This window comes from Hibiscus syriacus, unplaced genomic scaffold, assembly GCF_006381635.1.
Source record: "Hibiscus syriacus cultivar Baekdansim isolate YM2019G1 unplaced genomic scaffold, ASM638163v2 tig00110890_pilon, whole genome shotgun sequence".
In the NCBI taxonomy this organism is placed as follows: Eukaryota; Viridiplantae; Streptophyta; class Magnoliopsida; order Malvales; family Malvaceae; genus Hibiscus; species Hibiscus syriacus.
This window is the reverse complement of record NW_024062900.1, coordinates 3,798,301-3,870,389: the sequence shown is the minus strand read 5'-3', so window position 1 is coordinate 3,870,389 and position 72,089 is coordinate 3,798,301. Positions and strand designations below refer to the sequence as shown.

Genomic DNA, 72,089 nt, shown 5'->3' with positions numbered 1-72,089 from the left:
AAGTCAATATAACACAAACCACGCGACCTCGGTAGTTAAGGAATTTATTATCTCTCGAGATCTCGAATTCGAACATCTTAATTATCAAAGATATAAGCATCTATTATCAAATAATTAAAAAAAAAAGACCACATAAGTTTGATTGATGTCAAGCAAGGGAACCGAAAGTCCAATATCGGAACTTAAAAGCTAGTGAGTGAAAAGTATTACTCTTTTCCAACTTGATGTGGAAAAATGTCATTTCATGTTTCCATACTCTACCAGTCATGCATCTTCCACATTACCATGATACTGACGAATTTGATTTTTAAAAAATAGGATTAAATTCACCTTTTAAAAGTAATTATAATTAAGCTAAAAGTCATTTTAGAAAAACCAAGGACACTTCTCACCCACGCCTAAACTAGTCGAAAGCAAACACAAATACATAAAGTCTACGGAAAAAAACGTTATTTTACATATACATGCGTGCTCGAGTGAATTGTCTTGTAATATATTTTAGATTCGAATCTCATTTTTTAAAGGAGTTTTATAAAAATTGTTCATCTTTTTCTTTGAACATATGGTCTATAAATAATAACTTATATGTTGGGTTTAGAAACCATTGACCTAAGAGTTTATAAATTATACTATCAAACAACGACCAATGGGATTTCAACTACTACACTAATATTAAAAGAAATATATATGCAAATTTACAACCGTAAAAATAAGTATTTTTCTATTTGGAGGTATTCAGTCCAAATAGTTGTGTCAGCAAGATATATACGTTATCAATGATTAAAAAGTATTCTAAATAAATATTATCTTAAAATCACATGCTACTATTGAAAAATATATTCACATATCCCAAAATTAAAATACATAAAGCGAATCAACACATGGTAAAAAAGGGAAAACTACACCACATTAATTTCAAATTAACTTAATTTACTCCTTTTGGCTAAAACTTAGATTTTACCCGAAAGTGAACAGTATTTTCTTTTGTTGTGTATAAGCCATTTAATTAGTAACTAGCTAGGGGTTCACGCATTTAGAATCATGAGAAGGAAAGAACAGGGAAATAGTAAATTACATCAACATCTTTACCCAAAAGGAGTCTAGATTCATCCATATTATGAAATGGAATAGTTCCCTACAAGTTATTGGTCAAAACTTCAAAGATACCTTGTGCCCTACATCCAAATATTTAACTAAGGGGATGTCTAAGGTACGATAGTATGACTAAAGAAAGACGCTACTAGAAATGTTAATATTTTTTTAACATTTTCGGTAAAACGTTACTTAAAACATTATTTTTTTTTCTACCGAAAATGTTAATATTAGGCACTACATAAAATGTTTAACATTTCTGGTAAAACGCTACCAAAAATATTATTTTTTATACCAGAAATGTTAATATTGGGCACTACCTAAAATATTATTTTTTTTCTACCAAAAATTAGGTAACGAAATTAACATTTCTGATAAAAAAAATAATGTTTAGATAGCACTTTACCTGAAATATTAAAAAAATATTAACATTTATAGTAGGACCTTTCATTAACATTATATTAAGGCCATCATACAACATAACTACCCTTTAACTAATATTATATTTAGATGGAAACTATATAAGGAAATCAAGAGAAAGAAAAAGAAAGGTTTACATTAATTGCTTTCTTATTTATTTTCTTTAAAAAAAAAACCCTCTAATTTCTTATTTTAATTTCTTTTAAAAAAATAAAGCAATTTTGATTTCAACTTATGTAATTTATATATAATCGCCCTTAAAGAGTAAATATATTAGTTTGATATTCGATGGTATTCCATTTGTATGTCTAAAAGATTATTTGAGTCTCTAGTTAGAAATTAATTAATCTCGAGTCTTTATACTTATTGAGAATATCAATTTCATCACCAAAAATTCTTATCCTGTAAGAATATTTAACTAAGTTTGACCATTAAGTAATCTTTAATAACTAAAATTATAATAAAATTTAACTTGATTACCAACTAGAGTTTGAGCTAAAAAATGTAACAAACTCTCCCTTAACACAAAATTCATCCGGGCATTGAAGTATTGTTGGATTGATTAAGAATCAATCACTCCTCGTGCAATTAAAAGATCATTGCAACAAACTCATCAAAACTTTAGAAATGTTTATGAAAAACAAAGCGAAAGGAGAGAGTTTCAAAGCAAATGTTTTGCTTGTGAATTAGTCATTGTGTAATCACTACAACGGAAGAAACGTCTCATGAGATTAACAAGTATCTCCAAAAATTCGTAAATCCAAAAATTGGAACAAACTTTGATGATACTGTTATTTTCTGACAAAACTGCAAAAAAAAAAAACTAAAGGTGTATCTATGAAAAACAAAGTGAAAGACTAGTGTTTCAAAATAAATATTTTATTTGGGATGATCTCATATGAAAATAATTGTCTATTATTTATAAGTTGAATAGTGAAGATAAATATTCATATAATTAAAATTAGCATTAAAAGTATTTCAATTCCAAACGTTACAAACCGTCAGTAAATAGATCATAGTTCTTATATAAGTAGCAAAAAGCCTTCAAAAATCTAAACTATACCATATTATTACAAATTACCTATGACTATAGCAGTGACAGATCCAAAAATTTAAGAATGAGTCAAAAATTTTAATTTTTTTCTTAAAAATAATGGGTATGCAATTTTTTTTATTTTTTCCCATTTCTTTGATATATTAAACTAAATTTCACTTTTTCCCTAAATAATAAGAATGAACTATAGTTACCAAATTATGAGATTTATATCATTATATGAAATAATTTTCCGGCCTAATTACCCCATACCCACCCCACCAAATGATAAATGAATTAGGACATTGAATTAGTAAATGTAACATGAAAAGCTTACCAAAAATGTTCATGACAAGACCTCAATCTAGCACTCTCACGAGAAAAGTAGCTTCAAATCTTATTATCAAAATACTAGGTCCTATCCCCATCGTGCATGGTAAAATATTTTAAACGTTTCCTTCTTGAACGTAGTAGAAAATCTGTCATCGTCACACATCACCCCCAATAAAATGTTTAATTATATAAGTAAATATTAATTTGATTTGCTTAATCACTATTTCTAGCCAATTTCCCAGATTCCCACTTTTATTTTTACCAATACCTAACATAATAATTGTAAGATTTTGTTATTCTCCGAACAAGTGAAAAGTTTTTCCGAGAAGTTTTTTATTATATTAAAAAAATACTTTAATTTCTTTATTATAAAAAATATTTGGTTTTTATACATTTGAAAAATTAAACATTTTATGTTAAAATATTAATATATTGTTTTTTTAATGAGGAAGTAGATAACAAACTTCAACACGCTACAACAAAATTGTTCTACAGCGGCATTTTTAGCGATGTTTACATTTCAAACGCCACAAAATGCTAACTTTAGCGGCGTAAACGCCGCGACAGAGTAGTACTTTAGTGGCCTTTTTATACAAACGCCACAATAAGTTCACCCATAGTGACATTTTTTCAACAAACGTCGTGATAGATTAGTACTTTAGCGGCGTTTATAAAAAATGCCGTAATAGGGTTCATTTATAGTGGTTTTTTTCAACAAACGCCGCAACAAAGTAGTACTTTAACGGCGTTTTCATACAAATGCCGTAATAGTGTTCATCTATAGTGAGATTTTTTCAAAAAACGCCGCAATAGGGTTCATCTAGTGGCATTTTTATACAAACGCTGCAATAGGGTTAATCTATAATGATATTTTTTCAACAAACGTCGCAAAAGACTCGTACTTTAGTGGCATTTGTATACAAACGCCGCTATAGACTCGTACTCTATAACAGGGTCTAAGGAAATTCAAATGTATTCACGGAGTCGTTTCAGTTTCTGACTTTACAAACATGATTAGGCCAGTGAGTTTTTTCAAAATTTCGTACCTTTTATTTTTTCCCCAATGGACGCCGACTCTTCTTCTTCTTCTTCTCCTAGTTCTTGGCAACCCAGCGGAACTTCTGCTTGTTCGTCCACCATACCTTCAAAACCCTTCATCAGAAAGAAGAAAAAGAAAGTTGTTGATAAAGATGCGCCCTCATCGTCTTCTTGCTCCGTTTCTTCTTTTCATAAAGGAACGCGTTTGTCATCTGAACATCGGCCTCTTAGGGTTCGATTCAGTTTTGTTCGGCAGCCTGCTGTTCGTGACGTTGACTCCATTGCGCTTCTTCTAGGAATGTCCATCGCGGTAGTTGTTGCCCATGTTCGATCAAGTTGCAATCTTTCAAATATTTTAACCCTAATGCTAGATGGAAAATTGCAATGCATGGGTTGTAATATGTTGAATTGTTGATCTTTAAGTTGAATTTTTGAAACTTTATTGAGGGGAGATTATTAGAATCCTAATTGGTAAGGTTTGTTTTAGTCGGGAAATTTTGAAGTTAATTATGGTTTTGTATTTGACAATTTGAGGAGAGTTTTAATCTTTTTATGGTGATAATCTTTGATCGTTGATATTTAAGTTTGCTGTGAATTCGAATTGGTATATATTTGAATTTATAAAACTTTATGCCACAATTATTTTTCTTGGTTTACTGTGATTATTTTGTTTGAAATATAAGTTGTTTTTTGTTTCCTCCCTAGTTTACTGTGATTATTTTGTTCTAGATGCTTAAACGTTTTCTAGTTTTGATATGGTTAGCTGTGCCAAATAATGTGTTGTACTTGTCTTCTACGGCTGAAATGGCTTATAATGCTATTCATGTTATTTGAAGTTCTCATTCCTGTACCATATTTTTGGCTTAGAATATTGTTTGAAGATAATTCGAAAAGATTTTATGAAACCTTCCATGGAACAAATATTAGCATTCAGGTGACTATTGTGTTATACTAGAAATCTCTTTGTTTAACATTGTTGTTCGGTCAATATTGGACTATTTCTTCATTTTAATTAATCTTGTTATTGTATTTTAATCAATAATATTTTAAAAATAAATTAAAATTTATAAATTGGTAAAGACTGTAGAAAGCAACAAAGCCTTATAATTCCAGGTGCTATATGATAGGTTTTATGGTTTTGCTTCAGAAGAACAAATGGATCCCACTCTTAAGGTATGGTTCTTAAAGATATTTTGGAAATTTACAGCTGATGAATGACAAGTGCAAGATTTATTTGAATCTTTTTAAAAAAATATTTTTGAGAAGAAAATAAACCAACTCTTAAATCATAATAATATTTGAACTTGTATTAGATGTGTATTATTCAGTTAGTTTCTTTCTCGGATATATTCATATAACTCCAGCGTTCATGCAGTCTGAAATTTTCAAAGCTCTCAAGAAAACAATTGTTTTAGTTGGAGACAAGGACTCACAGCACTCAAGATGTGGCAGAACAGATAAGGGGGTATCCTCTGTTGGCCAAGTAAGTTGATCAGTAGAAGAACTTCCTTTAATCTAACTGTAATTTTGAACTATGGTTTACCGTTTACCTATTGAATGCTAAGAACATGAAAAAATGCTTGATGCAAGTGATTGCACTGTTTTTAAGGTCAAACCTCAAAGAAACTTATGCAAAGAACAAACTTTCAGGAGAATTAATTCCGGAGATGCAAATTGGTCAGCAACTTATTCTATCCTGGAGACTCTTTAAGTTTAAGTAAAAGCTGTATTTGTGACAATAATTTGATGTTGGTGATTCATGGATTTTTCTTGTTCCAAATCTTTGAATGCTATCATTTTTAGGTCCAATTGCAAATTTGAAATTGAACATGAAAATACTTATTTTTAATTAATAAAGCTAGCAACAGATAGAATTTCATTTGGGACAAATAATTTTGGTTTGAGGGTAGATCAAACTATTTAAAGAGCTTTGAATATTATATTAGCAATAACGGAAGTTTAAGGATTAACATAGTGATGATCAACAATTTACGGGTTCAATGAAGAGCAACCCAATCAAACCTGCCTATGTCAACCTTTTGCAAATAACGACTTTTGTGGTAAAAATGCCACTACAAATCATAATATATAGCGGTGTTTTGTATTAAAAACTTCACTAAAAACAATAGAATTAGCAGTGTTTATGGAAAAAAAACCACTAAAGACAAGAGAATTAACAACGTTTGTGGAAAAAACGGCACTAAAGACATCATAATTAGCGGAGTTTGTGGCAAAAAAACCACTATAGACAAGAGAATTAGCGGTATTTGTACCAAAAAGGCCACTAAAGACATGATAATTAAAGAAGTTTGTGAACAAAAACACCACTATAAATCAAAACATATAGCGACGTTTGAAAGAACAAACACTGCTATATAACTTGACCTTTTTCGGCATTTGAAAGAACAAACACCGCTATATAACTCGACCTTTTACGGCATTCAGGTTCACAAACGCCGCTACCTTTTAAGCAGCGCTCTTCCTAGCGCGGTAGTGTTTTTAGCGGTGCTTAAAAAGTCGCTATAGGACTAAAAAGCGCCACTAAAAACCTATTGTGATGTAGTGACAATAGCATTATCCTCGTAGAAAGGATGATAAGTTTCAGCAGGAGGAACGTCAAAGACATGCAGACCAAACGGAGCTCCCCACACCAAACGAGCCATGCAATCCGTGACTCGATTCATCTCCATAGGAGCAAAGGATAGTTGAAGCTCCCAGCTTCTCTTAATGAGACCCCGTATTTGCTGCAGCAAAGGAAAACCCATGCCACACGACAGAGCCAAGATGATCTCCTGACAGTCGGTTTCCATCCAGATGAATCGGAGGTCCAAGTCCCAGGCTAACTCAAGACCTTCCATGATCCTTCACAATTCGACCTCCCACGCCATGTAAATGCCCACCGACTTCAAAAATCTCATAAGCCAGGCCCCGTATGATCCCGCAACACCCCACCACAAGCTGCAAGTCTCATGTCTGCTTTATGAGCACCACCAACATTTACCTTGATCCACCCCACGTCTGGAGTGACCCACGAACCCGACCTATCAGTCGGTCAAGTGCTTTGAGAAGTGCCAACAAACTGGAAATGAACAGTCGCACGCGCCGCCTCAACTAATTTAGAACTCCAGTCCAAGAAGGTCTCGCGTTTGTACACCTCGGGTTCAAAAACGTTTTGGTTACGTTGCTTCCACGACGCCCATAGAAGGGTCCCAAACCGATCCTCCCTCGCATCCCCATTCTTCAGAAAATAACCAGGGCTGGTCAAGATCTTAATTAACCATACACTGAAGTCCAATGTGTGGAACTCATGCATGTGTCTCGGATCAATGAGCTGGTCCTAGACACTCTGAGCAACCAGACAAGAACAAAAAACATGAGACAACGATTCAATGACACTATCACAAACTGTATAACTAGCATTGTGCATGAGATGACACTGATACCTCTCATCATTTGTCAAGATCCTACCATGAAAAAACAACCAAAGAAAGACATGACTCGAGGAAGGCCTTTAAAGGTGGAAAGAACCTTCCACCCAGAGTCAACGCTGACAATAGAGTTATCCTCCAATAAATGATACACCAAGCGAACAAAAAAACGACACAAAGGATCCCAACGCTAGCCCACCATATTAGCTACACCCAAGGTAGGTGGTGGTTTAACGACCATAAAATAAAGAAGAACCGTGTGGGAAACACACTACGAAAATAATGTCACTGCCACTGACCATCTTGTTGAACCGTGTCGCGAACCAGTATAAAGTCAAATTCTAGCAAGTAATTCCTGATATAGTACTCCCACAAAGGGCTGAGAGAAATAAGCCAAGGATCACTCCAAAATTGGATGTGAGCCCTATACCCAAGATTCCAAACGATTCTATTCTAGAACTCATTCCAGACCATCAAATACCCTGTCAAACCCGCGAGCCACCGCATCGAGCTAAAGAATCTGGCACAAGATCGTGGACTCTATATTTGCCAAGCAGAACTAGCGCCCAAATATGATCACTCTGATCGACCATCCGGTAGCCAAGCTTCATAAGGAATCCCACATTTTGATTTTGCAAACTCTTAATACCAATACCACCTTGAACCGTCGGTTTATACACTTCAGACCACCGAACAAGATGGATTCGCCTCGACTCACTAGAGCTTCCCCAAATAAACTACAAATCAACATCTCCATATTTTCACAAGCCCACTTAGGTAAAAAAACAAGATTGCATAATGTAAGATGGAAGGGCATTCAGAAAGGACTTAGCCAATACAATACAACCGGCATGCCCTTGTATTTTTTTGGTTGATGTGAGCTTTCAAAATGCCCCACATGGATCTGTCTGAAGTGGCCTTTAAAATGCCCAACATTTGCTGATGCAGATGTTAAAAATGTGTTCAACATTACTTCTTGCTGAGATGAGCCTCCAAGAATGCCCAAATATTCATACTGACGTGGGCCTTCAAAATGTCCCACATGGATCATTTCTGTCTGAAATGGGCTTTCGAGATGCCCCAACATTTGCTTCTTGCTAATATGAATTTTCAAAAATGTCTAAATATTCATACTGTCGTAAGCCTTCAAAATGCCTCACATAGATCATTTCTGTCTGAAATGGGCTTTTGAAAGGCCCCAACATTCTATTTCTGGTTGAGATGGGCCTTCGACATGTCCCACATGGATCTGTCTGAATTGAGCCTTCAAATATTCTAAACTGTAAGGCTTACTCTCAATATTTGTTTGATTTGAATCTCATGGTCCCCGCAAGCTCCAATTTTGCTAATGCCCCATTGAGGGTATTGGTGGCTTTATTTGTGCCCCAAATTTGTTTATCTTGAATACTCTTATTCTGGTGTCACTAAACATCAGTGTTATTAAGTAATTTGAGGAATTCTCTTCATGTTGTCACAAACTTAAGAAGTTGTTAATCTTTTTGACAGAAATGTCTGAGATGTGTGCATCTTCTAAATGACGTGATCATCTTCTTCTTATCAGGTTGTTGCTAATGCCACAAGAGAGCGTTGCAAGTTTAGTTCTCCAGGTTTCTGGCTTCTTGGATCACTTGCTTTCAAGAATGTGAAAGGCTTCATCATTCTGGCCTCGTTTATTCTTTTTCTACAATAGAGGTAGAATAGGCAACAACTTGCTTCAAGAACCTTTCTCATTTGAGACTGTCCTGTTTGAAAATGTTTTTCCTCATTTCTTTATCGAATAATGAAAGAATTTTGTAAAGTATTTCCCATTACAGGTTCACAATTGAATCAAAACATAAAACATGAGTTTAATGAATATCAAGTAAATCAACTACACTTTTAAATAAAAAAAGCATAGTCATATGGAAAATGTCAAAATTATTGACTGATTTAAAGTGTAGGTTGATTCTGGTAAAGTGAGGTTTCTCAGGTTGGTCTAACATATATGTCTCTTTGAGCGTCCATTAACTTGAAGAAATGGTTGCTATACTCATCTCATAGAGATATTTCTTGATTCCAGAATCTCAAGAACGTCTTTAGGATGTGAGGTGCTTCATCAAGAGCTTAAGATTGCCTCTTATGTCGTTATTGCATCATTTGATATTCGAGCCGCCTTTTCAGGTTTTTAACTCGAATACTCCTTTGGTTTCAAGATGTTATTTAGAAATTTTACATCTTGAACCCCCTTTTATCATTTTTTATATCATGCATTAAAGATTTTAAAAACCAATTTTTGCAAATAAAAATCAATCCTGAGAGGCGGAATGAAATCTGAAGATGGTCTCTTTCACATAGAAATCCATGTATGATTAAAATGGACTTGAATCCATGATGCCTTCAATCTTGCCTTGTTTGATTTGAATTTGCTTTGCTACTTGCCTTTCATCATTTCTTTTTCTGGATCCCTCTAGACTGCCAATTTTTGGGTTTATTTTCATTTTCTTATATCTCCAGCATTTCTCTTACATTTTTTGTTGAATATGAATCTTTGAACTGATTGCACTTGATCAACATTGTATCTTGAGGCTCAATGAGTCACCCATCTTGATTCAATTTCTCATCTTTTTTCTTGTTTTTTTTTCTTCTTCTTTTTTTCCTGATGAATGAGTATAGGACTCCAATTGCTTTGAGCACCTCATTTTCTTCTTGCATTTCAGAAATTCTTTTGTTATTCTTGAATGGATTGATCTTCAAGCACTTTGTATTTGATCTACCTAGTCGTATCTTAATATTTCTCACTTTATTTCACCATGATATACTTCTGTAGCGACATCTGGATTGATGATCTTCACTCATGTGAGCAGATGTCCTTCATCTGTGCCCCCTAGTGTGGAGGGTAATCTTTAGTTAGGGTTAAATCAGAAGAAAAAATCATTTCATACAAAGAAGTCTTTGTAAAAAGAGGTATCCCCAGGGGGATGAATATTCAGGATTAACTTTATTTACATGAAAATAATGTAATTAATACATGATATAATTATTTAAATCAATCCCCTTATTTTTTTTTCTTCTTGTTTCGAGCATGCCCTAATTACTCAAAATTCTCTTCGATAAGTTGGTCCATGATGCCTCATCTCGTCTCTTCTTGTAGGAAGATTCACGGATAATTGAAAGTTTTTTCTTTTGAGGTTTTTTAGTTTTACCAGTATAATGGTTTTATATCTGGAAGGAGAAATGTGTGACTTTTGAAGTCGTGTATATGGTGGAATGTTATAAATCAATCAACTCTACCCGAGAAGGTAAATATCTGGATTTGGTGTCTCAAAAACGGGTAGAGACATTTCTTCAAAGTCTCAGATAATTGTAGTGTCAGTATTTGGTTTTTTGCAAGGATCAAGTAATTGGCATTAGATGGGATATGGAAGATATAATTTTACCACTTGCCAAAGATCTACGACTCTTGAAAAATTAAAAGAATATTTAATTTACTTGATACTAAAAAACTTCAAGATTAAAACTCAATTCCTTGATCATAACCATAAAAGCAACACAAATTTATTTATCACAAAAAGGTGGAGAAATGAACAAGAAAAACATGATCAAACAAGATGCTGAAAAATAGAAAGTTCTACAGTGGTAGATAACAACTTCCACTTGTTTATTAGGCTTGCCCTATCATTCTTCAAATGTCCATGCTCCTAATTCAATTAAATTCTGAACCTTGCGCTTTAATACCCCACAATTCTCAGTAGTATACCCCGAGCTTCCTTTGTGGTAGCTACATATTGCATCAAATTCATACCCTTCAGGAAATAGGGGTTCTTTTGGTTTAGACTAAACTGGAGTCACGAGATTCTGCTAAACTAGTAATGGGAGTAGTTTTTCATGTCATTGGAATGTCATCGATATGATCCTTCTCTCGGGTCATTCTATAAGATTTGGTCCCATGATTAGTTGAATAATACCTCACTGTATTGATCTCAGCTTCTCTCTCGATGTCAGTAGTGTTGGAGCCTCTTATCTTGCCATTCTTGATAGTTATCTCTATCATCATTTCTCCACACATGACGATGTTAGAGAAATTATTAGTCGCAACCCCTATCATGTGACTAATATATGGAAATTTCAATGTACTAATGAATAGAGTAGTGAACTCTCTTTCAATCAATGGTGGATGCACTTGAGAAGCAACGTTCCTCCATCGTTGTGAATATTGTCGAAAGCTTTCATTGCAATTCATTCATGTTTTGCTACATTGTTTGATCAGGGGCGATATCAGCCATATGCTTGTATTGATCCAAAAAGGCTTGAGCTAAGTCTTTCCAAGAATGTATTTGAGTACGTTTTAGTTGATTATACCATTTGGAAGTAGGTCTAGATAAATTGTCTTGAAAACAGTGGATCAACAGCTCCTCATTCTTTACATAGCCAGTCATGCAACGACAATATATGGTGATATGAGATGAAGGGCAGTGTAGCATCAAGAGGATATGTGGGATTTTCATCAAGACTCTTTCCAGCGGTCAAATGCTTCCCAAACATTTCTTTCATCTTGTTCAGTAGATCAATCTGATAGTTTGTGATATTAGCTTCAATTTGTGCCAACTTACTCCTCTATTTTCCCTGCGTCTCTTTTTTCTCTATCTCAAATTTGGATAGCCTATCCTCAATTTCTTTAGACATTTTCTTGTGTCGTTCCAAGCGTTCTTGCTACAAGTAAGAACCAAGATCACTTCGGTCGAAATCATTATTTTAATGAATTAATGTTTTAATGCATGATTTGGAAATGTATTGAGCAATACAAATGTAATGCAAACAAAAGAAATTAATATAAACAAGTTAGAGCAAAATAAAATGTATATATATAAAAAATAAGTAAAAAAAATAAAATGGTTAGTACCAATTAATTGAAAGAAAATATCCTATTTATCATGGTATATAAATCCTAACTTCATGCTTTCTAGTTCCATGCTTTGTTTGGAAAAATTAACCTAACCGCATAATTACTAGTTCGCATGCATTTATTTAGAAGAAAAAAATGAAATCAAATAAATTAAAATCTAGAGCTTATTTCTCCTTTGTGTACACCTACGGACATGGTTTCAACATTATCTTAGATCGGATGAATTTATAGGGTTTATTTTATACAGGGTTTTGGTTCTAAGAGTAAAGGTACTCGAATTGTCCTTATTGGTGCCACCTTAGGCTGCCAAACCCTCAGTCATGGTCAATTACAGACTTAAGCGTATCAAGTTTAATTAGAGGGGACACACTTCCCTATGCCTGACACGGAGAATAAATTCTCACGAAGATATAGGATATATGAACCCCGAAAGCTACTTGCTAGGTCTGACACGTAGAATAAAGTCTCACGAAGACGTCGCTTTCACTCCCAACTAAAAGGGAAATAAGCTCGAGTATAAAGCTTATGTTATGCAATGCACGTGTTGTGTGTAAGGAGAAATGTTCATACAAAAATTAACATCTAAGAAGCAATTAAATAAAAACATAAATATACAAGGGTATAAAATAAATTGAAAGAAATAAACATAATCATAAATTAAATAAAATTGGATTCTCAATTTCTAACTATGGAGACAATATATAATCGACTTAGGTTGACCAGGTTCCCCAGCGAAGTCGCCAAGTTGTCGTTACCGGTTTTCACCCGGGCACAAATATTCCTTGGAGGAAAATTAATATGAATGAATAAATGACATTTTTTAGGAAATGTTTTGGGAGTCGCCATCGACCTTCTTGGATAAGGTAGGTCGAATACCTAAAAATCATATTTTAAAAGAGTTTTTAAGAAAAAAAAACTATTTAAAAGGTAAACTGGCCTGCGTATAACCAAAAATTTGTTCTTTTTAATAATAAAAAGGGATTCGTGGTCGGTTACATTTTGGGAAGGATTAGCACCCCCACAACGCCCAAAATTAGTCCCTGTCGATTATAAATTATCTCTAATAATATAATTTAAGAATTCAAATATAAATTTAATTTATTATCTTGTTATTTCATATTCAATCGTATAATTTTAAAGAAGAAAAAATATTAAAATAATTTTTATAAAACTAAAGTATATATACTTTTAGGGTTTTATAAATAGGGTATTTATTTATTTAAAAATATCATAAAAGGACACCTCGTTACTTTAAGACAACCCATTTCTTCAATATTAAAAAAATGAATAAATATTAATAAAAATAATTTGAATAAAACTAAAACAACTATATATATATATATATATATATATATATATATATATATATATATATATATATATATATATAAGTAAGGTATTTATTTATTTAAAAATATCGAAATAAGACCTCTAGTTAATTTAAGACAGTCATTTCTTAATATTTAAAAATAAATAAATATTATTTAATCAAATATATATATTTATATGACTAAAATGAAAATAATAATAAAATAATTAAATTAATAATTTAAACATATTGAAATTAAAAGGGTAATAATAAAAATTAAATGAAATTACAATTAAATAATGACTAAAATAAATAAAATTAAAATACCATGATTAAAATGTAAAATATCTAAATTAATGGACATAATTCGAATCATTATAAAAATATAAGTATTCACAGTGTAATTTAGCTATAAATATTAATACGGGATTAAAATAAAATTAATTAAAATTATAAGGGACTAAATAAGGTATTTACCCTAAATATTTATAAGTATAGGCAGTGACTAAATTATAATAAAATAAAATACAATTACATAATTAAAATATGCAAAAATCTTATTCGAGTGACCAAAATAGAAGTTTATAAAATCAGAGGGACTGCGCATATAGTCTACCCATTCCCAAATTACATGGAGGTCCTTCACCAAAACTACGTCGTTTTGGTGAGGGTATAAATACCCTTTATTAGGCCTAAAATTTCTCTCTGTCTTCTCTCTAAAGCCTTCGGCCGACCGCCTTATTTTGGCGCCTATCGACGCCACCGACCACCGCTTACGGTGGCCGGAATTCGGAAAAATAACTCCAATTTTTCCTTTTTTAATACTAAGACTGAATATGGCCTTCTTTTGTCCTAAAACTCTATAGATTTCCCTAGATTTAGAAGAGACCGTAGGTATTACCTTCAGTTAAACAGCGATTCCGACGAGCGGGTAAGTTTTCTTCTCTTTTCCTCTTGTTTTTGTTCGTTTTTGTTGGTTGTTGGTCTGTTTGGTGTTGTTGTGGGTTGTGTTTTTGCCGTTGGTTGCTCCTCGTGTGTTTGTCGTTGTTCTCGGTTTCGTGTCTTTCTGTGTGTGTCCCCATTTTGCAGGTTCGATGGCCTTATTTATAGGCTACCACGACACTCTCCATGGACCGGGTAATAAGGTAGAGTTCGGTGAGTCACCAAACTATAATGGTGACTCACCTTAGGGCTTCAACGTGGAGGGGCAATTGGCTTCTGGAAGCTGCTGGAAATGATGTTGTGGTGGATTTGAAACGTGGAGGGGATGCTATCACTGGAAGCTGCTGGAAATGCAACGCGGAAGGGCTGCTGGAATGGGGAGGTAAAAATGGTGATTGCACATGTAAATTAATTAATCATTGAAAATTAGCAGCAATTGATTGAAAAATATAAGAAATTTTCATTTTTGAATATTGGAGGTCTCAAAGTCAAAATTGATATCATATTCTTTTGTATTTTTTAGGAAATATACCTTCTTATGGTAATTTTTAATGAAGTAAATGGGGGAGGGCACGTTAATTATCGCACGAGATTTGTGCTTCGAATCATCAATATTGTGTGAAAAAGCGAACTGCTTCCTTAATTTTGTTTCTTCAAACCTTTACTTCCACGTGACAAAAAAAGAAAAGACTATCAGCCTCTTTTAGATCTAAATAACGAAAAATAGAAAGAACAAAAATATTTTGACAATAATCAGTTAACAAAATTTCTGATTTTTATTAAAATGAAAAGGACAAAAAAAGAAACAAATACGGTCACCGACGACTGTTAGCAATTGAAGAAACCGACGGGGTGGACCCAAACTGACACGTGGCCACGTCACCCGATACTCCTAGAGGTGTTATTGTTGTAATACGGGTCACATTTTCTTTTTCTTTTTTTGTAAATTAATTTATTATTAAAAAAGGAAAAAATTATAGCTTATGTTTCCTTGAAATAAAATGAAAAGAAGTATTCTCGTGTCCCCTTAAAACCCTAAACCCTAATAAAAATAGTTAGGTGTATGAAATAAAAATGGTAGAAAAATGAACATTTGGTTGTTAGGTGTAATGAGATTTAGAAATTAAAACAAATATTTGAGTTGACTAGATTAATTTGGTGTATATTGAATAAGATGCTTCACATTACAACAGATTCGAACAGACAGTGAATATGAAATTCCAGGAAAAAAAACAAAACAAAACAGTGATCTCAGGTACCATTCTTGCCTTTAAATTCTCCTCCTCTTTTCTCCTCATATTTCATTTTCTCACATTCTCTCTTCCGTTCTTGTTGATTCTCGTAAGAAGTGCATTTTACAAGCCACTTCTTTTCTGGGATTCACATCCTTAGCCAGGTTCGTTTCCATTAAGATTTCTTTCTATTTCATTTGTTGGATTCTCTCTCCTCTCTCTCTCTCTCTCTCTCTCTCTCTCTCTCTCTCTCTTTTCCTTGTATGCTCTTAAGGATTGAGATCTCTATCTCAAATCACATTAATGTTTTGTACTCTTATCGATCACAATATTCCCCGTTTTACATTTCTCGCCTTTGGGGTTGTCCTCTATGTTGAATTTGTGGGGGGTTTTCTTTAATTATTTTTGAAAAGGAAATGATTTTTGATTGGTTGTCGATTTTATTTGTTTATTTTTTGTAAAAAGTTTCTATTTTCTCGGTTCCTACCTATAAGGACTAGGTAATACAAAATTATTGAAAATTTAGAAACGGTGTTCATTGGAGTTGACGACGACTTCGAACGGCAACCGACAATAGTTGTTTTGTGGAGTAAATGTCTGGGATGATTGAAAATAGGTAAAGAAACATATGGAAAGGGTGGAAAGGGTTTTGCATGATTAAAGATATAACCTTCAAACGCCACAAAATGCCACAAATTGATGAGACTAATGCGGCGTTTATTAAAAAATGCCACAAATTTCTACCTATTGCTGCGTTTGTAAATACAAACGCCACTATATGTTCAGTCTATTGCGACATTTTTTATAGACGCCACTAAAGGGTGTGGGACGACAACAATTGTGGCACTTGTAAATACAAACGCCACTATATGTTTAGTATATTGCGGCGTTTTTCTCAAAAATGCCACTAAAGTAAGAGTTTGTAGTGGCGTTTGTCTAAAACCACCGCAAATGTTACTACTTTGTGGCGTTTTGGCTATAAACGCCACTATATATATAAAGTTAGCGGCGTTTGCTATAAAAAAGCTGCTATAGACTTATTTTGCTGTAGTGTCCATAATAAAATTTGCTCAAAAATAATTATTTGTATGATCAGTTTATCTTATTTCAAAACTTGACATTTTCTTTGGTCTGGTCCATCGGAATGTCATTATTTTAATATATTCATATGAAGAAATTTCTACCCTAGTCTTGATAGTTTAGTTATAACAATTGTTGCATGAGATTATACATCATGAATAGCATTCCTAGCTCTTAATATATATATATATATAGATATTTAAATTTTCAACCGTCACTGTTTTATTTACGAAACTTTGGTTTGGAGGGATTAATCTAATCTTTATGGTAGTTGCAGTTTCTTGGAATGGGAGTTAATACTATCATTAGGTTGTTTCTTTCTCCTTTTGTATGTGTTTTCAATACAGTCATACTTCAAAGTCGATGTATAGGTGGGATCGACGTAGCAAGCATCTTACAAATTTTAAATTGTTATATATTTTAGATTTTTTTTTATTTTTTGATTAATAATTCATTTTTGTACTTAAATTTTATATGTTTGTCTTATCTTCAAACTTTATAAGTTCACCTTTAAACGTAAAATATTGAATCCTTCCCTTTCTATAGATATAGATTTGCAATGTAATCACTTCCTTTTCATATATTTAGTAATAATTTTTAATGCTGTTTTCGGAGTTAAAAAAGTGAGAAAAATAATCCCTTTTCATGTATATACAACTTGGTAGTCTTTCATTTGGATTTTGGAGTATTTTATAATTGTAGATGCATCTAAGATCTGGGACAAAGAAATGCAAATGAGGCAGCGGATGCAAAGTATATCTGGGGTGGGAACGTTCACTCTGGAATCCAATTTTCTTAATATTACTTCCATTTTATTATGGGTGTCAGCCTTGAAATTTTATTTGTGTCCATCTCATATAAAAATTTTCAATAATTAATGTGTGTCTATCCTCACAAATATTTCTGGATTTGCCACTGAAATTGCCACTGAAATGAGGTGAGGCCCCAACTCTGGTGATGAAATAAGTGGATCCGATATTACTTACGAGATATGAAGAATCGATATCGTAATTTTTTTTTCAGGTCCATCTAAAATTTGGGCGACTCATTTTTCATACTGGTGAAATCCAGCATGTCCAGAAAGCAATGTTCTTAAGGCCATTCTCATTGAATTAATATATATATATATATATCTCTGTGTGTGTGTATTATAATTGTTCTTTCCACCTCTCTACATGTAGATTTTAGCACATTTCTGATCAAAACTAGAAAACGGTACCACCGTCTTGTCGAGAACCTCTGTGCAAATAATGTACCTTTATCTGCCATAAATGTGGTCTAGCTTTGGAGATGAGAGAGAAGGTAAACGTGTTTTACTTGAGAGATGTACTGCAAAACTCAAATTTACAACTTGCTTATATTTGATATTCTGAATTTATGCTTCGATGTTTGACCGCCAGATTCAAGGAAGCCTGCCATTGATGGACTGCTCGCCTAACAGCAGTAGTGATAAGAAAACATTGAAGAGGTGGTTTTTCATAGACAAGAGGGTTGGTTTAAAAGTGTCAACACACATTTTTCGTCCTACTAGGATTCAAACTCCTAAAAATAGGATAGAATTTTAGGATTCAAATTCCTAAAAATAGGATAACATTTTGCTAGGATTCAAACTCCTAAAAATAGGATAGAGTTCTACTAAGATTTAAATTCCTAAAGATATGATCCACAAGCACTATAAATAGCCATTGTAACTCACCATTGTAACACACGATTTACACACAAAACATAGAGGAAAGCACGAGAAGATACAAAGGCAAAGCTATTGTAAACGATTCGAAAAATAAATAAAAGGTAGTATCTTTTTATACTTTTGATTTGGTCTCTTACATTTACGTTTTAATTATTATTATTTTATTTATTTAACTTTATTTATAAGCACATTTCCCTTGTTACTCATTTTATTTAATTGTTTTGTTATTTTCTTTTCTTTTTTTTCATGTAATATTTTTTTTACATTTTATGTATTTCTTTTTACTTAGTATATTTTTTATTTTTTTTAGATTATATATATATATTATTTTTTATTATCAGTTTATTAATTTATATATATATATTTACTCTTTATTTTTTATTTTATATATATATTATTTTTACTTTTTATTATTATTTTATTTATTTGTTTTATTTCTATATTTTTATTTCTTTTTCTTTTTTTTCTTTTATTTTTTATATTTATTTTACTTACTATTTTATCTTTGTTTTCTTTATCTTATCTTTTATTTAATTTGTTTTCTCTTTATTTTAATTTAATTAATTAATTTATTTCTTACCTTTTTATCTATTACCTTTTTATCTAACATGGTTTTTTGACCTTCTTAAGGCCACACCTTTAAAACTATCTAAGGTAAGTAATTGTGATCGTATTTTTACCTTTTAATTTTAAATTACAATTTTCTTAATTTAAGACAACCGGCAAATTACGTAGTACCGAAAGGGCGGTTCAAGGGTGCTAATCCTTCCTTGACCGTAATCGACTCCCGAATCCGACATATCTTTGGTAAGACGCAGATCAGGTAAGATATAAGGTATCCGATTAACCTATTTATTTTTTAAATAAATAATCGGTGGCGACTCCAATCCACATTTTTCAAGTCGAAGCCCAATTCCGGGGCCCAACCGAAAGACGGTTGCGACAGCTTGGCGACTCCGCTGGGGACCGTAAGTGAGTCAGGCTAAGGTAATTTCCAGTTGTCTTTTTAATGAAAAGGGTAAGTTTAAATTTTAAGGTAACATTTCGATCCTTATTGCTTACTTTTGATTATATTTTCGAAGTAAATAGTTGTACTGACCGTTTTTTAATGATTTCAGCCCTTAAAGATTTTTCATCTAAAGGCTCTATACCCGAGCTCCGAACCCTATTTAAGTGGGGGTGAAAGCGACGCCTTCGTGTGAATTATTCTCCGTGGGCCTAGCAGTAACCTTCGGGATTCATATACCTTATGCCTTCGTGTGAATTTATTCTCCGTATGGGCATAAGGGAATGTTTCCTCTCGAGTTTAACTTAGTCCACACAAGCCTGTGAGGGTTTAGGACTAAGGGTCTGGCAAGCCCAAGGGGGCACCATCAAGGAGAACTCGGTACATTTTTAGCACCTAAACCGGGAGACCATGGAGAATTAGAGCCCACCCCAAAATCTCATTCCAAACCCTAGGCTGCTTTGTTTCTGCTTTAGTTTCTGTTCAAAGCATGCGAACTAGACAAATATGCGGTTAGGATTTGTTTGAAAGTAGCATGCGGGATAGAGATCATGTCCGGTAGGAATAATAACATGTGGGGTATATCATGTGGGGTAGGACTTTCATTTTTATGATCGTTTTTTTTTTCACCTCACTAACTCTTTTCATCTTTTTTTCCTTTTCTTTTATTTTCATCACTTGCATCATAAAAGAGGTCATTGATCCACTAAAACGTGTTTGTTAAAACTCGAATAATCTGAATCCATGGACAAAGGTGTTGTAATACAAGAGATAAAAACCCCGAGGTACGACTATGGTCCGAGAGACTCAGAAGGAAAAGGGAGACAGTCTTCAAGGAAGCTATGTGTCAGTGCTGGTTAGCTACGCCTCTATCAACCTAAAACAGAATAATGTGCAAGAACTTCGAGACATCTGCTTCATGTTAAGACCGATGAGCCCTTAATCAGAGTCTTGGTTCAATTTTTGAACCTGGGATACAGTTGCTTCACTTTTAACTAGGAGGACATGGTACCTACCATCGAGGAGTATACTACACTATTGCACTGTGAAAGCATTAAACTGGAGCGAGCCTACATCAAACACATCAAGAGTCAGCCTTTCAAGAACGGACTGTCTAAGATTGCAGGAGTTGATGAAAAATGGGTGACTGACCGACTCCGAAACAAAGGTAACGGGCAAGGAATTGAGTGGATCCACATAAGGGAACTAATGAAGGACTACCGTGATGAATGGAAGACTATATACCTTTTTGTACTAGGTCTGGATGGCTTGATCATCTTTCCAAAGGTTTTGGGATGCATTGACGCAGCCGTGGTGGAACTGTTGGGCAAGGAATTGAGTGGATCCACATAAGGGACTAATAAGGACTACCGTGAGAATGGAAGACTATATACCTTTGTACTAGGTCTGGATGGCTTGATCATCTTTCCAAAGGTTTTGGGATGCTTTGACGCAGCCGTGGTGGAACTGTTTGAGCAACTTCCGAAACGAGTCAACCCAGCCCGACCATCTCAGCCGACCTTTGGTCTCTCAACCATTACCGAAGAGCTGGTTGGTAGAATCATTGGATGTGTTCAGTTCCTTCAAGTCTGGATTCACATCCACTTCTGATTCACATCCACTTCTGAAGACTAATGGGGTTTCCTACTGTAGATTTATCACTACGTATTCACCTTTGAGAGAGTTCATCACCATGACATGACATGAAGGCGCTTCAAAAGAGAAATGGATGAAAGTCTTCAATCATCTTCAGGACTGGGATATTACCTGGAGAGCCCCCCGGTTGTTCCTCAGTGATGTTCTTTTCAAGTGTGGGAATTCTGACACTATGACCCTATTTGGACTTTGAGGTGCATTGGGTATGCTCTGTTGTTGGCACTTAGATAGTATGGGGCACATCAGTTTGTCCAACAACATAGGATTATCTATATCAGAGTTTATGTATCACGTGACAGTTATAAGAAGATGACAAAGAAGCAGTCGAGTCATGGAAGAAGTATCTCGGATGGATGTCTAGAAGATTTAGTCCGAACTACCTTTTATTGTTTTATATCTCTACAATAAAACATTTTTTGTCTGAATAGGATTATTTATATAATGGACACTTTTCTGGATCAATGCCTCGAACTTTCGTGCTTCTTGCATTTTGCATTTTGCCTTTTGCATTTTCATCTACATTTTAAGCATTTTCACAAACATGAAATTAAGTCGTGAAGGACTCGATGAAGCGAATTTAACCACATGGAAGCAAGATGTAACATTAAAGAGCCTAATCAGCTATGATAGGACAAAGCCGGCTAGGATGATCTAAGAAAGAATCCTCATATCCTAAGGACTACAATGTTGAAGCTGTTAACTGTTACCACATAAGAAGCTCCAAACTTCCTCTGAGACTATAAGGCGCTGAAGCGCAAGATCCAAACCTGATGGATTTCAGGGCATTGACAGCCGAAGAAGGGGGCATGGCATATACCATTTGCACTTAGAGGATTGTTTTGTTTGAACACGTCACTGATATTCATGTTTGCTTAATCTTTTAAACGATTGAATTTATGCTACTTTCTAAGTGGAGCAATGAACAAATTTTAATCTTTAGTTCTTCGAAATTAAATGAATTAAGGATTCTTTTAACTCTTCAAGAATTATAGATTTTTGACATATGACAAGATTAGACCTTTCTTATCATGTCTCAAATCCCAAAAGAAATACCTTGATCATTACCAAAAAACCAAATTTTGACATAACTTCCCTTTGAAATTCTTGAACATTGTCTTTATCTTTTTGATTCACCCATACCTTTCTTTTAGTCAAATAAAGTCACACCATTGTCTTTTTAGACTCAAAATGACATTTAATACCCAAGGCATTGAGTTGTTCATTTGAACATGAGCATTCTTCGAAGACACAATTGGGGCATCTCGCCGGGAGCCTGAACATTGAGATATGTTGGGAGCAAGGAGCAAAAAAATAATCCATTCGAAATATTCTATCACGCATTAACTACATTGTTTTCATGTGAAGAAAATCAATCCTGAAAATCTATCCCCCTGGGGATACCTCTTCTGTGAGACTTCCATGTATGAAATGATGAACGGCTTTCTTTCTTTATCCCTTTACAACAGGAGAAAATATATATCCCTTGTGTCCCCTTTTGAGCCTGTATTTTTCTTCTGATTCAACCCTAACCAAGGATCACCCTCCACATTGGGGGCAAGGTAGAAGAAATCTGCTCACATGAGTGAAGACTCAATCAAAAGGAGACACCAAAAGGTGACCAAATGGCAAGTGCGAAGATCCAATCAAGAAACAAAAGAAAAGAAGCAAAAAGCAAAAAAAAAACAAAGAAAAAGAGAACAAGAACAAAAGGAAAAAAAGCAAAAAGAAAAAAGAAAAAAGGACAAAAAGCACATGCAAAGATTCCCTAAAGACAAATGTCACATCAAGCTTCAAACTATGAGATTGATCAAGCACAATCATTCCCAAATCTCTGAATCACTTCACTCGAAGATCATGGAACATCCAGAGAAATCCAGAGAAACACATATGAGCAGATCCAAATTGAACAAGACAGAATTGAAGGCATCAGAATGATTGATCCTTGGTTCAACACCCTGAAACACTTGTTTGGGCCTATTTATCCTTTTCTTCATAACCATGAGCCTTGGCCTACATTACGTGCCTTAAAAGTCCCTTCTAATCATACATGGATTTCTAAACAGAAGAGACTATCTTCAGATTTCATCCCGCCCATCAGGATTAATCTTTGTTTGCAAAAAAAAACAATGTAATTAATGTATGGTAGAGAAAAATAACAAAGGGGGTTCAAGACGTAAATCCTGAATAACGTCTTGAAACCAAAGGAGGATTCGAGTTGAAAACCTGAAAAGGCGGCTCAAATATAAAAATTGCAACTGAGGCGATCACACAAATTACTTGATAAGGCATCGCACAATCCGAGTGTGACAACGAAGGTTGGGAGTCAGAGAACACTTCCAGTAGAGTATGCAAGCTACCCCATCAATCCTTTGAGCATCAAATACCAAACCTTTGAGCATCAAATGCCAAACCTTTGACCAAACACAATGACCTGAAACTTTTTATCCTTTCTTTACTTGACCATCTCTCAAAGATAGCTTTGATCTTGACACTTGTCAAATAGCTATAATTTATTGAAGGATTAACATTGTAATTAATTCTTTGATATCCAATGAACTCTAGTTTTATGATTCGTCTCAATTGTAAAAACCGTGAAAGGGGCAATATTTTTAAAACTTGGGATTAAACATTTTTTGAAACTCTTTTAATTGATATTAAAGAGAAGAAAACATTTTTTTTAAACAGACAGTCTCTCTAGAGTGGATCTTGGTAAATGAATGTGACTCTCAAACACAAAGCTCATGCTTAGAATCAATGATGAAGCAAGAATGAGGAACATTTGGGGCATCTTTGAAGATTCAACATGAAATATTGGGGCATTTTTTGGGCATCTTTGGGGATTCAACATCCTAATGCGAATTATCAGGCCTTTTTCAAGAGATAAAATATAACCAATTCATGTTATATGCATCTTATGCATACATTTTAGAGCATCATTTTTCCCCACATACATAATTTTTGTAGCTTTTAGAGTCAAGTTTCGACTTCAAGATGAAGGATACTCGATTCAAAAGAACCTTTAAAGATTGATGTTGGTTGCTTAACTCAGCAGCAAGAAGCTACACTTCAACCAATTTGACATATTGAAAGATCGACAGATCTTAGAATCAACTTCAGACGAGTTCGAGAGATAATTCAGAACCAATCCAGTTCGCATTTTCAAGTTGGATTTCAACTTCACGACGAAGGATATCCAATTCCTGGCTCAACTTCACGACGAAGGGGCCACCCACGATTTCAACTTCACGACGAAGGGAATCGTGCTCACCATTGTCTCTCTTGAGATAATTTCCCTTGAAACAAAATTTTGTCTCTCTTGAGACAGTTTCCCTTGAAATAAATTTTGTCTCTCTTGAGACATTTTCCCTTGAAATAAATTTTGTCTCTCTTGAGACAGTTTCCCTTGAAACAAAATATTTAAATATGTTTTCTTTAAAACAAATTTCGTCTATCTTGAGACAGTTTCCCTTGAAACAAAATCTTTGAATTTATTTCCCCTAAAACAAATTTTGTCTCCCTTGAGACAATTACTCTTGAAACACAAAATCTTCAAATTTATTTCCCTTAAAACATAATTTTGTTTCCCTTGAGACCGTTTCTCATGAAACAACAGATATCTTTGAGATCGTTTCCCTTGAAACGAATTATCTCTTTCAAACAACTTCTTTTGAAGCATCATCTGAACCGTTACACTCAGCAGGCACATACTTGAGATGGTCGAGAAGCATTTCTCAAATCAAAAATAGAATGTGCACATCAGATTTGAACATTTGAAGATATCAAGATCAGGGATCAAAATTTGAAGATTCAAGAATCAAGATTCCAGACAGGCAACTGGTGATCGAGATGTATCTTAAGACCCCCAAGATAACATATGTTGCATATGCATTTTAGGCACACCTAAGAGCATTGCATCCATAGTATCACATATATGCATAACTTTTTCAGGTTTTAGCTAGAGTCAATTTCAACTTCGCGGCGAAGGATATTGAACTCAAAGTGACACAATTTGCTCGAGAGTGGATTTCAACTTCACGACGAAGGATATCTAGCTCGAAGCCAAACTTCATAATAAAGGGGTCTCCACGGTTTCAACTTCACGGCGAAGGGAATTGTGTCCACCCGCAACATACAATACTTGGATTTCAACTTCACGACGAATGATTCAAGTCAAGGCTCAACTTCACAACGAAGGGCCATCCGCGATTTCAACTCCACAACGGAGGATATCGTGGCACTCGAGAACACACAAGTTCAACTTCACAACGAAGGGACGGCTGGTTGTCAACAAATAACTTCTCAATTTCAGAGCCAATTTCAACTTCACAACGAAGGATATTGGACTTCAGACAACGCAAGTTCAACTTCACGACGAAGGACCGCTGCTTGTCAAAAACAACTTCCCAATTTCAGAGCCAATTTCAACTTCACAACGAAGGATATTGGACTCCAGACAATGCAAGTTCAACTTCACGACGACCCGCTGCTTGTCAACAACAACTTCCCAATCTCAGAGCCAATTTCAACTTCACGACGAAGGATATTGGACTCGAGACAACACAGTTCAACTTCACAACGAAGGGATGGCTGGTTGTCAACAAACAATTCCCGGTTCCAGAGCCAATTTCAACTTCACGACGGAGGATATTGGACTTGGAACAATGCTACTTACTTGGATTTCAACTTCATGACGAAGGATATCCAACTCAAAGAAGGATTATGCCATCAAATTGTCGAGTTCGACTCCATTCAGCTCGATGACACATCAATCGCACTACTTCCGGTTGCAGTTGAGGTTTTCAAGTCGAGAAGAGACCTGGGTTAGCCGTGCCTTAGTGACAAACAACCATTTTCAACAGCATAACTTAAGTCAAGAAAAAGCTATCGTTAATGAAGATTTCTGAGTTCGATTCCGATCCAAGGTCTTTAAACCGAGAGAAGACCGAGGGTAACGGGAAGCCACGTGCTGATTCAAATTCCGAACGACGGCTTTAATTTCATATCATTTCAAGATGAACTCGACTTCACGATGGAGGAGTCATCCGTAACAATTCGAGAGGGGTTATTGAAACATCAGAGTTAATTTTCAACTCACTGAACGAAAAGTGTGTCTTTTAATTTGTCCTATCCCCGTTACACGACTATGGGCAAAGAGGGGCAGCTGTCAACACCCTACTAGGATTCAACTCCTAAAAATAGGATAGAATTTAGGATTCAATTCCTAAAAATAGGATAACATTTTGCTAGGATTCAACTCCTAAAAATAGGATAGAGTTCTACTAAGATTAAATTCCTAAAGATATGATCCACAAGCACTATAAATAGCCATTGTAACTCCCATTGTAACCACGTTTACACAAACATAGAGGAAAGCACGAGAAGATACAAAGGCAAAGCTATTGTAAACGATTCGAAAATAATAAAAGGTAGTATCTTTATACTTTGATTGGTCTCTTACTTTACGTTTTAATTATTATTATTTATTATTTAACTTTATTTATAAGCACATTTCCCTTGTTACTCATTTATTAATTGTTTTGTATTTTTCTTTTCTTTTTTTTTCATGTAATATTTTTTTTTTTTATGTATTTTCTTTTTTACTTTAGTATATATTTTTATTTTTTAGATTATATATAAATATATTATTTTTATTATCAGTTTTATTAATTTATATATATATATTTACTCTTTTTATTTTTTATTTTATATATATATTTTTACTTTTTTATTTTATTTATTTTTTTATTTCTATATTTTTTTTTTTTCTTTTTTTCTTTTATTTTTATATTTATTTTACTTACTATTTATCTTTGTTTTCTTTATCTTATCTTTTATTTAATTGTTTTCTCTTTATTTTAATTTAATTAATTAATTTATTTCTTACCTTTTTATCTATACCTTTTATCTAACATGGTTTTTGACCTTCTTAAGGCCACACTTTAACTATCTAAGGTAAGTAATTGTGATCGTATTTTTACCTTTTAATTTTAAATTACAATTTTTTTAATTTAAGACAACCGGCAAATTACGTAGTACCGAAAGGGCGGTTCAAGGGTGCTAATCCTTCCTTGACCGTAATCGACTCCCGAATCCGACATATCTTTGGTAAGACGCAGATCAGGTAAGATATAAGGTATCCGATTAACCTATTTATTTTTTAAATAAATAATCGGTGGCGACTCCAATCCACATTTTTCAAGTCGAAACCCAATTCCGGGGCCCAACCGAAAGACGGTTGCGACAAAAAGATTGATAAAGATTGAAGGTTCATAACTGTACTTGACAAAGCTGATTCGATCGTAAGCAAGTATATAGTTTAACTTGTTATTAGTGTATCTAAAAGTGGTCTGAAGCTAATGGAGTTGAAGTCAAATCATTCATCTCCTGTTCTCAGTGACCCGATTCCAGTAAACAATTCGAGACTAGGCATCCATTCGAATCTGCTTCCCTATCAGCAATCAGGTGGATCTTTGCCCTCAGAAGTATGACAATTCCCAGGAAGAAACCTGGAAAGCTTGAGGATGTTTGGTCCAACGGTTTTCTAGAGGCCATGAGATCATCATCGCCCCATCGTAAGAAGTTAATTAAGCACAAGGACTTTAACATTGTTGCTTCTGCAGATGATTTCGATATTGCTTACCGCTCTTGGATGGTATGCATATATCTTTTCTGATACAGATATATTATTTTTCTTGTATTATATGTCGTAACCGGTTTTATTCCGGGCACGAATTTTTTACTTGGCGGGAAAAGTGATGTGAATAAATGGTTTTTAAAATAATTTGTGAGTCGCCATCGGCCTTTTGGGTCAGGTAGGTCGAATACCTAAAAAATTATCTTTTAAAAGAGTTTTTAAGAAAAAATCAGTTAAAAGATAAACTGATCTGCGTTTTAACCAAAAATTCATTCTTTTTAGAAATAAAAAAGGATTCATAGTCGGTTACGTTTAGGGAATGATTAGCACCCCTACAACGCCCAAAATTGGTATTTTTTAATTATAAATTGTCTCTATTATTAGAAATTCAAAATTCAAAATTCAAAATATATTTAATTTATAATCCTATTATTTTAAGATTATAATTATGAAAAATATATTATAAATTATTTATTTAGAAATATCAGAAAAGGACTTCTAGGGTCTTAAGACAGCTCTTTTCTTTGATATTAAAAAATAAATAATTAATTAATAATTATATATAATTATAAAAAGATATTTATTATTTTTTTTATATCAAAAATGGAATCCAGTTATTTAAGACTGCCCTTTCTTAATATTGGAAAATAAAAATACTAAAATAGGATTAAATAATTAACTAAAATTTAATAAATAAAATACATATTATTATATAATATATATTTATGGTTAAATAATAATAATAATACTAGTAATAATAATTAAAAGTAAACATATAACTAACAATAAAATTAAAATTATATATATAACTTGTAAAAAAAATATAAATAGAAATTGAAATTAGTGACTAAATTATAAACTAATAGCATTAAATACCTAATTCATAATTATTTAAAATTACGGGGATTAAACATGTTATTTTACTCATTAATTAATTTATGGACTAAAATAAAATTATAATAAATTCGAATGTCAAATTAAAATAAATTAAAACATGCTCAGGATTAAAATAACATTAATTAGAATTAAAGGACTAAAATGGTTATTTATCCTAAATATATTATTTAATATAAAGGACTAAAATAAATAGAATTAAAATTAAAGAACTGAATTAAAAGGATTATAAATTGATTTAGTGACTAAAATGTAAGGATTACAAATTAGGATGGCTGCGGAAAGGGTTTAACTTTTAATTAATTACAGACAGACCCCTCCCCAAAACGGCATCGTTTGGGGAGGGCTATTTAAGTGTTGAAACGGCTGGCCCGAAGGGCCAGCCCTCATTTCTCTCATTTTCTTCCTCTCTCTAAACTGAGAGAGTTTAAACTCTCTCTCGTTTCTCTCTAGCTTCCCTCACCGGAGGGAAGTCGGTCACCGGGCGGTAGCCGTCTGCCGCCACCTTCCTCATCGCCGGCCACCGTTTCCGGTGGTTGAAAAACACCAAAACTTCCCAAACCCTAGATCCAAGTACCCTAAACCCGATTTCACCCTTCTTTTATCCTAAAAAGTTATGGATTTTCCTAGATCTAAGGAAAATACCTTCGGTATTTTTTATTCTCAGGTGTCGTTTGGGGTTCTCCGGTAAGGTAAACTCTTCCTTCTCTCTTCTCGGTTTGATTGCTGGTTGTTGTGAGTTGGTCTCTGTTTTTTTTTGTATCTTTTCTCTCCGTTTGGTTGCTCTGTGGTTGTTGGTTGCCTCTGTTTTTGCAGGTGGTGGCTTTATAGCCATCACCGGCGCTTGTCTCAGACCGGGTAAAAGAGTAGAGTTTGGTGAGTCACCGAACTTCCAGTGGTGACTCACCGTTGAGGGCAAAGTGTGCGGCTGTGGCTTGGCCTTCTGGATCCTTCAGTTGGCGTCGTGGCAGCGTGGTAGCAGAGGCTGGCGAACGGCGGCCGCGTGGTCCCTAGGGTATCATTACCCTAGGGTTTGTTCTGGATGAGTGTGGGTCGTTGGATCTCTCAGATCTAACGGCTGAGATTGAGGTGGCTGGAGGAAGCTGAAAACCCTAATCTAGTTTAGGGTTTCCATTGGGATAGCTCAGTTGGGCTAGAATTGGGCCTCCGGGATTTGTAATTGGGCCGTGTAATCTGGGCCTGTTTGTAATAATAATAATATTAATAATAAAAATATATAATAAATAATAATATGATAATAATAAATAAAATCGGGACAAAATTAGTATCTACAGCTGCCCCTCTTTGCTCATTCTAGTGTTAACAGAATAGAGCAAAGACGAAAGACATAAATTTGTTCAATTGACTTCTCCTGATTAAGATGGAAATGTTGAACAAGTCTCCTCTGGGATTAGTTCTTATTATGAACTTTTCCACTGGGGATATTTTCAATCTCATCTGTGATAAAATCTAGCAAAGGTTAAGCAAGTTCTTCTCATTATGACTCCTTCTTCCTCTTCAGATGGGTTCTTCTCATTATGACACCTTCTGAAAATGTTGATCCGCAAAAGAGGTGTCGTGATTCAACTTCATATGTGATGAATTAAGGCAAGGTTGAACAAATTCTTCTCATTATGAACTTCTTCTCCTTCTTCAGATGAGTTCTTCTCATTATGAACACTTCTGGAAATATTGATGCTGATTTATCTCCTTCTGGCAATGTTGATCCATCGATCAAACTAAAGTCGAACAAATTCTTCTCATTATGAACTTCCTCTGGAAATGCTGATCCATCAAATGATGGATTTGAGCAAAAGGTTGAACAAGCTCTTCTCATTATGAACTTCTTCTTCCTTCTCCAGATGAGTTCTTCTCATTATGAACTTTTTCTGGAAAGCTGATCCATCAAGTGATGGATTGAGCAAAAGTTGAACAAGTTGTTCTTATTATGAACTTCTTCTTCCTTCAGATGAGTTCTTCTCATATGAACTTTCTCTGAACTGTTGATCCATCAAGTGATTTAAGCAAAAGTTGAACAAGTTCTTCTTATTATGAACTTCTTCTTCCTTCTTCAGATGAGTTCTTCTCATTATGAACTTTCTCTAGAACTGTTGATCCATCAAGTGATGGATTTAAGCAAAAAGTTGAACAAGTTCTTCTCATTATGAACTTCTTCTTCCTTCTTCAGATGAGTTCTTCTCATTATGAACTTTTTCTGGAAAAGCTGATCCATCAAGTGATGAATTTGAGCAAAAAGTTGAACAAGTTATTCTCATTATGAACTTCCTCTTCCTTCTTCAGATGAGTTCTTCTCATTATGAACTCTTCTGGAAGTACTGATCCACCGAGTGATGAATTTAAGCAAAAAGTTGAACAAGTTCTTCTCATTATGAACTTCTTCTTCCTTCTTCAGATGAGTTCTTCTCATTATGAACTTTCTCTGGAACTGTTGATCCATCAAGTGATAGATTAAATCTTTGCTAAATCTTGAAATTCCTGTCAAAATTTAACATGGATAAATGAATGAAAATGCACCTATTTTTGCAAATACCTAAATATGATGCATGAATGTTAAGTTCATTTTTATTTGATTTCAAATTGGTGAACTTAGTATTTCTTCAGTTGTGTAGAAATCCAATAAATCTTTCTTCTTCAAATCGGAGAATCTATCATCTTTGAAAAATGTAGATATAGATATAATGTCACAAAACCCTTTGAGAATAAAACTCAATAATATAGGCTCTTGAAAAGCTCGCACTTATGCAACATGTTGATTCTGATAACAACTCATCTGATTATGAAGTGATATTTCAAGATGATTTCACAGATATTGATAGTTCTTTTAATACCGAGAAAATCCTGAATTCTGATTCTGATGAGGAGAGTAAACTTTTATACTTGACGAAAATGGGATACTCAAATGCTATGTCTTCAATAGTCATAGAGAATAATCCTGATTCATCAATTGCAGAGTTAACAGATTTATATGTGCTGCTCAAATGGCTAAGGCTGTTGACACACTTCTTCCGGTAAAGATAGGAAGCCATTATGCAATGATCCCAATTACAAGAAAAGGCAAAACTCGAGCTATGATTTTTGGGAAAGGAATAAGCAGAAGAAGCTTGAAAAGAATCTTCTTAATGAAGACGATCATGCAGTTCATCTTTTAATTCCAATGATTGGTTCTGTGGTTCCTACCGAACCAGATCAGATAACTCAAAGAACACTTCTAGAAGATGTTATTGGGTCTCCTTATTTCTACTACGAGAACGTGGCACTTGCTCCAGTTAATGTTTGGACTGGAATATCACAGTATTTATTTGATGTAGAGCCATAATTTGTAGATTCGAAGTATTTTCATGCTGCTACACTGAAAAGGGGCTATATTCATAATCTGCCAATTGAAAACAGATTTCTTCTTGTTCCATTTCCAAATAACTCTATGATGGTGATAATTGCTTACTTTGTATCCATGCCTTTAAAAGTATTAACATAAAGTGATATTCAAATCTTTAACTTATTTCAAAATTATGCTAATCTATTTACAAAATAAAAGAATAAATTGAATTTTTGAAAATAAATTGAATCTCAAATAAATTGAATTTAGAGAAAATAAACTTAGAATTTATTAATAAATAGATAGAATTATATTCAAAGTTATGGCAAGCATAGGAATGAAAAATTCAAATGACTCACAAATTATTAGCATAAGTATTTCTAAATTAATCAAATTGATATAATTTAGAGTATTGATGTAAGCTTTTGTCTGAAAGATCTCAAACGTTGTCAGAATGCTTGTAGATGTGAAGTTCCTCCTAAACTATCAAAATCTTAAGAGGATGCAATTGCCAGATGCCTAATATCAACATGTATTTGAGCCGCCCTTTCAGGTTTTCAACTCAAATCCTTCCTTTGGTTACAAGATGCCCTTTGCGGGTTTCATCTTGAGCCCCCCTTTTTTCTTTCTTCTTTTTTCTTTCTTTTTCTTTTTTTCTCTTTTTTTTCCTTTTTTTTCTTTCTTTTTTTTCCATTTTTTTCTTCAAGCATAATATTTCTTGATAGAATCCGAGTTTATTAGATTTCTCAGAATTTTTCCATCCATTTCTGCCAAGATCAACGCTCCTCCGGAAAAGGCCTTTTTTACAACGTATGGCCCTTCCCAATTAGGCATCCATTTCCCACGGAAATCTTTATGTATAGGCAAGATCTTTTTTAGTACTAGATCACCCTCTTGGAATTCTCTTGGATGTACTTTCTTGTCATGAGACTTCATCATCCGTTTCTGATACATTTGTCCATGGCAAATAGCTTTCAATCTTTTCTCCTCAATAAGGTTCAATTGATCAAATCTAGCTTGGATCCATTCAGATTCATCCAATTTTGTTTCTCTCAAAATTCGAAGTGATGGAATCTCAACTTTAATTGGTAAGACTGCTTCCATCCCATAGACTAAAGAAAAAGGCGTTGCCCTATTAGATGTTCGAACAGTAGTTCGGTATGCATATAAAGCAAAAGGTAACTTCTCGTGCCAATCTTTGTAAGTTTCAGTGGTCTTTGTAATGATTCTCTTGATGTTCTTATTTGCTGCTTCAACTGCCCCATTCATCTTTGGACGATATGCCACTGAGTTTGCATGTTTGATCTTAAATGTGCACAAAGTTCGGTCATCATCTGTTGTTCAGGTTCAGAGCATTATCTGTAATGATCCTTTCTGGTAGGCCATACCGGCAAATTATTTCTTTCTTTATGAATTGCAGACTGTGGACCTCTTAATTGGCATACGAAGCAGCTTCAACACTTGGTAAATAATCAATTACCAAGGATGAAACAATGTCCATTCGATGCTTTTGGTGTGATTGCCCCAATGACATCTATTCCCCACATAAAATGGCCAGGGTGCTGTCATTACATGTAAGGAGATGGGGTCCATGAATCTTATCTGCATATATGGCATTTGTGGCATTTCCTTGCATAATCAATGCAATCTGTGTGCATGGTAGCCCAATAATATCCATATCTCATTATTTTTCTAGCCATGGAAAGACCATTTGCATGTGTTCCACATATTCCATTGTGTACTTCTTCAATGATGTTTCTGGCTTCGCTAGTATTTAAACATCTCAATAGCATTTGATCATTGCTTCTTCTATACATAGTCTCGCCATCAAGAAAATATCCAGCAGCCATTCTTCTCAAGGTTCTTTTATCAATTTCAGATGCATTTTGTGGATAACTTTGATTTTTGATATATTGCAAGATATCATAATACCATGGTTTTCCATCTACCTCTTCCACACTATAACAATGTGCAGGAATTCATATACTTGCATTTTGATTGGCATCATATCAACTTTCTTAGTTGCCTGAAACATAGCAGCTAATGTAGCCAAATCATCTGCCATTTGATTTTCTTCTCGAGGGAGATAATTGAAGGTGACTCTCTCAAATTCTTTCACTAATTTGAGGGTAAAATTTCGGTATTCCAACAATTTGGGATCTTTTGTTTCCCATTCACCTCGTAATTGATACACCACTAACGATGAATCTCCATATATATTCCGCCATGTTATTGGTGCAAAAGAACTCCAGTCTACTTTTAAAGGGATAATAAATATTTTCTGGAGAAATTAACACTGCCCCAATTCCTCATCCCAATGTGTTGGATGCTCCATCAAAGTAAAGCTTCCAAGATGCATCATTTGTTCCGACTTCTTCATTCATGGATATGCACAACAAATCTTCATCTGGAAAATTAAAACTCAAAGGTTGATAATCATTCGATACACGACTGGCCAAAAAATCAGCTATGACACTTCCTTTTATCGCTTTTTGGTTGACATATACAATATCAAACTTGGATAATAACATCTGCCATCTAGCCATTCTGCCTGTCAAAGCTGGTGATTCCATTAAGAATTTCAAATGATCAAGTTTGGACATCAACCAAGTAGTATGATATAACATGTATTGTCTGAGTCTTCGAGTAGCCCACACCAAGGCACAACATAATTTTTGTATTGGTGGATATCGAATTTCACAATCAGTAAATTTCTTGCTCAGATAATAAATGGCTTTTTCTTTTCTTCCAGATTCATTGTGCTGTCCCAGTACACATCCCATCGAATTTTCAAAGACTGTCAAGTAGAGAATTAATGGTCTATCAAGCATTGGTGATACTAAAATGGGGGCATTGGATAAATATTTCTTAATAATATCCAAAGTTTCTTGACATTCATCATTCCAGACTTCAGGATTGTTCATTCGAAGTAATTTGAACACTGGATCACATTTGTTAGTTAATTGAGAATGAACCAAGATATATAATTTAATCTTCCCAAAAAGCCTCGAACTTCTTTTTTTGTATTGGGTGGTGGAAGATCTTGAATGCTTTACTTTATCTGGATCAATCTCGATTCCTTTTTGCTGACCACAAATCCCAAAAGCTTCCCGGAAGTTACCCCAAAAGTGCATTTAGCGGGGTTAAGCTTTAATTGATACTTCCTCAATCTTTGGAAAAGCTTTCTCAAATTTTGAATATGTTCTTTTTCAGTTCAGGATTTGGCAATCATGTCATCTACATATACTTCAATTTCTTTGTGCATCATGTCATGAAACAAAGTTACCATGGCTCTTTGATACGTTGCCCCTACATTTTTCAATCCAAATGGCATTACTTTATAGCAGAATGTGCCCCACATGGTTACAAATGTTGTTTTTTCATGTCTTCAGGATTCATTTTTATCTGATTATATCCTGAAAAGCCATCCATGAATGAAAACCATGCGTGTCCTGCACTATTGTCCACCAAGGTGTCTATGTGGGGTAATGGAAAGCTATCTTTCGGACTAGCTTTGTTGAGATCTCTGTAATCTACGCACATTCGAACTTTCCCATTTTTCTTTGGTACTGGAACAATGTTGGCTACCCATTCGGGTATTTGGCTGCCTGTAGGAAACCTGCATTAATCTGTTTCATCACTTCCTCTTTGATGTAACATTTCTGGCCTCATTCGCCTGAGCTTTTGTTGGATCGGTTATATTCTGGATTGATTGGAAGCTTGTGCATCACTATATGTACTCAAACCAGGCATATCTTGATAAGACCAGGCGAAGATATCTTTGAACTCTTGAAGGAGATTATCAATCTTGTTTTATCTGGATTGTCAGAGTAGTACCAATTTCACCTCTTTCATTTCTTCATCTGTTCCCAGATTCACAGTCTCAATCTCTTCTTTGTGAGGTAAAATTTGTTTATCTTCTTTTTCTATCAGTCTTAATAATTCAATAGGAACATCACATCCAGTTCATCCTCACACTCATTGATTTCCTCCAGAATATTTGTTTATCAGTCTTAATAATGTACTCTGTGTTAATATTAAAAACTACAGGAAGGTCTTCAGCGGTCCAATTGTTGAGTGTTTCTCCAGGAAAACAAGGGCGAATCCTAGCCAAGTATTTGCCAGTCTTGTTGTATTCATGATCATGTTGATAAATAATCCTTTCATAGCTTCTTCAACTATGCTTTGATCTTTCGTCAACTTTTCTTCTTTAAAGGCCTCAACAAGCTGTTGTTCTATATTAATTGTTCCCCCTTATCTGAATGTGGTCTTCAACTGTGGGAAAAACATGTGTTCCCAAAGGATTTCTTCTCCTTTCAACCTTGCCTTTCTATCTTCACACTTTCTTTTCATCTCTTTGTTCTTTTGCTGAAAATTGGGCTTAAATCCAAGCCCAAAACGATCTTTCTTCATTTTAATACTTACAGGAACTGAACTCCCATAAAGATTCTTTCCTAAACCTTTACCAGTTTTAGCTCCGATGCCTAAAGTCTGTCGTACAGTCATCTTAGTGCAATCAGATAATCTGGGATATGGAATTTTGATTCCTTCCTGCAATAAAGGTTGCTTTGACAAATTCAAGAGCTCGGAAAGAGCATTCGAGAGCATCATCATTGGTCTCAATATACGGAACATCACTTGTTATAGACGCAATGATTTCTTCTTCAGCTCCTACGCATATTAGTTGTCCATCAACAACGAATTTCAATTTCTGATGTAATGAAGAAGGAACGGCTCCTGCAGAATGAATCCATGGCCTCCCTAATAAACAATTATATGTAGGGTGGATGTCCATCACCACAAAGTCAATATTGTACATGACTGGTCCGATTAACAACGGTATTTCCATTTTCCCAAGCACCTCTTTTTGAGTGCCATCAAAAGCTCGCACTACATTCTGATAACTTTTCATGTGTGATTTATCCACAGGCATTCTTTGAAGTGTTACTAGAGGCATCAAGTTAAGACAGGATCCATTGTCAATCAATACTCCTAGCAAAACATGACCATGATAATGTGTGGTAATATTCAAAGCTTTTAATGACCCCATTCCGCCTTCAGGTATTTCATCATCCGTGAACGTTATGTAATTGTCAGCGGCTATATGTCCCACAATTCTGTCAAGTTTATTGAGGGATATATCTTCAGGGATAAAGGTTTGATTAAGCATTCTCATCAAAGCATTTCTGTGTGCTTCTGAATTCATCAATAGATCAAGAATAGAAATTTTCGCTTGTTGTTTATGTAGTTGTTCAACCACACTATACTCACTATGTTTCAGGAATTTCAAAAATTCTTGCGCTTGTTTTTCTGTTACAGGCAATACTGGAGGGGGATTCATCATCAAATACCTTTTGGGGTATTACCATGGCTTTTCCTTTTGCTTTCACCTGTTCTGATGCATTGGATGTTTCGGGAGAGTAACATCTACCACTTCTTGTAAAGAATCCGACTTCACTCACTGCTTCAGACGTCGAATCCAGATTTTGTATTTTCTCTTCTGTTTTTTCCAAAGAAACAGATCCTCCTACCATTGAAACATTGGTAGTATAATTCCAAGGTACCCTGCGGGTATCCTTGTATGGAAATGGTAAAGGAGTTGTGATAACTACTTTCGGCTTTGTTGGTGCAGGAATCACTGTAGATGATTTCACAATAATCACATGATCAATTGTTCTTTGATTAGGTTTAGAATCATCTGATGAGCAAACATCATCTTCTCTTTTCCCTGGTTCTTCTTCAAAGAATTCTATCTCTCTGTTATTCATCAATTTTTGAACCAAATCCCTAAATTCAGGACATAGTTGAATTTCATGCCCCTTTTCTTGATGATATTCACAATAATCTTGCCTTCATTATGCTTTGGCCTGAATTCTTGTGGAATTATACCGCTAAGGAGAGTTGTTGAAATATCCAAACAAAAGGAGATTTATTTCAGAAACGTCAGTTTTGCTTTCTTTCTATTCTTCCTGAATTGCATTCACGTTTTATCTCCATGATTTGGCAGCGGATGATTTGATGTAGATGGTGAATTGAATTCCAACTTTCCAGTGTTGATCAATTTTGAACCACCCTTTTGAATGCCAAACAATTTTCAATAGAATGACCCGTATGACATCTGCTTTTAACAGCGAATCATAGATCTCAGCATAGGGTACTAGTAAAGGTGTAAAAGACAACCTTTCATTTTCCTTTCGAGATCCTCTGGACTCTGCTCGATTGTTTGTTCTTCTTTCTTAACCTTGGCTGGGTTATTGTAACACTTTTCAATGAATCCTGTTGTAAGAGTTTGCATTGTTGACTTCATTCTCTTTTTTTCGGTACATAGGTCTTTTGGAACTAGACCCCTCATTGATTCAATTTGCCACTTTCAAGACATTTTCAATGAGTTCTCCAGAAATGACCAAATCGCAAAATTTCTGGTTGCATTCCCCATTAGATGATTAAATAGGGAGCTTTAACGTATGGACAAATATTATTATGGCCTCTTTTTCTGATAGGTGGTTGAACTTGGGCTGCTGTGTCACGCCATCTCTAAGCATACTATCTGAATGTTAGTTATTCTTTTTCTCCAAATTTTGGAGTCCATCTATCAGGGACATGTCTGTTACGTGGCGGTACTGCTCTAGGAATGCCTTAGCCAGATCTTTCCAGGATCTAATGTTGGCTTGGTCAATTGAGTATACCATTTTAAGTTGGTCCTGTCAAACTATCTTGAAAGCAGTGAATTAACAATTTCTCGTCTTCACAATCCTGCCATTCTACGCAAACATAGTAAGTGGGATGAAGGGCATGTGGTACCATCATATCTATCAAATTCGGGAACTTTGAACTTGATGGGGAGGATTAGGTCTGGAACCAAACTTAACTCACTAGCGTCAAACCCATAGAATGATTCAGTTATTTCCACGGATTTCATTTGTTCTTCTAAACTCCTGATCTGTCTGGTCAATTCTTCATTTACTTTTTCTTTCTTCAGCTCATTCAAATATGGGATTAGATGCTCAGCTTAAAATCCCTATTTCACATCTGATATAAGTGGATTTTGCTTGAAGATGCATGATCCACTTGTCCTTTTCATGCGGTTGGCTTCTTGAAATGCTGATGTGCGGGAATTGATTTGTATAGGTGTAGTACCAGAGATAAATTGGTTCTGGTGGAACCTAAAGGATATAGGTCTTGGTCGAAAGATACAGGATTTTCATGCATTTTTCCAATGATAGCCTGCCTTTTAAAATGTCTTCTATTTTCTGCATCATGTCTTGTGAGTTTACAATACTGGCTTCAATTTTCTCTAGCTTCATTCTCTGCTTGTTCTTTATTATGTTGTTTCTCAATACGTGTATTTTATCCTCCATAATTTTTAGTAGCTTGTCTATACCGTAGTGATGTTGTATTTCTCTTTTGGCCAGAATAACTGCGATTGAAAATCTTTTGATATTATTTTTTCAAATTTTAATTAATGAATGTTATCTTAATAATAATATACATAAAAAATAATGTAATGAATAATGATGTATGCAAAAAATGCATGTATGCAAAGGTATTGATCCCAAAAGTTAACTGTCATAGAAAAACTTTCATCGGCATACAAAAGTTTCTTTATAATAATTCATAACTACATATAAGGCTTAGCTTTCCTATTAAGCTCTATAATTTCTTTCATTAGCCATGACACCTTCTTTCCGAACTTAAACTAGATCAACGTGATGCTCATTATTTTTGCTTCAACAGCTAGTTCCCCATAATATCTAGCAACTTCACATTTGTACCATGGCCTCGAATATATTACTTCTTTCTTCACTTCTTTCTACATAGAAATCAGTTGATTTTTGCCATTGTTCATTAGTTCCTTCGAGAGTTTGCTCTAACTCAGTGATTTTGACTTGACAATTGTGCAGAGTTTTTTCAAGATCTCTAATGCGTCTTCGCAGTGAAGCACTTTCTCATTACTTCTTTAGATCACTAGGTCCTAGACGAACCTTTTCTTGAAATAATGACTCTTCAAGTTGCAAATGTAAGCATTAAACTCTGAGTTTTTGTTTCTAGACTGATTCATCTTCTTCAAGTTTTGTTCGTGCTTCTTGCGTCTTGACTAAGCTTCTGGATTTGAACATCTTGTTCTGCATCTTTGTATCCAATTACTAGCCATTTCTTGCTCTACCTCAAGTTTGGTGTTGAAATTCTTTCTTTCCAGCTCCCATTTTTCTTTTTCAACATTGAACTCTTCAATCCTTTGGCCCCTGACTTCAAGTTCGGCAATCAGATGGTTCATTTCAGATTCAAATCCCTTGAACATGATATTTTTCTCACCCTCAAATTTATCAAGAATGTCACTCTTCATCTCTTCTAAATCTTTGGCTCGATCCCTTTCTCATTGCATTTCATTCATGATCTCGCGATGTTCAGCTTTGTGTCTTATAATTCGCTCTCTTCTGTCAACCTTAAAATCTTCCATTTTTTGCTTTCCTTTTTCAAGGCTTTTGAGTAGACGGCTATTCTTTCCTTTCAGATCTTCAACTCGACTTTTCTCGATGTTCAATTCTCTGGTCATCTGTACTGTTGATCGGCTCGGTCCTGATGCTTTCCGGGATTTATATAACTCCTGGTAATTTTCTTTAATGCTCTGAATTCACCATCAACTTTTTCTTTGTTTCTCTCAACATTGCACATTGTGATGAATGAAGTCAATGTCAACACCCAACATAGCTTTATCTCGTCTCATTTGCTCTAATTCTCTTGACCAATCTTCTCTTTCTGCTTCAAACTCGGCTCTCAGGATTTCAATCTCTGATGGAACCACCTTAATGCGATCTTCCATAGAGATATCCTCAGTTTGGTCTAGTAGAGGGATATTTTCATTTTTCCTGACAGATCTCCATTCCTCATAATCAGGAGTTAGCATTTCTTTTGCTGCTTTAGCTAGGATACAAAAAGTTGTTTTCCAAGCTGTAAAAGCTTCCATGATATTTCTTTTATAATTTTTGCTGTGGAATGCGAACTCAGACGAATGTAATCCAGCAGTGATAGGTACAAATTGACGACCTTCATACTGTCTTATGACCAGAAGTGGTGCATATTCGATTCCTCCCCACAATTCGAGCAGTATTATCCAGTTGTAATCACCACATTTGTAAAAGAATTCCCTTTGGATTTGCCACGGGGATCGCCAAACAATGTCATTGCTTTGCAGATTTCGAAAGGTATTAATCCACATATCTTTCGTAATTACTTTCGGTCATTCTTGCTCCAGAAATTCTTTTAATGGTGAGTTGTCCGTATTAAAGCGCTGGTATGAAACCTTTTCTGTCCTCCAAAAATGGCTACGGATCCAGACGTATAACAATTGGGTACACCCTAAGAATCGTCCACCTCCTAGCTTTCTACAAGCGTTTAATGATCTGAAAGTTTTTGCTAGAATTGCAAAAGGAATTTTTGATAACTCAAACAAATCTACTACTGCAGCTTCAATATATCCTAATACTTTTGGGAAGATGATCATACCATACATACCCAGAGCAAAGAGATCGAATCGTACTTTAGTGTCTGGATGACTCTGAATAAGTTCTTTAATGTTGGTCCAAGCAATGCCTTCGCTTTCGCCTTTTTGTTTTGTACGGGATACTACCCATTCTTCTCGTACTCCGGCAATCTTTGCTAATTTAACTCTAAAAGGTTGAGTTTTAATTGACCTTGAATAAATTCGATTCTCCAAAGCCCCTTCTATATGTAGCAAAGTTGTGTACTCTTCAATAGTAGGGACCAAGTCCTCTTTAATGAGAGTGAAGCAATTGTACCCTGGATTCCAGAATTGAATTAGTGCTCGAAGTAAGTCATCATCAATTTCGACATAGAACAAATATGGAATGTCTCCGTAAGTCTGATAAAACTGCAACTTTTTGTTTGAGTCCCAACTCTCCCAAATGCCTCGCAAATCTTGCATATCATTTCTTTTTAGTGAAACTGGAGCATAACTGGCTAAGTCAGATACATAGTCATCCTGCAGACTGTCTCCCTTGTCTTTGTAAATCCTCAGCCCACTGTCTTACTTCTGAGTTAGAACTATTTGATTTGAGCACTTTTTATCCATGGATGAAGGTTTCCAATGAGACAATTAACACGAGGATCAATGCCTTTTATCATGATGCTATGCAAACAGAAGAAATAAAGAACACACAAAAGAAATGAATTAATTTACATAATAAAGAAAAAAAAATTAATAATAATGTCTACCTAAATATCCTTATTTAAACATGCTTTCTTCATATTTTAAATAATTTAAATTCACATGCAATTTAATCAGTAAGAAAATAAATAAATTAAAAGGAAAGTTAAAATTCATTTATCCTGTGTGTACACCAATTTTGGACAAAATTTCGGCATGGCTTCAAGTCGGAAGAGTTTCTAGGGTTTATTATATGCAGGGTTTCAGATTTAAGAATAAAGGTACCCGAATTGTCCTTGTTAGTGCCCCTTGGGTTGCTAACCCTCAATCCTAGTCCATCACAGACTAAAGTGGATCGAGTTCAATTCGAGGGGATACACTTCTCTATGCCTGACACGGAGAATAAATTCTCACGAAGACATAGAACATATGAACCCCGAAAGTTACTTGCTAGGTCTGACACGGAGAATAAATTCTCACGAAGACGTCGCTTTCACTCCCACTTAAAAGGGACAAACTCAATTATAGAGCTTTATGTTATGCAATGCAAGTGTTGTGTTTGAGGAGAAATGTTCAAACCTCTGACAGAAAAATAAATAATGAAATAAAATACTTGCAAGTAAACTGAAATATTAATATAAATACTATAAAAATAATAGGTATATAAAAAAATTTGAAAAGAAAGAATTATAAATTAAATATATGAATTTTTAATTTATAATTAATAGAGACAATTTATAATTGCTTTTTAAAAGTCTGACGGTCCCCAGCAGAGTCGCCAAGCTGTCGTAACCGGTTTTCGTCCGGGCACGAATTTTTTACTTGGCGGGAAAAGTGATGTGAATAAATGGTTTTTAAAATAATTTGGGAGTCGCCATCGGCCTTTTGGGTCAGGTAGGTCGAATACCTAAAAAATTATCTTTTAACTGATGTTTTCTTAAAAACTCTTTTAAAAGATAATTTTTTAGATATTCGACCTACCTGACCCAAAAGGCCGATGGCGACTCCCAAATTATTTTAAAAACCATTTATTCACCTCACTTTTCCCGCAAAGTAAAAAATTTGTGCCCGGACGAAAACCGGTTACGACAACTACACTTCACTAGATGAACTTGTTTGCTTGCTCTTATCCTCTGACTATGCAGATTAAATATCCTCTGCACTTAAATTTTGACCAAATCTCGAAAATGCCAAAAACAAAAAGATTGCCGTTTTCTAGATTATGATGGTACTCTTTCCCCATAGTAGACCAGATCGGGCATTGTGTCTGATTATGTAAGTATGACAGTCCATTTTGGTGCATGTATATAGTATTCTTTGGTCGACTCCATTGTTCCTTGATTGAAATTAAGCGGGAAAAATATCATCTTACCATATTTCAGATGCGTTCTGCTGTCAGAGAGGTGCAAAGCATTTCCCAACAGCAATATTAGTGGCAGAAGTCGTGATAAGGTAGATGGTAGATCATTCAGGAACTTCCTTTTGTTTTTTTTCAGTAGTTACTGTCCGAATCTGAGTAACGACATGGTCTGATCTCTTTTGTTTTTTTATTTCAGGTTTATGAGTTGGTAGGACTAACTGAACTTTATTATGCTGGTAGCCATGGGATGAACATTATGGGCCCTGTGAGACACGCAGAGTCTGATGACCATCCTAATTGTATTAGATCAACTGACCAACAGGTAAGACTCGTAATACTTCGAACGGCTTCTTGAATTTATTGTCTCGTTTCATATAAAACATCACCTTATATGACAGGGCAAGGAGGTAAATCTTTTCCAGCCTGCTAGAGAATTCATCCCTATGATTGACGAGGTGTGTAAACGTTACGATCGTACATCTTCCATTCACCTCTTTTCTAGACCATGCCTAAACAAAATCAAATCGTGAACACCATTGGGTTTGTTTTGCAGGTTTTAAAAGCCCTCGTCGAGAATACCAAGGATATTAAAGGTGCAAAGGTTGAGAATCACAAGTTCTGCACTTCTGTACATTACCGTAACGTAGAAGAGGTGAGAGACAGTTCCAAGCATCTAAACCAAAATTAGCCTAGTTGGTTACTAGTTCCAGCATCTAATTGCAAACTTTTGTTTCCTATTTCAGAACTGGCCAATGATCGCGCAATGCGTTCATGATATTCTGAAACACTATCCTCGTTTAAGAATAACTCATGGGCGGCAGGTATGATAATCATTGATATGTGTTACCATCTGCCATTTTATTTCTGTAAGGTATGGCTCATAAATATACCGGTAAAGAGGACAGGGGATGGAGCGGAGTGGGCGAACATCAACTGTCCTTACAAAGAAAGTCTTGTAGAAGGGGTTACGATTATGTGGGTTGGGGGTGCGGGGGTTGTGCCCCCGCGGTACGGTACAGGGATAATTTTGTAATTATGTACCAGGGTTTTCTATTATAAATAGAGATGTAACCTAAACTAATTATCATTGATTAAAAATTTTCTAGCACCGCTTAGGCACCGAGGACGTAAGCACATTGCCAAACCTCGTTAAAATTCTTGTGTTCTTTCGTTTACTTTGCCCGATTTATCAACAATTGGTATTAGATGTCAGGAGCAAAATTCGAAGTTGCGAAATTCGATGGTCTGGGTAACTTCGGATTATGGCAAACGAGGGTGAAGGATCTGTTGGCGCAGCAGGGGATCCTGAAGGCTTTGCAACCTACAAAGCCGGCGTCGATGGAGGAGGAAGATTGGGAAGAATTGCAACAACGAGCGGCAGGAACCATACGATTATGCTTGGCGGACGAGGTTATGTATCACGTCATGCATCTATCGTCTCCAGACGAAATTTGGAGGAAGTTGGAAAGTCAGTTTATGTCCAAATCCTTAACGACAAAACTGTATCTAAAGCAGCGGCTGTATGGGCTGAAGATGCAGGACGATCATGATTTGGCGCAACACGTGAATGTCTTCAATCAAATCGTTTCTGATTGGCTCGGCTTGATGTAAAAATTGAGGATGAAGACAGAGCGATTTTGTTGTGTTCGTTGCCTCCCTCTTACGAACACATGGTGACTACTCTTACATATGGGAAAGAGACTATCAACGTTGAGGAGATTACTGCAGCCTTGTTGGCTCATAACCAGCGGAAGCAGAATGCTGGGGAAAACTCTCAAGCCGATAGCTTATATGTCAAGGGTAATCGAGACCGTGGACGGAAGCCAGAGAAGGCAGGGTCTGGCAAGCGGAATTCCAGATCCAAATCTAGGGATAAGAAGACAATTCACTGTTACAAGTGCAAGGAGGCGGGACATATGAAGCGAGACTGTCTGAAGTTGAAAAAGCAGACTGATGAGAAGCGTGATGTTTCATCCAAGTCTGTGAACGTGGTCGAGGATGAAAATTCTGATTGCAGTGAGGGTGATACGCTTTCTATTTCAACGACTCAATTGACGGATGCGTGGATTCTTGATTCTGGATGTTCTTATCACATCACGCCAAATAGGGAATGGTTTTCGACATACAGGTCGGTTAATTCTGGTTCTGTTTATTTGGGTGATGATCGATGTTGCAATATTGTTGGTATTGGTGATGTCAGAATTAAGATGTATGATGGCTCTGTTCGGACGTTGAGTGGTGTTCGACATATCCCAGATTTGAAGAAGAATTTGATTTCTTTGGGCACTTTGCACAAGAATGGTTTATCCCTAAGGCTGATGAGGATAGGGAAACAATTCGGATTGTTAAAGGTGTTTTGACTGTGAAAGGAAAGATGACTGCAGGAAATATTATAGATTGTTAGGGAGTACGTTGCAGGTGGAGTTCATTCTGTTGAATCCTGTGATGATACTACAAAACTGTGGCATATGCGTCTTGCTCATCTTAGTGAACGTGGTATGACAAAATTACACAAAAGAAAACTGTTGCATGGTGTCAAAAGTTGTAAGCTCGATTTTTGCAAGTATTGTGTTCTTAGTAAACAGACTAAAGTCCGTTTCAAGACTGCGAAGCACACAACTCAAGGGATCTTGATTATGTGCATTATGATGTATGGGGCCTTCCACGACATCGTCTTTGGGTGGATCTAGGTATTATGTTACTTTTATTGATGATTTTTCACGGAAAGTTTGGGTGTATTTTTGAAACAGAAATCTGAAGTTTTTGAGAAGTTCAAGCTGTGGAAAGGAGAGGTAGAAAACCAAACAGGACGAAAAATCAAGTGTTTGCGGTCTGACAATGGTACGGAGTACACAGATTCATAGTTCTTACACTTCTGTAAGGAGCACGGGATTAAGAGACATTTTACAGTGCGCAAGACACCACAATAAAATGGTGTTGCGGAACGGATGGACAGGTCGTTGAATGAAAGAGCCAGATGTTTGCGGTTGAATGTGGGGCTTCCCAAACACTTCTGGGCCGAGGCTGTTAACATGGCGTGTTATCTTATCAACAGATCGCCAAGGGCATCATTGGATGGGAAAGTTGTAGAAGAGGTATGGACTGGTCATGATGTTAGTTTTGATAACTTACGGATTTTTGGTTGTCCTGCTTATGTGCATGTATATGCTGATGAGAGATCCAAACTTGATGCAAAATCGAAGGAGTACATTTTTCTGGGTTACAAGAAAGGTGTCAAAGGATTCAAGTTCTGGGATCCAGTTGCGAAGAAAATTGTGACCAGTAGAGATGTTGTTTTTGATGAACAAACCATGTTGCAACAGAAGAAAGACACGACAGTGGTGGATTTCGAGCAGTTTCCAGTTGAGAAACCAGAAACGTCTCAACCGACTTCTGGTGGTTCTACTACGGATGATTTACAGGATTATAGTCTCGCCAGAGACAGGGTGAGACGGACGAATATAAAGCCTCCGAGTAGATTGGGTTTTGAAGACTTGGTCTCTTTTGCACATATTGTTAGCAGTGATGATCCGGTTACTTTTCATGATGATGTTACTAGTCAGGAAAACGAAAAGTGGATGGCAGCCATGGTTGAGGAGATGGAGTCTTTGAATCACAATCGTACATGGGAGTTGGTTCCCCTTCCTGAGGGTAAAAAGCCGATTGGTTGCAAATGGATGTATAAGAAGAAACCAGTAGTAACAGAAAAGAGGGGAGAAGTTCAAGGTTCATATGGTAGCAAAGGGTTTTTCACAGCAAAAGGAGTGATTATGATGAAATCTTTTCTCCTGTGATCAGACACACTTCAATCCGAGCAGTACTTATATTGGTGGCCAGTTGGGATTTGCATTTAGAGCATATGGATGTTAAAACTGTTTTTTTGCATGGTGATTTAGAGGAGCAGATCTACATGTGGCAACCTGAAGGTTTCACTCAACCTGGAAACGAGCATTTAGTTTGCAGATTGAAGAAATCTTTGTACGGGTTGAAACAGTCTCCGAGATAGTGGTATAAACGGTTTGACTTCTATATGATCAAGATTGGCTACAACTAATGTGAGTATGATTGTTGTGTCTATGTTAAGAGCCTTGATGGTGGTTCTTTTATTTTTCTATTACTGTATGTTGATGATATGTTGATTGCTGCAAAGAACATGGATGATGTTATCGGTTTGAAAACTTTATTGAGTCAGGAATTTGATATGAAAGATTTAGGTGCTGCAAAGAAAATTCTTGGAATGGAAATTTGCAGGGACAGAGACTCAAGGAAACTGTGGCTATCTCAACGGGGTTAGTTAAAAAATGCTAGAAGGTTTGCGATGAGCAGCGCAAAACCAGTTAGCACTCCATTGGCGAACCACTTTAAGCTCTCATCAGAACAGTGCCCTAAGACAAATAAGAAAGCTGAAGATATGGCAAAGGTTCCGTATTCTAATGCTGTTGGCTGCTTGATGTATGCAATGGTATGTACTCGTCCTGATTTAGCTCATGTTGTTAGTCAAGGTTGTAGGATATGTGGATTCAGACTATGCAGGTGACTTGGATAATAGAAGATCTACGACAGGGTATGTTTTTACTCTTGGTGGACGACCTATTTGTTGGAAGTCTACTATTCAATCTATTGTGACATTATCTACAACTGAAGCTGAGTACATGGGCAGCGGCTGAAGCTGCAAAAGAAGCTTTATGGCTTACTGGTTTAGTGAAGGAGTTGGGTGTTCAGCAAGGTGGAGTCCAGCTGCTTTGCGACAATCAAAGTGCTATTCACTTAGCTAAGAATCATGTATATCGTGTTAGAACTAAGCACATTGATGTACGTTTTCACAAGATCAGAGAGTTGGTTGCATCTGGAGAGATTTTGTTTCAGAAGGTACACACTGATGAGAATGTCGCTGATATGTTCACCAAGCCAGTTACAACAGACAAGTGCAAGCATTGCTTGGACTTGTTGAATGTTTCAAGTTGTTAAAGAAGTAAGGTAACCCAACCCACATTGAATGTTTCCTAAGGGGAAGGATATTCGTCAAGGTGGAGATTTGTAAGGTATGGCTCATAAATATACCGGTAAAGAGGACAGAGGATGGAGCGGAGTGAGCGAACATCAATTGTCCTTACAAAGAAAGTCTTGTAGAGGGGGTTACGATTATGTGGGTTGGGGGTGCGGGGGCTGTGCCCCGCGGTACGGTACAGGGTTAATTTTGTAATTATGTACCAGGGTTTTCTATTATAAATAGAGATATAACCTAAACCTATTATCATTGAATAAAAATTTTCTAGCGCCGCTTAGGCACCGAGGACGTAAGCACATTGCCGAACCTCGTTAAAATTCTTATGTTCTTTCGTTTACTTTGCCCGATTTATCAACAATTTCCCATTTCCCAACATATATATTCTCATTATCCTTGTTCTTCAGGTTTTAGAGATTCGTCCTGTGATTGATTGGAATAAAGGGAAGGCAGTTGAATTTCTGCTTGAATCCCTGGGTAATTCTCGTTCCCTCCAATCACCGGTATTTGATGTTGATAAAATATGGCTTAGCTTATCGATGTAATTTATGTGATGCAGGATTAAGTGGTAGAGATGATGTGCTCGCTATCTATATCGGAGACGACAAGACTGATGAGGATGCATTCAAGGCAAGTATATAAACTAGAATTGCTGATTTCTTTGAAAATTTCTCCAGACTCTAAGTAGAGTTTAAAACATTGTGAAGCAGGTTTTCAGGGAATCAAATCTGGGGTTATGGGATATTGGTGTCTTCGGTTCCCAAAGAAAGCAAGGCATTTTTCTCTCTGAGGGAACCATCAGAGGTAAAGCGAAACGTTGATATTTCATTTGTTTGAAAGCAAAGCTAACGGGGGTTATGGTGCAGGTGAAGAAATTTCTCAAGGCATTGGTGACATGGAAGATGCTTGAAGAAAGCTGCACAACAAATTTTAAGGAAGGAGGAGCACTTTATTAATGTTCTTACGAGTTTTCTTTTCAGTTTGGATTCGAAATGAACAATGAATCCAGCCATTCCGATGCAAATGGACGTAATATTTCAAATATTGTCAGAATGTTTGAATATATGGATAACGAATATTATTTGAACCCCATGATTGTGAAGCAATTATATGGTCCGTATTGCTTCTAGCTTCTAAAGTATTTTTGACTCTAAAATTACTTTTTAAAAGCAATGTTAAACAGTGTCTCACTCTGTTGCATGTTACTTTATAGATCAGAAAACGATATTACATTGATGTTAAAATCAAATTAAAAGTATTAGCAAGAACAAATGAGATATTTAAACTATTAGACACTTATAAAATGGAGTTGAAAATATAGTCTCTGTGTCGAAGCATAAACGTACGTAAATTTGAGATCAACTATCGAAATAATTATGAATTGTGTTGGAGTTTCATTTGAATTCAAAGTGGCCTAAATTAAAATTTTTTCTTAATTTACTGGGTAGGTAATATGTACAATACTTGTCTATATATGTCTTCTGATGTTAAAGTAATATCCAGTTGATATGTCATCATTTGAATATGTACAATTTTAAACTATTCCCTCCAATTTTCAATTTGGCAATAAAAAGATGAGAAAGTATGCAGGTACCGTACAAGGTCGTAAATAATGGCTTGTGGTAGTGGTTAATCCCTTTAAGGAGGAGTTTATTTGACTGGTCAGTTCCGTCGAATGGTCACCATTCGTTTGTGACCGCCCCCAACCATCTTCGTCTCCAGTGATCTTCGAAGCCAAAGTGCCAAGGTTGGATTATTTTGGTCCCTCGAGCACGATTCTAAAGTTTGTTTTCCCAAAATCACCACGGAATATCGTAGATCTACAAAACAATCTCCGAACGCCGCGAACAACAAGCTCCTCTATCTTCACCATCAATTGTCCGATGGGGCTGATTCCAAGGTATTATGCTCACCATAGTGGATACATTCTCACCGTTAGGATTCTCAACGGTCGCCAAGAACGCGGTGAATTGAGGGACTCCTCCATTGGAGTCCCCTTGTTTTCCTCTTATTGGCTCCGGTTAGATGCTGGTTTGAACTTCCGTTTGTTTGTAGGGTTCTTACACGATGAAAGAATGGTCGATTTTCATCATCGCTGGTCGTCAAAGTTTCTAAGAAAGTGGCTGGCATTTGACGGTTAGGTTGTTTAGAAGTCTACCATGGTGTTGTTGGTGGCTGGAAACGATGCTCATGGCTTTGGAGAGGTGCCCTGCTGGGTTGCCTGGTGATGGGGGCTACTGGTTGCACTCCATTGGGGGTTTAATGATGCCCCTACTGGTGGATGATGAGGGCTTAATGATTCCCTGGTGGCTGAAGCTACGTACTATTGGGGCTAAGGGATGAGGTGTCTGGGTTGTTCGGGGCTCAACCCTGTATCCCTAGATCCAAAAAAAAAATAACGCTCCACGATACAAGACAAACTCCATACTTTTTAGGAAACTAAACCCTACATTCATGGATATAAGGACACTACCTAAAAATAATATATGTATTACTTCAAACCCTTTAATTAAAACTAAACACCATAAAAGAAAGAGAAAATAACCTCAGTGACCGAAAATTCCTTATAATATACGATTTTAATCAACTTTTTTACGATTTGCCAAAATGACTAACAAAATAGCAATGCGATCTCTAAATCGCAACACGATCTCCATTATCGCAATTCAATTTCCAGATTCGCAACGCGATTTTGACCATCGCATTGCGATTTTTGAAATCCGCGTTGCGATTTTAGATAATCGCAATGCGAATATATAAATCGCAATGCGAATATGTAAATCGCAACGCGATAACACTTGATCGCAACGCGATTCTGACTATCGCAACGCGATTCGGACTATCACAACGCGATAATACGTGATCGCAACGCGATTCTGACTATCGCAACGCGATAATACGTGATCGCAACGCGATTCTGACTATCGCAACGTGATTCTGACTAACGCATCACTGAATTTCAAATTCGCAACAGGTTTTAGTTTCGCAATACAAATGAGTATATAAATACTACGCAGCAGCATCAACTCATAACCTAAATCCCTAAATCGCAACTCATTCCATCTCCATCTATCACTCTCTCCGGCGACATCCGTTCCTATATCCAACGACATCCTTCTCCATCCAGCAACAGGTTTTAGTTTCGCAGCTCGTTTGTTTAGTAAATTAATTTAAAATAATGAAATCATCTAATGTTGATCATGTTTGGATAGATTTATGTTTTGGAGGGTCATGGGAGAATGTTCATGGTATTTACAATATGCCTTTACCCATGAATCTTCAACTAAAACTGTCATTAAAAAAGTTAACTTATGAAACTCTAATGTTACGTGTGAAAAAAATTGAATTTAGAGCCCTTAAGTGGATTTAGGCTATCTTATCAGGAAAATGTAAAGTTATTTGTTAACCGACAATGAAGATGTTGAACGATTCATTGCTTACATTAGTGTTCGCAAGATGATTTATATTGTGTTGTTGAACCTAGAAGTAGTGAAGTTGGGTCAGTAGCGGGTAGTAATCAACTAAGATTTTCAACCCCAGTTTATGGTGCTCAAATTTAATGGTTCCACTCAATTTCATCACCAAGCAAATTTTGTTTTACCACATTTCCAATACCAAACCAATCTCAAAACCCACAACCTTTCCCTAATCCAGATCCCAATCAACTTCAGCACCAAATTCCAGTTTTCGTATTAACCAGTTAGACGATGATGAGCCAACAGAAAAATTGTGAGTACTAGTCGGTATTCGAAATTTGATCTTGGTCAATACCCGGACTTTGATCTTGGTCAATACTCGGATTTGATGATGTTTCAGATGAAGAAACCGACCCTGCGTGTAATGATTTTGATATTGGTCAATACCCGAATTTTTATGATGAAACAGCCGCTGCGAGGAAGATGTTGTTGATGATAATGAGAGGAAGTTACGACTGTGAATGAACATGTTGAACATCCATTCTGTAATTCATATACCCTGAAGAAGAAAAGAAGAAGAAGAAATCCCAGAAGAAAAGTCCCGAAAATGTCACGGGAGTATAACTGGAATATGCCAGAATTACTTCAGATACTGAGAAGAGTTGGTAAAATAGCAGTTGATGTTACACAAAAATTATTCGTATCAGAAAGATGATTGTTTTGATACAAATGAAGACTGAAGATAGCTTGTATACGAAGTGTGGAAGATGGCTATCAACTAAAGTTAACAATCAAGCAAGATCGTTTCGAAACAAGGTATATGATGAAAAAATTGTACGTGGCGTATGATTGCAAGAGGATAAAAGATTGCAAATGTTTCAAGTTAGGACTTTATTGATAAACATATATGTTCAAGAACCCAAGTTTTTCCTCACCATAGACAGGCAAAAAAAGGTGTTGGGTGGTTTTGGCTGAGTTAATGTTTTGAATGGCGGTATCGTGGACATGAAATTATGACTGACTGATGCTCGGTTCAAGATTAGTATCTCATTCTCAAGCTTGGAGAGCCAAATGTATGCCTTGGAATTGTTGAGGGGGTCGCCAAAGCATCGTTTGCCCAACTGCCGGCTTATTGTCACATTTAAAGCTGAAAAATCTGGGTCGTAACTATCAAAACAGATAGAGATGGACGCTTTGAGTTGTTGTTTATCGCCATTGGTGCTGCGATTATATTTTCTTGTGTATATGATTTTGTAGATTCGTTCGTTTATTACTTGCATACGACCAGTTATTATAATTGACGGAGCACATTTAAAAGGTCGATACCTTGGAGTAAACTTATTAGCAGTAGCCATGCATGCTAACAATGGGATACTGCCAATAGCTTACGGGGTTGGCAAATCTGAAACCTCTGATGCATGGACATGGTTTATGGGGCATCTTAGGGATTGCATAGGTCCTATTAGCAATCTGACAATCATATCCGATAGGGCAAACTCAATTGACAACGCTGTTAGAAGGTGTTTCCCAAATGCTTTTCATGGACTTTATGGTGTTCATTTATATAAAAATCTAAAATCAATGTATGCTGGTATAAAAAATCACAAATGGACATACTGGAATGCTGTAAAAGCTTATCGGGAAGTGGATTTTAATAAGAATATAAATTGTTTAAGACATGTTTTGCCTCAGTGTGCTCAAACACTAGAAGATGTCGGGTTTGAAAGATGGTTAAGAGTACATCAACTTGGAGCAAGATATGGTTTCATGACGTCAAATAGTGCAGAATCAATCAACGCTCTAAGTCGTCATTCCCGAAAATTACCCATTACTATGTTAATGGAGTTTTTTCAAGCCTCTATTCAACAGTGGTACTACAAGAAAAGAACCATGCAGGTATTATTTCTTTAATTCGTAACTTATCATATAATTACTAAGTAGATTTATTTAAATTTACAGGAACATTGGAACATCGTGTTACACCATGGAATAAAAAGATAACGAACGTGTTGTGAGTCAACGTCATGGCGAGTTGAAAATGGGCTTGTCGATCTAAATGCAAGACGTGTAGTTGTATGAAATGCAAATATCTGGTCATCCGTGTGGCCATGTTATAAAGTTGCTCTTCATCTAATCAGATGAATCAAGCGCATATGCTATGGATTGCTACACTACAGAAGTATATCGACAGAATTATGCCGAGATTATCGACCCTATTCCACATCCTTCTGAGTGGGACATACCGATGATTTACAAACACTTTTCCACTAGCCATGGACAGAAGGCTACTTATGCCGAGATTATCGACCCGATTCCACTTCTGAGTGGGACATACCAATGATTTACAAACCTTTTCCACTAGCCATGGACAGAAGGCTACCTACCCGACCAAAAAGTCACGACGTATACCGTCTAAGGGTGAAGAGAAGAAGAGATCGACATGTATCGGTGCAAGGAAAGTGTCATACAAGGTTGACATGTGGATCACCAGTGCCATCACAATCATCTTTTCCTCTACCAAATATGGATCATTATCAAAATCCAAAGCTCATATGGTGTCAAGCAAAGGTTCAAATCGCAATCGAAATCAAAATCCAATCACAACCGGCTTCACCTTTTGGGACTATTAACTTAGGTGATTTTTAAATGCAACGTTGTATTATGTGTATTTTATGTGTAAACTTTTAACATTTTCAGTTATCCCATGTATATTAGTACTTGAGTTTGAACATTGCTATGATTTGTTCAGTTGTTATCACTTATTACACATTCATTTGACTATCGTAACACGAATATGACTATCGCAACGCGAATATGACTATCACAACGTGAATTTGAATATCACACGGGGTAATCGCAATGCGAAAATGACTATCGCAACGCGAATTTGACTATCGCAACGGGATAATCGCAATGCGAAAATGACTATCCGCAACGCGAAAATGACTATCGCAACGCGAATTTACTATCGCAACGCGAATTTGACTATCGCAACGAATAATCGCAACGCGAAATGACTATCGCAACGCGAATTTGATTATCGCAACGGAATTTGACAATCGCAACGAGAAAATCGCAAAGTGTATTAGACTCGCAACGCGAATGATGCAGATTGAAATCAACAAATCAACTTTTACATTTCAATCAATTAAACAAGCAAATAAGAATTATTTAAACATCAATAATCAACTTTTAATCAATTAAACAAGCACAAATAAGAATTATTTACACATCAATTAACAAATAAGAATTATTACACATCAATTAAACAAATCAACTCTTATTATATTATTTTTCTCATCAATTAAAGTCAGACTTTTAAGAATCAATTACAATAAAAAAAAGTGTACCCCAGACATTTGTTTATGCACATCAATTTCACGCAGCTCACTTCAGGATTAACCTGCAGAAATCAAACATTTGCTCAAACAACACTTTATACATCTAAAACCAACAACCACAAATTATATTGAATTCTAGGTACTTAACAAATATATCGTTCTAGCCATAAATGCCGAAACCACAAGCCTACTGCCCTCTATCTCTATCGGTGGGAGGTAGAAACTCTGTACTTCCTGTCGTTAAACGCTCCAAGCCATGCATACGAGGACCACATCCCCTCTGGCTTCTTGCATTTGTTGTGGCGTGGTCTCATCTCTGATAACTGTAATATTGAACTTCTTTGGCTTATTGTTTCCAGAATAAGTCCCAATAATTATCGCATCCAAGAATTTAGTCAAATGAGAGCTCCATCCCTTAATAATATCTCTCAATCAGACAATGATATGCATTTATCATGTTGTCATATACTATTGTCTTCAGGGATGGAAGCTGAAGCTCGACGAGAAGCCAATGAGTACGTTCCAAAACAGGGATAAACACCTACATCATAAGTAATAATTCAATTGTGCACTTATTTATAAACACCTTTAAAATATTTAAAAAATAAATACTAACCTTATCGACCTCCCACCATGCAGGATAAAGTTTAGCTTGTCCATTAGCCAACACATATGATTCCTGTCGTTGATTCTTCATGTGAACTACGTGAAAAGACGTCGGCATAATTGTATATCGCGTATGTTTTTTATTTTTCTTGATTTTCCTTATTATTAGAAGACGTGACACCCATGCATCAATATGCTGTTTACAAAAAAAAAGACATATATTAGTGAATTACATAAATTTTAAAAAAAAATTAATCAAAATGAATTATAAGAAGAAAAATATAAGACTTACCCCCCATCGAAATAGCCATTGTCTTCAACCCTTAATAACAGACCCCACCAAGACCGATCAATCAACAAATGCATATCATCGTTGAGTTTGTATATGTCAGCGTAACACCCCTGGCTCCGCTCATGTAGATAAAAATCAACTGCGGTCTTAGCCCAAAAGGGAATTATCCAGAATTGTTTCCGGTCGTTTTTTCCTCTCCACTTCATCTGCCGGAATGGTACTGGCCGGTAACTTATACGAAAGCCAACAGTCATCCATCATGTCTGGCACGGGAGGGGGTTTCTCAATAATTCGATATAATATGCCGTGTGAATCGGGCTCTAGAATGTTGGGAGGGACCTCTTCAACGATGACAGGGGCCTCTTGAACGGTGGGAGGGGACTCTTGAGGGATGATAGGGGCCTCTTGAACGATAGGAGAGGCCTCTTGAACGATGACAGGTGAGTCGGGCTTCTTCTTACGGAGTCTTCGCACTATTGGGGTGAACGGAGACTTAATTGTACGTGCACGTCGTCTGATGCTTGAACCCCGTCGTGCAAGAAAAACCCGACGTAAAGCATCCACCTTATCGGGCCGCTAAAAATAAATTAATACATAAATTCAGTAAATAAACAGACATGATATTAAACAGTGAAAACAAAGACAAATATGTTTCAAACTTGCACGGTATTCACCCAAGTCATTATTCTATCATAGTTCACAAAATGCATCAGATAACATTCCGGAAGTAAGCACTTATATAAACATTTAAAAGGACAACATATAGGTTTAGTGCATGTTTAAGGACAACATAAAAGGGTAGTAGTTTATTCTTCAAACTTAAATTTGCAACACTGTGAAGTTAGTATTTTTCTTTGTCTTTTGGCTGAAGTAATGCAATCCATTCAAGTTTCAATTTGCAGAAGAAGAATAGTTTCTAAAACTTAAAATCGCAACACGAAACTTAAAATTGCAACGCGAAAATGATTATTGCAACGCGAATTTGACTATCGCAACGCGAAATGACTATCGCAACGAGAAAATCGCAACACGAAACTAAAATTACAACGCGAAACTAAATTTGTGTTGCGATAGTCATTTTCGCGTTGCGATTATCCCGTTGCCATAGTCAAATTCGCATTGCGATAGTCATTTCCGCGTTGCGATAGTCGTTTTCGCATTGCGATTATCCCGTTACGATAGTCAAATTCGCGTTGCGATAATCATTTTCGTGTTGCGACTATTCTTCTTCTGCAAATTGAAACTTGAATGGATTGCATTACTTCAACCAAAAGACAAAGACAAATACTAACTTCACAGTGTTGTAAATTTAAGTTTGAAGAATAAACTACTACCGAATGAATTTACTAAGCAATCCAAAAGAAAAATAAGAATTTACTAACTTCAACCAAAAGACAAAACAAAGACAAATACTATGTTATTTTAGAACTGTTTAGCAGTATTGGCAGCAACCGAATGAATTTACTAAGCAATCCAAGTGAAATGGTTAATCTAAGTGAAATTACGAGTAAATCAAGTTAAATGAAAAATCTTAAACTTACCTCGTTGCGTAGAGTATGAACCTCATTATGCAACGATGCTACCATCTCACGTAGAGCCGCTACCTCACCACGTAAAGTAGATACCTCCTCACGCCATTCACCATTGTCATCGCGTAAAGTACTGACCTCCTCACGCAAGGCATTGACCTCATCACGTAACTCCCCTAACTCATCCCGTGGAGGTGGAGGTGGAGAACAGGGAGATAAATGCCGTGGCATCTTTGCAGGTCGCCTATCATGAGGTGATGGTGGAGAAAGAGGCTCGATGATGTGACAGAATAGGTTATGGCTCTTGTTGTAGAGGTGTATAGTGTGGTCGATCAGGTGATGGCTCTGGGTGAGGTGATGGCTCTCGAAGTGGAGGATGCTCATCATCCGTGCCATCAAAAAAATGCTTACTAGCTTGCCACCAATCAGTGGCAAGCTCAGCCTCCGTGGGTGTCAGCCTCTGTAATGGAGTGTTGGCCTCCTAACAATATAAAAGCTCAAATAAAGTTAAACGTGTACTAGTAATAACTTGTTTATATATGGTAGTATTTGTGTTAACTTACATCATTTATTGTCGTATACCATAGTAACTTTTCCCAAATCAACAGCCGTCGTTTCCTCTTCCAGGAAATAGCCCTAGGAATATCATTTGAAGTTTTGAATGCATATGTCTGCATGTCGGGAAAAGACTCAAATATCCAAATCTACAAACAATATAATACACAAATATTAGTAATTGTTAAAATAATTAATTATAATTTGGGAAATATTATATAGAAATTCTTACCTTAAAGGCCCAAATAAAACCTGACAAAGTGTATTTGGAACCATCGCCACGTAAACTTTTACGGTCATCAAAGGCAGACGACAACTTATTCCAGGTAGCTTTCCATAGATACGAACCCCACGGGAAATAGGTTACATACATTTAGGTCCTCTACCAATAATATTAGGTCCTTAGGAATAGGTTGTCTGCCCTCTCTGCCTAAAAAGCCGGTATGCAAAAGTACTAAAAGGCATACTCGGACAACATCGACGTCATCCATCCGAGTAAAACCATCTTTCTTATTAAATAATCTCGTCAAGTCGTCGACGTGTAAATTCGGCTTCTCCATTGACAGCTCAGTAAAAACCCGAGATAACCATGATGGGCGGGTAATATGACTAGTGTATCGACCTACATCATCGTGTCCAAAGCGTAGACCAGTGATTAAGCAAAACTCCTCCCGCCCAAAACACGTATACGCCGGTAGAAAATGAAACCATATCTCTTCATTACCACATTCTATACTCTCGGGTAGATCGCGTGTCATGGTCTAAAGCCACAATGGGTCACATAGCATCCACCCGGAAGTTGTACTTTCAGCCATGGCCCGAAGCAAGTATCCTCAAACAATTGTCTTTGTACAGGTGAAAGCTTCGACGCAATTGTAGTGACTAGGCTTATTTTATTCTTTAAGGTCAATTGAGCCGAAAAAAAGTTCTACAAAAACAATAAACATACCAAGTTAGATATACCAAAAACTACACTGTGAAGATATACCAAAAACAATAATAACATAAAGCGTAGTAGTTTATTCTTCAAACTTAATTTTGCAACACTGTGAATTTCGTATTTGTCTTTGTTTTTTGGTTGAAGTAATGCAATTCATTCAAGTTTCAATTTTCAGAAGAAGAATAGTTTCTGAAACTTAAAATCGCAACACGAAAATGAAAATCGCAACATGAAAATGATTATCGCAACGCGAATTTGACTATCGCAACGCGAATTTTGTCGTTGCGATTTTCATTTCGTGTTGCGATTCTAGGTTTCAAATGGTCATTGTCTAAAATTGAAACTTGAATGAATTGCATTACTTCAACCAAAAGACAAAACAAAGACAAATACTAACTTCACAGGGTTAAAGACTAAACAGTAGCAGTATTGGCAGCAATCTATTATTGAAATTACCAGTAAACTTATCATTAATTTCAATATGAAAAACCTAATAATAATGCAAAAATTTCAAAATAAAAATAATTAAAAAAACTAACCCTCGGTGGTTGATTTGGTTGATTTTCCATTTCTGATCGTGAATGATTGTGAGGGTGGCTCTGAGAGATGGAGATAGACGGATTTCGTGGGAGATGGGGACGGATTTCGCCGGATATGGGGACGGATTTCGCCTGAAATGGGGATGGATTTCGTTGGAGATGGGGACGGATGTCGCCGTAGAGAGTGAGAGATGGAGATGGGACTGAGTTGTGATTTAGGGTTTTAGGTTAAGAGTTGCGATTACGGGTAAATATTCGTGTTTGAAATTTGAAAATAAAATACGCGTTGCGATACTAATGACGCTTTGAAAATCGCATTGCGATTTTATATTATCGCAACGCGATAGTCAGAATCTCGTTGCGATAGTCAGAATCGCGTTGCGATCACGTATTATCGCGTTGCGATAGTCAGAATCGCGTTGCGATCAAGTGTTATCGCATTGCGATTTACATATTCGCATTGCGATTATCTAAAATCGCAATGCGGATTTCGAAAATCGCAATGTGATGGTCAAAATCGCGTTGCGAATCTGGAAACTGAATTGCGATAATAGAGATCGCGTTGCGATTTAGAGATCGTATTACGATTTTGTTGGTCATTTTGGCAAATCGTAAAAAAATTGGTTAAAATCGTATATTATAAGAAATTTTCGGTCATTGAGGTTATTTTCTCTAAAAGAAATACACTAGCTATGCAAAATCAATTAAACACACTTACATAAAATGACTCACATAGATTTCATATATCGATACTGCATAAATTATTACGAGGCATTTACTCGATATATCACACTTTGCAAAGACTATATTTAATATATCGATAAATCTACTTTTACATTAAATAGAGTACTTCTATAAAAATAAATCATTTAAACCTAGATTTGATATTCGAGATTATTTTCAAAATAATTATTTAATATTAAAAATCATTCGATATACTTTTAATACAAAATAATTCATAGAATTATTTGAAACGATACTAAAGAATTCAAATTTCGTAGAAAATCAATCAAATATTTTAAACTTAAAAAGAATAATTTAATATGAACTATGATAATAAATAAATAAAGGAAACCATTTTCGATTTGTTGGATTCAGATTTTAAAAAATTAAGGTGTTATAACTCTCCTCACTTATGAAAAGTTTGTCCTCAAATTTTTTATTGAATTCGAATATTATACAGACCTAACTAACATTTCACATTATCGATTTCTTTCAAATTTCTGAAACACTAATAATTTGGTCCTTTCACCATATATTGCATCAGATAGAACGAACTAAAATGATATTCAAAACATAACAAACCCATTAACTCATATTCGAATCGAAGCTGCCATTTCCATAGGGCCTCATTTCCATAATATATTTGACTAATTGATCTTCACAGTTCACATTAAGGTTCTCGAACAAGATGAGTAGCCTTTTTAGGGACACACGCTTAAACGAATCATTCCTGAATACTGAGAGAATCATCAAAGAAACACGATGACAAAATTTAAAAAAAAAATACGAGGAATTTCTTGTTCACAAAAAAATTTAAAATTTAGGAAAGAATCAGAGATGTTCGTAAAAATTTATCGAATTGAGACAAACAAAATCTTTGATTTTTGAAGAACATTTTTCTAACACGTTCCACGATAGTTCGACCTAAGCAAAGACACTATCAAGGTAACAACGGTGATACAATTAAATGTCAAATGAAATATAAACTAAATAATATTTTAACAATGATGCAAGCACTAAGACGATCAAAAGTCTTGTCAAACTAATATTACACAGCTTAGAATGAAATAGGCACGAAGTTTACCAATATTTTCTTCTGATGGAACTCAAAATGATATTCATCAAAACATGTTGAAAAACATAATTGAATGGATCATCTGAACATAACAGATTGTCTAAAAAACAAACTAATAGAAAGTCAATGAAGTGTTCAAAGCATTCATACACTACCAGTTCAAAATTTGAATTCACAAACATGGGTTCTTTCAAGAGTTTGATATACTACTTTGAGGTCTAACTTGATCATCGAACACTTTTCAAAATTGATTAAGGAACATCAGAGTATTCATTTAGCAAGGTTGGAAAAGCATTCATTTATCAAAGCAAGGAAAATATCTATTAGATTGCATAAGAACATCATCTAATGATCACATGTAATAAATTTTCAAAAGTAAGAAGACTTTCACTTATTGAATTAACGGAAGAATCTATTTGATCGCTCTAGATTTAGAACAAACACATAAGAACGTCTGAAGTCAACCATCAAAATGACAAAATTATGTCAAATAATCAAATTCACAAAAATTGTAGAGACATTTATCACAATGATCGCCTACAAGATACAATTGAGAACCTTCAACCTATAAGAGTTAAGCAGAAGATCACTCTTAAAAACATACATGTTTTACGAAATTTACTTACGAGTCATTGACTTATAGGGTAAACATGTACCTTTCTCCCACAATGACTCGATCAGTCGACTATAGTTCACATATATAAAATCTTAAAAAAATTGACTTCTTATCGTAACATTGTGTAAACACCTAATTTCGCCCTCATACTATTACGATCATACTATTATAATATATTTATATAGTGATTTATCTCATTATAATTATATTATATGATATGTATAACACATTTTTTATATTTCTTGTATCAGGCCCAATGTTATAATGTTAAACCCCAAGGCCCGGTTTAGCAGTCCCAAATCAACAAGCCCACCACGTTGAACCAACAGAAACCATAGGGGCCCTTTGCTTCAACTGATTCCAACCCTAGCGTCGCATCTCTTGCTTCCAGCCGTCGAAGACTCCTCGCCACACAGCCGCAACTGACGCCGTTCTTCTCGGCACCTCACCAACAAACAACCAAGCAAGGATTTTTAGGACTCTAATCTCTCTAAAAATAACCAACGCTAGTACTATAAATACGAAACAGGGAAGAAAACTGAAAAAAAAGCTCAAAACACTGCTAATCATCTCTCTTTCAAAATAGTAGCCAACTGAGCTAAAAAAACTCACACACACACCACTCAACCCGAAATCAGCGACCAAAGCTTGGAGTTCCTTGCAGTGAATTTGACCGAGCTTGGCATACAAGAGAATAACTTATATGCTGTGGTTCCAAAATTCCTTGCTCGGCTTTCAAATTTGATTTCTTACGACTCAGTTCTTGTAGCTTGCATGGACCATTTCCAAGAGAGATATTCCAAAGAGTAAAATACCAGGAATTCGAACCGGTTGAAGAACAAGGCTGGGGAAGGCCGCCTGGCGATCTGAGGTCTCTAATGTTTGGAATTTCGGCTTCGATGATGATGAATCTAATGGGGACAAAGTGCTATTGAACTTTGACCAACAAGAATTTGTCTCCAAAAGCAGAAGAGAGAGAAGGAATGGAGAAATAAGTCAAATAACAAAGCAGAAAGGGGGACCATGTTTTAATAGCTTGATTCATTTAGTCTTGGGAATATTATAGGTAAAATCTTCTCAAGGCCCTCTAGACTTTGTACATTTCCATCAAGGTCACTAATGCAGTTTTTTCCTTATTTCGATCTCCTAATTCTATAATAGTTGCATTTTAGCCACTATTTTCGTGTGTTTGGTATTTTGGGCTAATTTTTGAATTTTACCTTATGATTTATCTTTTTTTCTTTTTAGTCACTATGTTACATTTAGTTTAATTATCATTTAGTCCTCCATATTTCTTGGTTAATTTAATTATTAATTAATTTATTTTATATTTTTTTATATTTTCATTTTTATTATTATTATTTTTTTACTAAATTTCATTTATATTTATTTGTCTATTTTCTTTAATTTTATTATTATTATACTAACATTTTTTTCTTTCTCTTTTTTGCATATTTACTTTTATTTTATCTAACATATTTTTTAGTAGTAATTTCAATCGATCAGAGGTAAGTAAGTCGAATCGGGTTTTTAAATTTTAAATTTAAATTTTAAATTTTCGCAATTAAAGACAACCGGAAAACTAATTGGTACCGAAAGGGCGGTTCAAGGGTGCTAATCCTTCCTTGACAGTAACCGACTCCCGAACCCGACACGTTTCTGGTACAATGCAGATCAGGTAAGATGGTGTCTGACCCACCTACCCAATCAATTCCGGTCGAAGCCTAATTTTGGGGGCCCAACCGAAAGATGGTTCCGACAGCTTGGCAACTCTGCTAGGGAATAGGTAAGTAAGTTAGGCCAAAATTAAATTTCGGTTATCTTTTTGAGCGAAAATTGCAAATTTAAATTTAAATATATTTATTCAATTCCAATTATTTATCTTTGATTATTTTTTTCAAATAAATAGTTGTACTAATATTTTTTCAATGATTTCAGATTTTTGGAAAAAAATTCATCTTAGGCTCTATACCCGAGCTCCGAACCCTATTTAAGTGGGGGTGAAAGCGACGCCTTCGTGTGAATTTATTCACCATGCGGGCCTAGCAAGTTGCCTTCGGGATTCATATACCTTATGTCTTCGTGTGAATTTATTCATCGTGCGGGCATAAGGGAATGTTTCCTCTCGAGTTTAACTTAGTCCACACAAGCTTGTAATGGGCTTAGGACTAAGGGTCTGGCAAGCCCAAGAGGGCACCAGAAAGGAGAACTCGAGTACCATTTTAGAACCTAAACCGGGAGAGTACAGGGAATTAGAGCTCACCCCAAGACCTCATTCCAAACCTAAGGCTGCTTTGTTTCCTGTTTTATTTTATGTTCAAAGCATGCGAACTAGACAAATATGCGGTTAGGATTTGTTTGAAATTAGCATGCGGGATAGAGATCATGTCCGGGTAGGAATTCAAGCATGTGGGGTAGATATCATGTGGGGTAGGATTTTTCATTTTTATTATTGTTTTGATTTACCTCACTAACTCTTTTTATTTTTTGTTTTCCTTTATTTTGTTTTCATCATTTGCATCATTTAAAAGAGGTGTTGATCCACAAAAAACGTGTTTGTTAAACATGAATAATCTGCATTAATAGACAAAGGGGTTATAATACAAAGAGATGAAAAGCTCAGAAGTCCAGCCAGAGTCAAAGAATACTCAGGGGCAAAGGTTGCAGGGGCAAGACGAGGAAAATGTTACTGACCTGGAGAATCCCTTCAAAAACAACAAGAACAAGATGGTGAAACCCTAGCTAAGCTGGAGACCATTATTGATAAATTCCGGATGGAGGGCTCCGATGGCATTTTCGTTTGGAACAAGCTCGACATAGAGTGAAAGCCGGAGATGCAGTCCTTCGAGACCTTTTTTGGGGTAAACAACTATTCAGTTGCACGGTTCATCCAGAGAAGCCAGAGCGGTTCGACAAGTTATTCAACCAGTGACAGACGAAGGCAGAAGACTAGTCAATATATCAGAAGCTGTCAGGATATTTTTGTCTATTAAAAGATAAAACACTTTTGTCCCCAATAAGGATTATTCCTAATAACATACACATTTTTTGGATCAATGCCTCGAACATTGCATGCATCATGCATTCTTTCATATTTCACATTACTTTTCTCTTTTTTATTACATTCACATATCTAATAAAAAATGAGAACATTTCGATCCTATGACATATAAGGAGCTTTACCAACAGTTGTTGACGTATATGTGGTGTCACCATATCCAGAGAAATCCATGAAGCCCCATACCCCAGGTAGTATGATGAGAACGCTCATTGCGAATATCATAGCGGTGTCCTAGGGTGCACTATCGAGAACTACTCCACATTCAAGAGAATCGTACAGAAAATACATAACAAGAATTGGATCGGCTTCAACAACTCGAGGGCATCCAAGTGAGAAAGATCATTTCATCATTTGAGGCATTCTGTTTGAGTTTGTTTTTTCATTTTATCTTAAGTTTTTGTAAGAACATTTGAATAAATTTATGTTACTTTAATGATGACGAGCAATGAATCACATTTGAAAACTTACAATTCTTTGAATATCAACTGAATTAAGAAGCTCTGTAAATGGTTCAAAGTTATGAATCCTTGACAAAGTAACATGATTTAAAACAAGGACCTTGACCTTACCCATAATATACCCTTAAATACCGTACCCTGCTCTTGCAATTAGCCAATTTAACATTTTCCTTTCATAAGGTGCGAACAACATGGGGCATCCTTTTGCATATGACATTACTATGTTTTTATTTAATACGTTCAGTGATGATAATAATCTTCACAGATGGAATAATTGAGTAAGCAAATCTAGTTTAGGCCAGTTGCTTGGAAATTGAACTCTAAAGATGAGATTCCTTGACTTTTAACAACACTTAGGCTATAACAGGTTCTTCTTGACAATCTTAAGAAATTAAATCCGTAAAAACTGAGCTATTCCGCTAAGGCAATTGGTTATAGAAGAAACTCGAAAGCCCTGGTTTGATGAATAGATTGCATTCAAACCATGACATTGCTCGGACATTTGGCAATTCGGTGTTTGCTCCATTGTTTTTGTCAGGTCGAAGACTTTGTGATAAGATGAACCCTTCAGTTAAACCTGATAAAAGTGATTATAATATTAAGTTGTCCCTCTAAAGCAATTGGTTGAATGCCCCGGCTTTATGGATTCGGCTAGCCAGACAATGGTAAATTAAATCAAATTTATCTAAGCAAGAAATTTTCAGTAATGATGGACTAAGGGAATTAAGGAACACCTGTTATAGTCAATTTCACATGAGCACTCAAGAATTTCATTTTTAGACCGATATTTTTTGCACTGCCTTCGTTAGAGGAGCCTGCAAAGCTTAAACAAATGGAAGATTTCAGAGGACCAAAATAAAAGGTCTAGTAAGTGATCATGCTAGTTGCATCATTTTGTCCGCACCCAATTGAAATACCAAAGCATGTTGCGATATTTAAAAAAATGACATTTTGGGTTACCAAAACCTTAGAAAGGAGGCCAACCTAAGGCCAACTCATCCATTTGAACATTTTTCAAAGAGCTGTGACTCTAAAAGCATTAAAAGAGCTCTTGATTCCTTTGATATTCTTTGAACTCACGTTTATAATTTGAGTCAATTGCCAACAATATTTTACAACATTTTTTCTCCTAAAACAAGAAAAAGGAGAAAAATATTTTCAAACAGAGTAGTCTCATATTTGAAAGGTCTGTAAAGCCAAAGCTCGAGAAGATAATGGGGCACGATCGATTCTAAGGACCTGATTAACAGACAAAGCACGAGACTCCATCTAGGAGATAACACATAATTCATTCATATTGCATGCATCTTAGACATACTTAGGTGCATCACATTCATCATTTTAGCATACACGTTTTGGAAGCTTTTAGAGTAAAGTTTTGACTTCAGGATGAAGGATACTCGATTCTCAAGCGCCTTCAAAGAAGGATGGTGGTTGCTTAACTCGGCAGTAAGAAGCTACACCTCAACCGACTTGACATCTCAGAACCGATTTCATATAGGTTCGAGAACCAGTTCAAAACAAATCCAGTTCGACTCAAACTCAACCATGAGCAGCATGTTTCCAGTTAATACTTTCAAGCCAGATTTCAATTCCACGACGGAAGATATCCGGCTCACAAAATTTGGCGAAAGGGGCCATCATTCATTTAAAGGAAATTTACAGCACAACTTAAGTCAAGAAAAGTTGTCTGTCAACAAACAACTTTCCAATTTCATTCAGAGTCTATTTCAACTTCGCAGCGAAGAAAATTGGACTCGAAACGACACAATTGGCTTGAGAGTAGATTTCAACTTCACGACGAAGAATATCTAGCTCAAGGCCAAACTTTACAACGAATGGGTCATCCATGGTTTCAACTTCATGACGAAGGGAATCGTGTCCACTTGCTACATACAATACTTGGAAGGATATTCAAGTCAGGGCTCAACTTCACAACGAAGGGGCCATCCACGATTTCAACTCCATGACAGAGGATATCGTACCCACACACCCACGATTTCAACTCTACGACGGAGGATATCGTGCCATTTGAGGCTCAACTTCATGACAAAGGGGCTTCCCAATTCTAGAGCCAATTTCAACTTCACAGCGAAGGATATTGGACTCTAGACAACACAAGTTCAACTTCACGACGAAGGGACCGCTGGTTGTCAATAAACAATTTCCCAATTTCAACTTCACAACGAAGGATATTGGACTCCAGACAACGCAAGTTCAACTTCACGACGAAGGGACTGCTGGTTGTCAATAAACAATTTCCCAATTTCAGAGCCAATTTCAACTTCACAACGAAGGATATTGGACTCCAGACAACGCAGGTTCAACTTCACGACGAAGGGACCGCTAGTTGTCAATAAACAATTTCCCAATTTCAACTTCACAATGAAGGATATTGGGCTCCAGACAACACAAGTTCAACTTCACGACGAAGGGACCGCTGGTTGTCAATAAACAATTTCCCAATCTCAGAGCCAATTTCAACTTCACAGCGAAGTATATTGGACTCGAGGCAACACAAGTTCAACTTCACAATGAAAGGACGGCTGGTTGTCAACAAACAATTTCCCAGTTCCAGAGCCAATTTCAACTTCACGGCGGAGGATATTGGACTTGGAACAATACAACTTACTTGGATTTCAACTTCACGATAAAGGATATCCAAGTCTCATGCTCAACTTCACAACGAAGGGGCCATCTAATTCCAACTTCACGACGAAGGGAATCGTGCTCACCATTGTCTCTCTTGAGACAGTTTCCCTTGAAATAAATTTTGTCTCCCTTGAGACAGTTTCTCTTGAAACATAAACATTGAAAACATTTCCCTTGAAATGAAATTTTGTCTCTCTTGAGATAGTTTCCCTTGGAGCAAATCTTGTCTCTCTTGAAACAAATTTTGTCTCTCTTGAGACAGTTTCCCTTGAAACAAAATCTTTGAATATGTTTTCCTTGAAACTAACTTTATCTCCCCTTGAGACAATTTCTTTTGGAACTAAGTTTTGTCTCTCTTGAGACAGTTTTTCTTAAGACAAAATTTTGTCTCCCTTGAGACCGTTTCTCATGAAACAACAGATATCTTTGAGATCGTTTCCCTTGAAATGAATTATGTCTCTTTCGAGACAATTTCTCTTGAAGCATCATCAGATTGAGGGTCTGTCAATCACATGTTGGAGTCAAAGAACTCTTTAAACCAAGGTCTTTAAATCAAGAAGAATACCGAAGTGGACTACAGTTTGGCAATAAGAAGTCACATTCTGATTCAGATTCTGAACTGCGGCTTCAATTTCATTTCAAGATGGACCAACTTCACGATGAAGAAGTCATCTGCAAACACAGCAACACCGAAGTCTTCAGGACAAGTTCCACCTTCACGATGAAGTATCTTGGGCTAGAAGACGATCCAAGAGTTACTTTCTCTGAGTTCGATTTCAACTTCACGACGAAGGATTTCATGCTCAGAATTTTCCAGTTCCGACTCGACCTCACGACGAGGGAGTTATTTCATATTTCAGTTCAAATTGACAAATCAGTCTTCATATCGGATTTCAACTCTACAACAGAGGATATTCGATATGGACGAAATTTGTGTCTTGTAATCTTTGCTCTATTTTCGTTACACGATAATGAGCAAAGAGGGGCAGCTGTAAACACCTAACTTCGCCCTTATACTATTACGATCATACTACTATAATATATTTATATAGTGATTTATCTCATTATAATTATATTATATGATATGTATAACACATTTTTTTATATTTCTTGTATCAGGCCCAATGTTATAATGTTAAACCCCAAGGCCCGGTTTAGCAACCCCAAATCAACAAGCCCACTACATTAAACCAACAGAAACCATAGGGGCCCTTTGCTTCAACTGATTCCAACCCTAGCGCCGCATCTCTTGCTTCCAGCCGTCGAAGACTCCTCGCCACACAGCCGCAACTGACGCCGTTCTTCTCAGCACCTCACCAACAAACAACCAAGCAAGGATTTTTAGGACTCTAATCTCTCTAAAAATAGCCAACGCTAGTACTATAAATACGAAACAGGGAGAAAAACCGAAAAAAAAGCTCAAAACACTGCTAATCATCTATCTTTCGAAACAGTAGCCAACTGAGCTAAAAAAACTCACACACACACCACTCAACCCGAAATCAGCGACCAAAGCTTGGAGTTCCTTGCAGTGAATTTGACCGAGATTGGCATACAGGAGAATAACTTATATGCTGTGGTTCCGAAATTCCTTGCTCGGCTTTCAAATTTGATTTCTTACGACTCAGTTCTTGTAGCTTGCATGGACCATTTCCAAGAGAGATATTCCAGAGAGTAAAATACCAGGAATTCGAACCGGTTGAAGAACAAGGCTGGGGAAGGCCGCCTGGCGATCCGAGGTCTCTAATGTTTGGAATTTCGGCTTCGATGATGATGAATCTAATGGGGACAAAGTGCTATTGAACTTTGACCAACAAGAATTTATCTCCAAAGCAGAAGAGAGAGAAGGAATAGAGAAATAAGTCAAATAACAAAGCAGAAAGAGGGACCATGTTTTAATAGCTTGATTCATTTAGTCTTGGGAAACCCACGTGACCAATAACTTTGGGTAAACTCTCCTATTGGTTCTTCAAATATTATAGGTAAAATATTCTCAAGGCCCTCTAGACTTTGTACATTTCCATCAAGGTCAATAATGCAGTTTTTCCTTATTTCGATCTCCTAATTCTATAATAGTTGTGTTTTAATCACTATTTTCGTGTGTTTGGTATTTTGGGCTAATTTTCGAATTTTACCTTATGATTTATATTTTTTTTCTTTTTAGTCACTATGTTACATTTAGTTTAATTATCATTTAGTCCTCCATATTTCTTGGTTAATTTAATTATTTATTAATTTATTTTATATTTTTTATATTTTCATTTTTATTATTATTATTATTTTTTTACTAAATTTCATTTATATTTATTTGTCTATTTTCTTTAATTTTATTATTATTATACTAACATTTTTTTCTTTCTCTTTTTTGCATATTTACTTTTATTTTATCTAACATATTTTTAAGTAGTAATTCCAATTAATCAGAGGTAAGTAAGTCGAATCGGGTTTTTAAATTTTAAATTTTAATTTTAAATTTTCGCAATTAAAGACAACCGGAAAATTAATTGGTACCGAAAGAGCGGTTCAAGGGTGCTAATCCTTCCTTGACCGTAACAGACTCCCGAACCCGACACGTTTCTGGTACAATGCAGATCAGGTAAGATGGTGTCTGACCCACCTAAATCTGTTTTAAAATGGTCGGTGGCGACTCTAACCCAATCAATTCCAGTCGAAGCCCAATTTCGGGGCCCAACCGAAAGAAGGTTCTGACACATTGATAGGGATATTTTTGCTTTCGCTGCGCACTCTAACATCCGAGATCGTTTTAGGAAGAAAATTCAACCATGCTTGAGTCCAAAATATTGACTATAAAAGGATAATTGAATAGATTCTTATTCTCGTTAATCTCTTATTGATCTTTCAAGATTACACTTCCACACATGTATATCACTTGGGTACAAGTTTTCTCTTTCTAATCTTACAATAACACTTTCCACATTTTTTTCTTAGTACTCTTGTTCACAAATTCAGAAAACACTTTTTTATTTTTATCCACAAAAAGAGACTAGGTTCGTTACTCAGTATTTCTAACACATTTTAACACATGATGTGTTAAATTCATTAGAGTTCGCATTCTCAGTTTAATCACCTCAAAAATTTTATTATATATTAATCTTTGTTACAAATTTATTAATCAAAGCTAATACGTTGGCTTACAACGATGGATGAACAATATTAGAGTCTCAGTTTGTGAGTACACTTGTAACTTTAGAGGGTATGTAAGACTTGACCACGTTAATCGAGTGTAGACACTCATTTTGGTTCGAGATTCATTTTAATCTTATTTATATATCATATATGGTTTTAAATAAGTATATAGTATATATGTTTTGAAAATACGTAGTTTTGAAATTTATATTTTATACTTTCAATAAGATATTAGTTTTTATAAAAAAAATATTATGTATATCTTTGAAATATATTATACATATGGTTTTTTTTAAAATATTATATATATATATTATATATATATATATTTGAAAAGATATAATTTTGAAATGTATATGTTTATATTTTAAAATATATAGTTTATTAAAATATATATATATATATTTTGAAAACATATATTATATTTATTATTATTATTATTATTATTATTATTATTTTTTCCCTCTCATTTTTAGGTCCAATCCAAGTCTGGTCCATGTCCATTAATAAGAGTCCAACAAGGGTCCAAGTATAAAGCCCAACTGAGTAATACAAGCTTGACCCAGCAAGCAAAGCCTGGTTGGGGTCCAATAGGAGCATTAG

The 72,089-nt window shown here is 35.6% G+C and overlaps 1 pseudogene; it reads left to right on the top strand.

The window, feature by feature from the left end:
- Nucleotides 1–27,389: 27,389 nt before the first annotated feature.
- On the top strand, nt 27,390–61,846 carry LOC120144573 (annotated as a pseudogene).
- The last annotated feature ends 10,243 nt before the right edge of the window (nt 61,847–72,089 follow it).